The sequence below is a fragment of the Helianthus annuus genome, chromosome 5 (assembly GCF_002127325.2).
Source record: "Helianthus annuus cultivar XRQ/B chromosome 5, HanXRQr2.0-SUNRISE, whole genome shotgun sequence".
NCBI classification, from domain to species: domain Eukaryota; kingdom Viridiplantae; phylum Streptophyta; class Magnoliopsida; order Asterales; family Asteraceae; genus Helianthus; species Helianthus annuus.
Window position 1 is genome coordinate 123416003 of NC_035437.2, and position 72089 is coordinate 123488091.

The 72089-nt window shown below is 37.9% G+C and overlaps 2 protein-coding genes across 3 annotated transcripts; one reads left to right on the forward strand and one right to left on the reverse strand.

Annotated features, from left to right (window-relative positions):
* The first annotated feature begins 23672 nt into the window (after positions 1–23672).
* On the forward strand, positions 23673–26801 carry LOC110943528 (receptor-like protein EIX2). The gene has a single exon (XM_022185274.2). It carries the CDS (start codon positions 23673–23675, stop codon positions 26799–26801), a length of 3129 nt encoding a protein of 1042 aa, XP_022040966.2.
* Positions 26802–30435: 3634 nt separating this feature from the next.
* On the reverse strand, positions 30436–33154 carry LOC110943516. 2 transcript variants are annotated; one of them, XM_022185263.2, is made up of 2 exons: positions 33012–33154; positions 30436–32284 (listed from the first exon to the last, which is right to left on the reverse strand). In XM_022185263.2, the coding sequence occupies exon 2, from the start codon at positions 32234–32236 to the stop codon at positions 31781–31783; it is 456 nt and encodes a 151-aa protein (XP_022040955.1). In that variant the 5' UTR covers positions 32237–32284; positions 33012–33154; the 3' UTR covers positions 30436–31780. The 2 variants fall into 2 exon arrangements, with proteins under 2 accessions (XP_022040955.1, XP_022040953.2); XM_022185261.2 differs by lacking the exon at positions 33012–33154 and adding an exon at positions 32879–32920.
* Positions 33155–72089: the final 38935 nt, after the last annotated feature.

Below are 72089 nucleotides of genomic sequence, written 5' to 3' on the forward strand. Positions count from 1 at the left end.
AAAGTGGTGAAAATGCATGGGTTGATCCAGAAATAAGGAAGAAGAAATCAGTTTCCTTGTTTTTACCTAATGTAACAGTCATGAATAAGTGTCTTGGGTCAGACCATCAGGTGATATTGGGTAAGCATGTTAGAGTCTTGAGTTTATGGAAAGTATTAGGTTCACTAAAAAAGAAGAAACGAGTAAAGTAGATAGATACGGGTTTGGTTTTGTAACATGGGATGTGAAGGGGGTGTTATTGTGGCATCATAAAATGGATCATTTCTTGTGGTCAATTTAGAGGGTGTACTTGGCTAAGTAGGCTATGATTTAAAGCGATTTAATGTGACCAAGACTAAGGAAACCTGGCAATTAAGTGTTGAATGTGGTTAGAAATTTTGAATGGAACCGGGTTTGCTATGTGTTTCGGCTTGTGTTAGTTCGGTTGAAGGCTCTTTTACGAAGGAATTAGCTCTCATGGTTATTATAAAGAAAGACGAATATAGGAATCTGAAATTGAAGCTTGTTAATAGAAATCATATTTTATATAGAGAGCATAATGGAAGTTCTTCAGTTAACGGGAAAAGAATCAGTTTGGTGGACTTCCTAGGTTTATTGAATCTGTTTTTTTTATGAGAGTGATTCTCTTAAGGCTGTGAATATACAAGAACCATGGAAGTTTAATGGAAGTTAGATTCATGAAGAGTTTAGTGGTAAACTGAAGGCAATAGGTAGTGTTGATTCAAGAAATGGTGAAAAAGAAGTTGACATAAATCAAATTCAGTATATTATAGTTTCTTTTGTTGAGTTGGATATCACATCTGTAATTGAGGTTTCTAATAACCTGAACAATTTAAAGGGTCACTTGAGTGGGTTGAGGAATAATTGGAACAAAGAATTTGAGATTCTAAATCAAAGGATCATGAAAGAAGAAACAAAAAATGAAACTGATGTATTAGTGGAACATTTTAACATTCATATCGAAGGACTAGTGACAACAAGAATGTTTTGCAACTTCTATCTTGCTTTCGAGTACATGGAACATGATTTGGCTGCATATGCTGCTAGTTCTACAACCCAATTTTCAGAGTCCAATTTGTTCTACAACACAATTTTCAGAGTCCAGTTGATAGTTAAAATGACCAAACATGTGAAGAGTTCGAGATCTAAAGTTAAATGTGTTGTGGAAGTCGTTTCAATGATCACAGTTCAACCATCAAGACTTGATGAAGCACACAAATTTTCACAATTTGGTTTTGATAGTTTTGATTAGCACATTTGTTTTTTTTTTACATTTGATAAAAACTGTTAATTTTTTTCCTTATTTCGATTTTTGGGAACAAAAATCGTTTGAGGAGGGAGTAATGTTAGGTATCAAATAATAGTAGAGGTATCAAATAATAGTAGAGGGGTCAATTGTAATAATAGCAAAGTTAGAGGATCACACATGTACACTTGTATTAGTTCTAATTTTGTACTTAACAACCATCTCTGATGAATGAAAAGAGTATCGATGATTTGAGAATCTACTCCTTCTTCTCTATGTTTCTTTCTTCTCATTATCGATCACAAACTAATACGTAACAAATTGCGCGTGTGGGGGGGGGGGGATGAGTAGATTTGATAGTTGGATTATGCATATTGCTGTAGATAAAAATTTTCTTTGCCTTTTGACATACATATTGTGGTCTAAATCTAAAGATGGTTCCTAATTCAAGGGTCAGGATATACTAGGAAGCTGTTTTGGCTAGGAAGGCTACTAATTAATCTTCACCATCAATTGATTAATCAAAGACTTTGATTAAATGGGTATAATTGATAAAAAAAGGAGGCGTGTGAGATTGTGTATGAGTATTCTAGTCAATCCAAAGTAATAGTTTCTCTCTCCTCCAATCCCCCCGTTTTTAAACGTTAATAACTCTTTCATACCATATTATTTTTTTATAAAAATTGCACCAAAAAACGGTGTTTTTTATCTTTAAAACGAGTATACTATTGCTATATTTTTGAAAAAAAAAAATTCGAAAACTCAGATGCATAAAATGCAATGGACAAAAAACATAAAAAATGACTTCTTTTTTTTTCTAAAACGCAATTGACAAAAAACACAAAGAAATGTGTTGTTTCTAAAACACAATAGCTGAAAAACACAAAAAATGTTTTTTTTTTTTTTTTTTTTTTTGTAAAACGCAATGGCCTAAAACCACAAAAAAATGTCTTTTTTCTAAAACGCAATAGCCAGAAAACACAAAAAATGTCTTTTTTCTAAAGCGCAATGGGCAGAAAATACCTTCTTTCTAAAACGCAATAGCTAGAAAACACAAAGATATGTCTTTTTTCTAAAATACAATGGAAAGAAAACACAAAAAATGTCTTTTTTTTTCTAAAACGCAATGGTCAGAAAACACATTTTTTTTTCTAAAACGCAATGGCTAGAAAACAAAAAAAAATGTCTTTTTTCTAAAACGGAATGGACTAAAAACACATAAAATGTGTTTTACCTAAAACGCAATGGACTAAAAACACAATAAAATTTGTTTTTTCTAAAATGCAATGGACTGAAAATACAAAAAAAAAATGTTTTTTTTCATTTCTTTGTAAAACGCAATGACTCAATTCAAAAACCCAGATTTTAAAAATGTAATTCAAAATTTTCTTAAATAGATCAAAGTCGATTTCTTCATATTTTTTTCAACGATTGACGAAATTTGAATGCTAGAAACACGTATTAGCGATCGAATCGAACGAATCGAATGATTCACTTCAAAATCACGGGAAAAAATGAGATATTGAATGAAATTAAACTGGGTTTCTTCAAAAAAAAAAGTTGAAGAGCACGTTGATTGGGTGTTTGAATCATTGATTGGTAACAAAAATCGCACTATAATGTAGTGATTATTGAGATAGAAAGTGAAGAAAAGGTTGAAGATGGTGGGTTTTGAAGTTACAGAGAGAAAAGAAGGAAAAACATTAGATAAAATTGACTAACATACCCTTTCTTTTATTTTTAAATTTTGACACATGTCATAATTATATTACTTTCTATTCTTTCTAGATAAATTAAACTTCATATTTAATCATTTGGGTGAGGATCAAATAGAAATTTTATTTTGGCTAGGAAGGATAGGAAGTAATAGGATTATGACATGTGACAAAATTTAAAATAAAAAGGAATGGTATTTTAGTCAATCGTATCCAATTTTCTTCCTTCTTCTCCCCAGTAACTTCAAAACCCACCATTTTCAAAACCCACCATCTTCAACATTTTCTTCACTTACTATCTCAATAATCACTATATTATAGTGCGATTTTCGTCACCAATCAATGATTCAAACACCCAATCAACGTGTTCTTCAACTTTTTTGAAGAAACCCAGTTTAATTTCATACAAAATCTCGTTTTTTCCCTGTAATTTTGAAGCGAATCACTCGATTCGTTTGATTCGATTGCTAATAAGTGTTTGTAACATTCAAATTTCGTCAATCAGTGAAGAAAATTCGAAGGAATCTATGTAAGAAATTTTTTAATCTCATTTTTACGATCTTGGCGGGGGTCCGGGGGCAGCGCCCCTGGGAGCAGGGTCCAAGGGGCAGCAGCCCCTGGCGGGGTCCAGAAATTGCCTCATTTCGAAGACACAAATTCGTAGGTAAAACACATTTTTGAAGTGTTTTCTGGCCATTGCGTTTTAGAACTAAGACATTTTTATATGTTTTCTAGCCATTGCGTTTCATAAAAACACATTTTTGAAGTGTTTTTAGTCATTGCGTTTTAGGTAAATAAATAGATGGTCAAGATTACTTCCTAGACTTTCTACCCAAATAAACTTTCTATTATATCGTAACCCTTAATCATATTCCTCTAGTTCAAATCATATCTAATATAATTTTAAACATACTAGTTGATGCCCCGCCCGCATTGCGGGGCGATTACCGAATAATTCTCAACCAATTAAAAAAAACAGTACTATAGTTTTGTTAGAAAGGAAAACTAAAATGATGACAAGATCGTAATTTTTAGCGGGGGTAAAATCGTAATTTTTAGCTAGGGGAAAACCATATTTTTATTTTGAACTGGGGAAAAACGTAATTTTGAATTGAAGGTGAAAGCGTAATTTTGAACCGAGGGTGAAAGCATAATTTTGAACCGAGGGGAAAATCAATTCATTCATTACAGAAAAGACAAAAAATAAAGCAAAATAAGTTGTGTATATGATGCGTGTCAGTGTGTATATATTTTTGATGTATATTTAAGCCCTTTTTACACTTTTAGCCAAGTTTTAAATTTATAAAACACGATATTTACTAACACTAAACACACATATGGGCAAGTGCACCCATCGTGGACGTAGTATAGTGTTGGTAAGATACCGAGGTCGTCCAAGGACACAAGAGCTTTTAATACCGGTTTATCCTCAACGTCTAATCAAATCAAAAAGGTTAGAAAAATGTTTTAAACTAAGAAAAATAAAAACTAACTAAATGCTGAAAATAAAAATAAAATAAAAACAGATAGACAAGATGAATCACTTGGATCCGACATGTGTATTAGTATAACCTTTGATTATTTTCGCACTTTTGCACTTATTTAAGAGATTATCTTAGTTATTGTAGTAGGCCCCTCTTTTGAAGGCGACGTTACCCTCAACCCAGTAGTTTGAGTCAGCAAGGATACAATCCTAAAGGGTCGGATTATTGAAAGATAATGAATTAAGTTATTAATGCAAATTATGGTAGGCCCCGCTTTTGGCGGTGACGTTACCCTCGGCTAAGTAGTCTGAGTCAGCAGGGATACAGTCCTAAATAGCCGGGTTATAGTATTAATAGTAGTTAACTTATGAGGGGGTCAAAGAGTTTGGATCCCCGCCATCCAATACCTATGGGCATTGAAGGAGATCCTACTAAATTTGACCCAGGTCCCAAGCAGGACCTCTAAACGCTGAACAAGGGCAAGACCTTTACCAAACCGTTCCCTTAACCCCCGACCAGGTAGCCAACATATCTCCATATAGACCGTGGAGATATGAATGGTGAAAATCTTTTATTTTATATAGACAGTAAAATAATGCCAAGACACCACGGACAAACGATAAGGAAAGATCACCTTCAACATAAGTAACTAGTTATTAAAGTCATTAATACAAAACCAAATAAAAAGTGCAAAAGATTAAAAATAAAAAGTATTATACTAAACACTTGTCTTCACCAAGTGATGTAAGAGACTTAGGCAAACATGGCCTTGATTGTCAAGAACTCTTACGATCAATCTTGGATCCCGAGACGACTCACACACTCTACGATGGACAATGGATGATGGTGGTGGATGATGGTGTTATGGTGGTGGTGGGTGGTGGATGAGGTGTGAGAGAGGTGGTGTGCCAAGGGATGAGGGAGAATGAAACCAAGCTCCTCTATTTATAGGCTGGACAGAACGCTGGACACGGCCCCGTGTCCACTGGACACGGCCCCGTGCCCGTCTGACACTCTCTCTCTTCATTAATTGTAATTGCGAATTACAATTAATGCGCCTGCTGTACTTTCAACACGCCCCCGTGCCCGCTGGGCACGGCCCCGTGGTGAGCAATGGAAGCTTCTACTAGTTTGTCTTTTCTGCTGCTTCCTGGGCACGCCCCCGTGTTCGCTGGACACGGGGCGTGTTCAGACTCTGTTTTCTTCTCTTTGTTTTGGGAGGTGCCGTTGAGGGTCCGGGCAGTCCACTTTTGTTCCTTTTCTTGTATTTATGGTAGAATTAGTGGTCTTTTTGCTTCTTTTGTGATTTTGAGCTCATTTCATCCTGAAAATACAAAAGGAAGACAAAAACACTCTTTTTCCAACATTAGTACTTAAAAAGGGTTAGTTTTATGCCTTAATTGATGTGTTTTATATGTTGCATTTTACACACATCAAATACCCCCACACTTGAACTTTTGCTTGTCCTCAAGCAAAACTCTTTTAATGTGGCTTACACTCCCAAATGGAATAGGTAGAAGAGAAGTTTTTTAGCTTGTCCTAGAGTGTCGGGAATCCAAGGTTTTTATAGGTTTTATTTTTATTTTATTTACAATCCTATTCGTCATGATTTATTTTGAACTTTTCATAAGATAAACTACTTATTTTGGTATAACATGACTTATTAAAATTCCATTTATATACAAGTTCACATACCTCACGGGAGATCACTCAACACTCGGCCGAAGGTGTATATTTAAGTGAATCGCTCGAGAGCGGCACGGACTTACGTTTTCCATAGGCTTGCCAAGCGATCAATCCTCCTCCTTTTTAACTTTTTACCTTTGTAAATATCAAGAGGACTTTTGGGGTGAAGGCTTGGGTTTAAAGGTGGGTGGTTGGTTAGTGGTTAGTAAAAAGGGCGAAAATCGTAACAAGTGTCGGTTTTCATACCTTGACATTTATTTTTGAAGTATTTCTCCAAACAAGCTTTTGTAGCTTTTGTTTGTTTTTGACTTCATTATTCATTTTTTTTTTCGTCACGTAGAGGGTATGTTTATGAAAAACCGAGCTTGTTACTAAAATAAGGGTGAAAAAATGAAAAAGGTTTTTTTTTTTTTTTTTTTTTGTGGGTAAAAAAAATTGTTTTGGGGGTAATGAAATGAAAGGTTTAGGCTCAAAGGGGTTTTTCTAGGGGGATTTTGGGTAGGTAAAAAAAATGAAAAATAATGGTTTTGAAAGAAAAATAGTTAGTCCTAATGCCTCCATCATTTACTTACTTGGGTTTAAGTTGGTAAGGACCGGGAATGTATCGTCGTGGCAAGTTCTAGATTTGTAAAGACCGAGCGGCTATTCACACAAGAAACGAAAAATGAGCATTTAATCTAAATATGTATATTTTTATGCTCAATAAAGGCTCAAAACTCACTTTTGTGGGAATGGGTTTTTAATGTGACCAAGCATATATAATCGAATTTTAGCTAGACTTGTTATACCGTTTCGTAATTTTCTTATGTTAGTTCTTTTTATCACGACGCTATCGGTTGTAAAATAAAAAAAATATATAACCCTTTTATAACTTGTTATTCCCAACTTAAACTAAGACAAGTAAATAAAAAAAAATGAAAAAGTTTTTTGAAAAAAATTTGGGGTGTTTAGCGGTTCCAATAGAGTTTTGTGTAAGGCTTGTTTTAGGATTTTGCAAAATTTCAAGGTTTTAGCATCCCCCCCACACTTAAATTACACATTGTCCTCAATGTGTCCAAAAATAAAGTTTTTGGTTGATTAGAATGTGAAAAAGTGTGTTTAAAAACAAAGATTTGTGTTACTGGCACTCTGGACACGGCCCCGTGTTGACCGGGCACGGCCCCGTGGTCAAGTGCCAGTAACAAAAATTATAGAAGTGAAACAGAAGCCTGGACACGGGGGCGTGTCCGCTGAACACGGCCCGTGTCCAGTTACCTGAACTGGGTGATTTCCTGCAGGGGGCTCAGCACGGGGCCGTGTTGGTTGGGCACGGCCCGTGTGGAGCCTTCTGTTATGGAGATTTTTGTCGGTTTGTTCTGTTCTTCTGCATGGTTCCATTTTTTCTCGTTCCCTTTTTTCATCCATTACCACCATGAGTCCATTTTATTCTGCAAAAACTAAAAGATTAAACTAAACTAAGGATAGGTCCGCGGAATGCCTCCGTGGTGCGCCACGTTTATAAGGGTCTTTGGCTAGACCCGATTCCCGGTCACACGTCTTTTGATTGGGGTGCCTTGCCTCCCAAGTTACACCGTCGGAGAGCGGCATCCAAGCTTGAATCAATAACCTTCATGTAGTGGACCGGGTCGTCATCCTCTATTCTCTTCCCAACTCCAAATTTTACCTCATCGTCCCCATATCTCAAAGTTAGTGTCCCGTCATTCATGTCCACCACTGCTTGTGCGGTGGCAAGGAAGGGTCTCCCTAGAATAAGGGGGACCTCCGTGTCTTCTTCCATGTCGAGTATGACAAAGTCAACAGGATAAACAAATCTGTTTACCCTTACCAAGACATTTTCGATGACACCTTGCGGGAATTTGACCGATCGATCAGCGAGTTGTATGCTTATTTTTGTGGGGCTCGTGGTTCCCAAGCCAAGCCTTTTGAACATTGAAGAGGGCATGAGGTTAATGCTAGCTCCTAAGTCGGCCAAGGCATTGCGAACGGGTGATTCCCCTATTGAGCATGGAATTGTGAAACTTCCGGGATCGATCTTCTTTTGTGGTAGTTTATTGAGTACGAGGGCAGAGCATTCTTCGCCTAAATTAACTAATTGCAAATTTTCAATTTTCTTTTTATGTGTAAGGAAGTCCCTCATAAATTTAGAGTATTTGGGCATTTGGGTTAGGACTTCGATAAAAGGAATATTGACATGCAATTGTTTTAGCAAACTTTCGAATTTTGCGAATTGCTCATTGGTTTTTTGACGAATTAACCTACCGGGGTACGGAACTCGAGAGGTCTTGGTAGGCTCTGTTGATGGGGGAGTGTCCTTCTCCTGCAGATGTGTTGGCGTTGATTCTTCCGTTGCTGGAGGTACTTCTGCAGGACCTACGGTGCGGTTTCGTAGTGTGATGAGGTGAACTTGCGCCTTTGGGTTGGTTTCGGTATTGCTAGGTAATGCGCCTTGTGGTCTTTCGGAAAAATTTTGAGCTAGTTGATTTATTTGTTTTTCTATGTTTTGAATGCTAGCTTGTTGATTCCTAAAATTTGATTCTAATTGTAGGAATCTTTCCGAATTTTTCTTATCAGTGTCGGAGACAAGGCGAGATATGGTATCTTCGAGCCTCTCTCTTCCACTTTGTTGAGTGAAATTTTGTGACTCATTTCTTGATTGCTGAAAGTTTGTTTGTTGCGGTTGTTGGTTACTACTATTGCCGGGCTCCCTCCAACCAAGGTTTGGGTGGTTTCGCCATCCTTGGTTGTAGGTCCCCGTTGGAGGACCCGACGGCCTAGGTCTATTATCAATGTAGTTTACCATTTCTTGTTGATCGTCCGTTTCTTTCATGTAACTCCAATTTTCATGTGACCCACCACACCCTTCACAAGCCATGACCGAGACTGTTTTGGTCATTTCTAATTTTTTTATTTTTGAAGAAAGGGCCTCGATTTGGGCTTGTAAAGAGGTGTTTTCGTCTACCTTATGGGCGCCCGGGGCGATAGATTTATTTCCCCGGGGAGTGTGCCACTGAAAATTGGTTTGAGCAATTTCCTCAATCTGATTATATATTTCGTGTGGGCGACGATTACCTAAAAGTCCCCCGGAGCTAGAATCAAGTGTCTGCCTAGTATGTGGCAACAACCCATTGTAGAAAGTGGATACTTGTTGCCATATTGCGAGGCCGTGATGGGGACACTTGCGTAATAGCTCCTTGAACCTTTCCCAAGTTTCATATAAGGATTCCCCGTCCTCTTGTGAGTATGTGTTAATTTCAGCCATTAATTTAGCAGTTTTAGAAGGAGGGAAATACTTATACAGAAATTTTTGGGCTAGTTCATCCCAGGTGTTTACCGATCCAGCCGGGAGGGTGTTGAGCCAAGCTTTCGCCCGGTCTTTTAGTGAGAATGGAAACATACGAAGGCGGATGGCGTCGTTTGATGCTCCATTGATCCGAAAGGTATCACATATTTCTAAGAAATTAGTTATATGTAGATGGGGATCCTCGTCCGCGAGCCCGTGAAAGGTCGCGGAGTTTTGGAGCATTTGTATCAAGTGCGGTCGAAGTTCGAAGTTATTGGCTTCGACATTCGGTGCATTGATAGCGGCGCCTAGATTACCTACGGTGGGCCGTAAGTAATCCATGAGGGTACGTTGGTCCGCCATTGGGGTTGGATCACCCGAAACCTTCTCTTGGTTTTTGGCTTTTAACCGTTTTCTGAGAAAGCGTTCGGGTTCTTCTAATGGCTCCTTTATGTCTTTATTGGAACTGGAGCTCATACACTACGCGAGGTTGGCGTCGGGTTCCAAGTCCTGCAATAAAAACAGAAAAGAATATCGGTCAGAAGGTTCACCACGGCCCCGTGTCGAGCGAACACGGCCCCGTGGTCGTAGTTACAGTGATTGTTTTTCAGATCCCAGTTACTGGAAGTTGGACACGGCCCCGTGTTGCACCGACACGGCCCCGTGTTCAGCCTTCTGTAACTTGAAAAACAAAAAAACTGCCAGTAATGAGGCTGAGCACGGCCCGTGTCCGACCAGGCACGGCCCCGTGCTGAGCTCTGCAGAAGCTGAAAATCTAAAAAAAAAATCCTAAAAATTAAAGAAAAATAAAAAGATGATTAGGCCGTTGATTCCTAACTTTCTTAAAATCCTTGTGTCCCCGGCAACGGCGCCAAAAACTTGATGCGTGTCAGTGTATATATTTTTGATGTATATTTAAGCCATTTTTACACTTTTAGCCAAGTTTTAAATTTATAAAACACGATATTTACTAACACTAAACACACATATGGGCAAGTGCACCCATCGTGGACGTAGTATAGTGTTGGTAAGATACCGAGGTCGTCCAAGGACACAAGAGCTTTTAATACCGGTTTATCCTCAACGTCTAATCAAATCAAAAAGGTTAGAAAAATGTTTTAAACTAAGAAAAATAAAAACTAACTAAATGCTGAAAATAAAAATAAAATAAAAACAGATAGACAAGATGAATCACTTGGATCCGACATGTGTATTAGTATAACCTTTGATTATTTTCGCACTTTTGCACTTATTTAAGAGATTATCTTAGTTATTGTAGTAGGCCCCTCTTTTGAAGGCGACGTTACCCTCAACCCAGTAGTTTGAGTCAGCAAGGATACAATCCTAAAGGGTCGGATTATTGAAAGATAATGAATTAAGTTATTAATGCAAATTATGGTAGGCCCCGCTTTTGGCGGTGACGTTACCCTCGGCTAAGTAGTCTGAGTCAGCAGGGATACAGTCCTAAATAGCCGGGTTATAGTATTAATAGTAGTTAACTTATGAGGGGGTCAAAGAGTTTGGATCCCCGCCATCCAATACCTATGGGCATTGAAGGAGATCCTACTAAATTTGACCCAGGTCCCAAGCAGGACCTCTAAACGCTGAACAAGGGCAAGACCTTTACCAAACCGTTCCCTTAACCCCCGACCAGGTAGCCAACATATCTCCATATAGACCGTGGAGATATGAATGGTGAAAATCTTTTATTTTATATAGACAGTAAAATAATGCCAAGACACCACGGACAAACGATAAGGAAAGATCACCTTCAACATAAGTAACTAGTTATTAAAGTCATTAATACAAAACCAAATAAAAAGTGCAAAAGATTAAAAATAAAAAGTATTATACTAAACACTTGTCTTCACCAAGTGATGTAAGAGACTTAGGCAAACATGGCCTTGATTGTCAAGAACTCTTACGATCAATCTTGGATCCCGAGACGACTCACACACTCTACGATGGACAATGGATGATGGTGGTGGATGATGGTGTTATGGTGGTGGTGGGTGGTGGATGAGGTGTGAGAGAGGTGGTGTGCCAAGGGATGAGGGAGAATGAAACCAAGCTCCTCTATTTATAGGCTGGACAGAACGCTGGACACGGCCCCGTGTCCACTGGACACGGCCCCGTGCCCGTCTGACACTCTCTCTCTTCATTAATTGTAATTGCGAATTACAATTAATGCGCCTGCTGTACTTTCAACACGCCCCCGTGCCCGCTAGGCACGGCCCCGTGGTGAGCAATGGAAGCTTCTACTAGTTTGTCTTTTCTGCTGCTTCCTGGGCACGCCCCCGTGTTCGCTGGACACGGGGCGTGTTCAGACTCTGTTTTCTTCTCTTTGTTTTGGGAGGTGCCGTTGAGGGTCCGGGCAATCCACTTTTGTTCCTTTTCTTGTATTTATGGTAGAATTAGTGGTCTTTTTGCTTCTTTTGTGATTTTAAGCTCATTTCATCCTGAAAATACAAAAGGAAGACAAAAACACTCTTTTTCCAACATTAGTACTTAAAAAGGGTTAGTTTTATGCCTTAATTGATGTGTTTTATATGTTGCATTTTACACACATCAGTATATAAAACCTCATTCAAACGAAATGCAATTTACTTACTGTGTGTATGAAAAGTAATATAAACAGTGCAATTACTTGCATTGCTACGTTTCTACGGGATTTGATGAGCTCGGTATGAACCGGTACGGAAAATACCGTTACCGAAATCCCCAAAAGTGGGTACCGGTACCGAATATACCTGGTACGGTACGGATCGGTACCGGTACCGGGATTGGTACGACACCGGCATTTGAGGGTAAAAACAGATGAATACCGGTGTCGAACCGGTACCAAGAATATACTTGGTTTGGTAAATTCAATACCAATACAGGTACCCGATACCAGCTTATTAATTAGTGATGTTACTATTCTTTAAATTTAATTTTTATTACTATATTCATTCATGTTTAGTTTCGTTTAGTTCTCTTTTTAATATATAGGAATAGGACAATATCTATATAAGACAAATTATAATTTTCAATTTGAGGTTGGGAAAACAATATTTGGTGACGTGCGGTTCAACAAAGACCAATGAAACGTAGATTGTAAATTAGTGGTTCAAAAAATATAGGTCTGTTCGGAAAAAAAATATATTAAATAGGTGTAGTTTTATTTTATGAAACACTCTATCGTATTACCACGTTAGAATCTCGTGTATTATATAGCGTAAATTAGTAAAACTTGGTTTTGTTTTATAATTTTAAATATACGGAATTATAAAAGGCGAAAAAAGGAAAAATGAGAATAACAACTCTTAAATTTGAAAAAAAAAAATAAACAAAATAACGGTATACTAAATTTAATTATAGAAAAGGTAAACTTTAAATAGTGAAAATGCGCGAGTTTAATGAAAACGAAATAAGGAACGCATTAAATGAAATATTACAACAAAAAAAATCTGATAAATTTGAAACGTGTAAGGATCCACATATAAATTAAATGAGTATACGATTTAGGCAAAAAAAATTGTTAGAATTGTGTCATGTGCCTTGTACGACTTTTATTTATTAAGTATAGAGATAGATATAGATATAGAAATAGAGAAGAGAAAGGGATATAGATAGAGATAAAAATTATATAAGATTAACATGTATATTCCTATATTGTGGAAATTAAAATTTAATAGTTAAAATAAAATCTATATCTATCTATACTATATAATAAAAGAAACCATTTTTGGGACACTTGTCATCATATTAGAGCATCTCTTATAGATAATTATTATTTTAATTTAATCTTTTCTAATTAATTATAGATAATCCTTCTACTAAATATTATTTAGTTTAATATCTTATGGATAATTATCATTTAGTTTAATCTTATTCTAATTTATAATATTATTTAGAGTAAATTACGATTTTGGCCCATATGGTTATATCACTTTTACCCTGTTAGCTTAAAAAAGAATTTTTTAACATCCGAGCCCCAACGTATTCTTTTCTAACCCTTTTGGCCCCTAACACTAACCTCATCCATTAAATGTTATTTTTAACATCTGAGCCCCCAACGTTTTCTTTTTTAACCCTTTTGGCCCCTAACACTAACCCCATGCATTAAATGTTAGGGGCCAAGAGGGTTAGAAAAAAAGACGTTAGGGGCCAAAAAGGTTAGAAAAAAAAAGACGGGGGTTTAGATGTTAAAAAATTATTGTTTGGGCTAGACGTTGGGGTTCAAACAGGTTTTACGAAACTTAATATAAAATTAACTGATATACAAGAAGTTTTTAAGATATAACTTTTTATTATTTGATGTATAAAATTAGATTTATTCAATTCGTACAATACACGAGGTTTTTTAAGGATATATATTTTTTATTATTTAGTACAGAAAATTACATTTGTTCAAACCGTGTAATACGCATATTTTTAAAGATGTATTTTTTTTATTATTTGGTATATAAAATTATATTTATTCAAACTGTGTAATAAATGAGGTCTTTAAAGATGTATTATTCTTATTATTTGGTAAACAATATTACATTTATTCAACTCGTGCAGTACACGTGTTTTAAAGATATAACTTTTTTATTTGGTATATAAAATTACATTTATTCAACCCGTACAATGTTGTTCTTATAGATATAACTTTTTATTATTTAATATATAACATTATATTTATTCAACTCGTGCAATAAAGAAGGTTTTTAAAGATATACTATTTTATTATTTAGTATATAAAATTTATTTATTCAACCCGTGTAATACACGGGGTTATAACCTAGTTAATGTAAAAAGTAAATGTGAAAAGGTGATTTTAAGTGACAAGTGATATTCTTTGAAATCCTTTATTATAATAAGGATATTTTCCTTAAACAATAAACATAGAAATCTATAAAACAGAAAATACAATAGGTTAACTGAAAAAAAATAAGTGTAAAATATTAAACTTTTTTACATAGGTATGAAAAATTACGGATATTTTCCCTAGTATTTGGACTTTTGTCATGTATAAATTAACAGGGCCGATTCCATTTTAGTGTCCTAAATCAAACTGAAAATTTAGGCCCCCGAATCCTTTTCAAAGGTCATCTCATAAACCCTCATCCTTTACGAGGGTTTTTTACATATTTTAGTAAAGAACTTTTTGCGATTCCATATAAGAATCTTTCTACAAAGAAAATGGTGCAATAGTAAGGTTTTTCCTAATTATTTAGGAGTATAATAGCTTGTCTTTTAAAAAATAATTTCAACTTCTAGCTTTTGTTTCCAAAGAAAATGGTGTTATGATAAGGTTTTTCCTAATTATCTAGGGTATGATAGCTTGTCTTTCAAAAAATAATTTCAACCTCTAGTTTTTGTTTATTTAAAATGACGGGATTCTTACTCTCAATTTCTATTTGACATTTTAGACCAGAGAAAAGAATATCATAAATTGTTATCTAAGTCTAAATGATGGTAAATTATATATATAACATTTCTGAAAGGTCTTTTAACTACAGGGCGCAGCTGTTAATGGGGGAGGGGAAGCGCACGAGAACTTTTCGCTCAGTAGTGTTATGTATGTACGTTTCGTATATAATTTTTTAGGTATATTCGTTTTTGACCCCCGGTTTTGTAAAATATTTTTTAGATATATTCGTTTTCGCCCCCCCCCCCCCCCCCCCCGGAATATTATATAGCCCAAATAATTATATTTGGCACAAATCGTATTTGTAAACGTGTTTGGAACAATGTATTGTTTATAGCCCAAACAATTAGATACCACAATTCCCTAATTAATACAATTATACAAAGCCCAGCACACCCTATTATTAAAAAAAAAACCCAAAATCATTGTGCTTGCTGGACGCTGCTGGTGCTAGTGGTTGTTGCGCTGCTTGTTCGACTTCGACAGGAGCTTCAATCTTCTTCAATCTTCGACGGATTCTTCTTAAATCTTCATAAGGTACGTGTTTATAATCTTTAGGTTTAATTTAGGGCTGCAATATATGTGATTTTGGTTGAAATTTGGGGTGAAATTGGGGCTGAATTTTTGCCCTAAACTTGTTGAATCTTTCTGTTAACTTGAAATTTGGGGTGATCTGTTAGCTTGATATTAGATTATACTATGGGGAAGAATAAAACTATAACTTCTTTTTTCAAAAGAACGAATGAAGAAAAAGGAGATGGAATTGATAATGAAAACCATGAGATTAAACGTCAATAACCTTCAAGTAGCGAACCGATTAATGAAGCGGATCAAAACATACAACAAGAGCATGATATTCCTCAAAATAAGATTAACATCAATGAAGTGGATGTTAGTAGTCTAGAAAGAGATCCCGCTAAGCAACTCGGAATGTGGAAATATTCGGTTAATATAAGGGAGCCGGTAAGACTAGCTTATATATCATTAGGAGTGTATCAAATAAAAGCTTGAAGAGTATTAGTCTAGAGGTCCAAAGAACAATCTTTATAGATTTAAATATGCTTGGTTTGATATGTTCCCTAATTGGTTAGAGTATTCTCCAACGAGACACAAGGCTTAGGTAGCGTTTGGCATGAAGGAATAGATGGTGGAATGGAATGGATTATTCTGATGGAATAAAAAGAAACATGTTTGGTTATCATGTGGCAATGGAATAGAGCATTCCAAAGGAATGTAACTCTTTCCGTATATAACAATTTCTATTCCTTGGTAAAGAGGTGTTTTTTTCCCATTCCTTCAAGGAATGGAAAAAAATATATATTTATTATTATTATTATTATTATTATTATTATTATTATTATTATATTTATATTAATACTAATATTAATATATATCAATTTTTTATTATTAAGTTTTTACCATGAATATATTATTATTATTATTGAGGCAATTAAATTTTTTCCTTTTAATACAATTGTATTCCGTTACTTTGTCGTTTTTTGTCTATCAAATTGTACAAAGTAATGATTCATTTTATTATACGTAACCAAACATCATTCTATTCACGTATAAGTAACCAAACATCACAATGGAATGGAATGATTCATTTCATTCCATTGTCCATTCCATTACCTCGTCCATTCCATTCCCTCATTCATTCCATTACCACATACCAAACAGACCCTTATTGTTTCCTTTGTTATTTATACAATGATAACCGAATGAGACCACGGTCATAGTGCATTTACTAGTGAAGGATTTGACAATTGGAAAAAAGTCAATGATGGGGATAATTGTCCATTGTTGCAAAACTCTTGTGAAATGTTAGAAAAATAACATGTACAAATTGGTTGAAAGAGTGTATCGGCTAATCTTAACACTTCCAGTTTCGACTACAACAACGGAAAGAGGATTTTCAGCAATAAAATATTTAAGAATCACCTTCGCAATAAGATGTCAGATCGGTATCTAGCAAACAGTATGGTGATTTACATAGAAAAGGAGATTGCTGAGAACTTTGATTCGGAGTCCATAATTGTAGAATTCAAAAATTTTAAAGGAAGATGGGCAGAACTATAATTCTTCATCCAGGTGAACCGGGTACCCACCTCCCTGTCCTTTTTAATGTTTTGGTGTCTTTGTTCAGTTGTTTGTTAAACAATGTTTACTTTTTGAGAACGTTTTTTATTTGATATTAATGTTTGACCCGACCCGACCTGAATCGAATCACCGACGTCTGACCCGAACATATCACCTCGAAACAAAGCAATAGAAATTTTTTTTAGGTTCGGTGATTTCTGACCCCCCGGTGAAAATTTTCAAGCTTCGCCACTGTTTAACTGTGGCGAAAGTCAATCATTTTTTTTTCTTTTTTTTTTTTGTCTTGAATATTTTTGTTGTATTTTATTTTTTTTGTTTTTTTTTTCTTTTTTACCCTTAAGATTCAACATTATCATTCATACCTCTTAGCTTTCTAAAACTTTGTAAAACGTCACTTTTATCCCTTCGAATTGCTAATTTTTATGTACGTGTGTCAAATACAATATGTTTTCGTATTTATTTTTATGTATATTTTCGGTTGGTTTATGTTTTGTCATATACAATACGTTTTCACTAGGCGGTATAAATCTGAGTTACTTTACGTTTCAACGTTGTCGCGCTTGGTATCATTCTTTGACATAAAAATACTATTTTCTTGTGTGCTTTTTCAGTGATGTTTCGGTATAGATCCAGGTAGTTTATGTTTTGACGTAACCGAGTCGGTCAAATATAATATCTTTTCGTTGGACGGTATATAAGTTCGAGTTACTTTACGTTTTAACACTATCGCAATGCAGATACCATTCTTTGACTTAAAAAATAATATTTTCTTACGTGCTTTTTTAAGTATGTTTCGGTGTAAATCTAATTTTGTTTAAGTTTTGACATAAATTTTTCTCGTCAATAAGTCAAGTCAAATACGATACGTTTTCGTGCTTATTTTTATGTATGTTTTCAGCAGATCTACATTTTGACATAAGTTTTATTTGGAAACGAGTCGGATCAGATATTTGATGGTACAAATTTAAGTTTCGACGTCGCCGCAACGTGCGGCGGGTCAAAAAAACTAGTTAATATTAAAACTCAATATTTAATATACTCTGTGATCTCAAGAGGTTCTAATGTTTATGTTTGTTTGTATAATCTTTTGAGTTCTTTTCTAATGTGTTCCATCTAGTTAAGAAACATTATTACATACCACGACACAAGAACTAAATTTCAAGTATCAAAAATCCAAATTCCATACAATTCATGAAATTGCAAGACACTAGACAGATTCTAAAAATCGATTCACATCCTAAATAGCAAGAAAAAAGGATTACAATTTGTACCTTTAAGAACAGAATACTCAGAATGAAGCCTTAAATCTTCAATTAATCGATTTTGAACGGTTGAACGACATCGTCGCGCAGTCACGTTGCACCCAGTTCAGTAATTACCTAAAGGCTATAAAAATTATATATATATATATATATATATATATATATATATATATATGGAACCCATTAAGTCTAACTACCTTTTAAATGGATTTCAACCATTGAATCTTGCTGAAATCAAATCCTGACCATTTAAACTCACCAAAATAACTGTAAAAGCAGAAGTTACTGGAGGTTTAGGAGTCTCTCTCCTCTTTTGGCAGTTACAGCTTCAATCGCACCCACGTTCTACAAATCAACTGCTTCTTCCCACGTTCTACCAAGCAACTGCTTCTTCTTCCCACGTTCTACCAAGCAACTGCTTCTTCCCACGTTCTACAAATCAACTCCTCCTTCCCCTACTTAATTTGTAAATTCTCGATGAGAACCCTACAAAACAGCGTGCAGATGAACCTCCCGGTTTCGTTTGAACATTCATCTTTGTTCTTCCAATTGTGAAGGCATATAATCATCCATTTGTTTTACAACCAAATTGGAAAAATTAGGGTTCATGTGAGTTTGTACGACTATTTCTTCCAGATGCCATTTTTGCTATTATCCTCCTCTATCTCAATTCAGCAAGGTAATTAATGCTAATTTCTTCACGCCATTGTTTTCTTTTCTTTTTTGTTTTGTATATGATAGTGAATTTTGAATAATTTACAGTCAGGGAAGTGAAGTCACCTGGTGATGCCGAGAGCCTACATGTGCTTTTCTCAACAGTTGTCGTCAGTTGGAAAACTGTGGTGATATTCTTCTATGAGTTTCCCCTGAGCCTCTCAATTTGATATGTGAAGTCGGAAAACTATGAGTTTCCCCTGTACAGTCAATTTTGTCCTAACTTACGCTATGGAATTCTCAAAGCAGAGGTCATTTTCTCTTCTTCTTACAATTATTCAAGGTATCATAATATTTATTAGCAATTTAATTGATTCAAGACTTTTAATAGTTAAATTTAATTGATTGCATTGATTTAGAGATCTGGAAAACGATGAATATTAGTGCACATAACCCAAAGGTCAGTCTTTGTTTGTGGTTTGTTCTTTTTGCAGAGATGAGGTGGTGCATAAAAGTCTTTAGTTCACTTTGAAGAGAATAGGAGTAAACTCAACATTATTAGGCGGTTAACATATTTAAGGATGAAACAGTCATCCAATTCTTAAATCCCAAAGGTACCAGCTTGCAAAGTTATTTACGTTTGGTTTGATGATTTGAATTTGATAGTGTGTGAATATGTTTGGTTTGGATTACACTATTTCTATTTGTAAATAGAATGCTTCAGGTTTTCAAAATCATCACTTCAGGGAATAAATAAATTGTTGTTTTATTTAAGCAATAAATGAGTCTAATTATTGATGCATGTATCTATTCATTCTTGTCATCTGCATATACTGTAAGGTTTTCAAAAATCATCAGTTATCGCAAAAGGGATCAGTAAGCACTTAATGATTTTGATTGATTATGTTTTCAAACTGAGATGGATTCGTTTATCTGCTGCAGAAAGCATGAACCTGACTTTAAGGTGTGAGAAGGAAAACTAACTTTTTAATCCACCCATAGTGCTTGTGTTTTGTTTTCTTATACTAATTTCTAACTTCGCTACATTCCATACCAAGCAGTGCTAAGCGTTTCAGAAATTTTACACCCTCTGTACAAGTGCTCAACATTACTTGCCCAGAGAAAAGCCCACCGCTTTTGCGCTTCGCGCCTCAATTTTAGACCTCGTCGCTTTTGTGCGCCTATCGCTTTTTAAAACCAAGTTCATAGCTAATTGGTTTTTGCGAGAGAAATTCCTTAATTAACCTTATAAGTGATTTACTTAATAGCAAATATTTGGGTCTTGCAAGTTTGTTTAAGGGTATTCCATGTAATCGCACCAACATACAGTTCTTGAGAGAGTGTTGGGTTTCGGAAGTTCCTCTCCAGGTCAGATTCCCTATTCTGTTCGGGCTGGAAAGGATGAAGAATGTAGCTGTAGCAGAGCGGGTCTGGTTGGTGGATGGGGCAGTTGTTTTACAGTTTCAATGGTCTAGACAGCTTCAACTGATGTAGAATTAAGGGAGCTCCAGGACTTGTCGAAGGTGTTCAGGTTGGTTGGGCTGAGGCCGGGAATGGATGGATGGAAGTGGTCTCTGGATGCATCAGGTGTGTTCTCAGTAAAAAGTCTTAAACTACATTTTCAACAGGCTAGATATTCGGGGAACGGGATTAGTTTTGATTGGAACAGTTAGACGCCTATTAAGGTGAATTTTTTGGCTTGGCATGTGGTTTGGCCCAAAATATCTGGGACACTATTTCATGATGGTGTAGTCTCCCCTCTCTATGCCTTTGAGGCAAAGGAGCTGGTGTTGATACATCGTCATGTTAGAGGGTCTCTGAAGTGGAAAAAGGTGGTGCATTTGGTTGTCCAAACGACCTTATGGTGTATCTGGAAAAGCCAAAACGACATGGTTTTCAACAGAAAGCAAGCTAGCATTGGAATCACTATGGAAGAAATAGAGGTCCTGGGTTATCTTTGGCTTAGGAACTGGTCTAGGTCGTATGGCCTTACGTGGGAGCGGTGGCGTGATTTTGATGTAACTTGTATGAGTACTTGATGTACTGGTGTGGGCTTTCTGTTGGGGTTTTACGTTTGGGGCTGTCTGTATTGGGAGCTAACAGTTTGTTAGTTGCTGTGTTCTTTTAGTTTTCCTTTTGTATGGTTTGGTTGGAGAAGTAATTAAATGGTTTGTTTGTTGCCCTTAAAGAAAATCTTTTCGGTCTTGAAATGTTATGAAGGAATTATTTTGTTGAGCATTATATATGAGATCATAAGTACTTCAAATTTGAGAGGTATGTTTATCAAGATCAAAAAGAGTTCACATTCTATTGCTCGCGGTTGGTGGTCATATTCTGTCAAATAGTAACAATAGGTTATTAGAATCATAACTAAAATAATCTTTTTAATTTGAGTATTAACAATTTTTATTGTGTTTTATATTTTTGTGAAATTTATATTCAATTTAATAAATATGACACAGGTCGGCTTCCTTTGTAGCTCTTATCTTCATCTTTAAGAAAAAAATATTTTCAAAATATTTTTCTTTTAATTTTTTTTTTTTTGTGTTAGTCAAATTTCTTTTTGTTTAGCGAGGAGATCAGGACTCTAAAGCATATATGACCTCTAATATTCTCTACTTGTGTTAAACTATTGATTGTAGATGAGAGTAAAATTTAATAGCTACTTTTGATTGTACATGTTAATGTGAACTCATTTGTTGAGTTTATATTATACATGTCATTACGACACTAAAAACCCGTTCACCGGACGGGTATTAAACTAGTTATAGCTGGTTTTTTTAAAATAGATTAATGAGCCCAGTTTTCAGAAGCCCAATTTCATAATAACTCACAGCCCAAATAATAATATAAAATCTTCCCTTAAAACTGGAGGCCGGTGGTGGCCTGAAATAGAGATGCGCATAATACCCGGTTCCAAACCCGACCCGGTAGAACCTACCTGAACCGGTTCCAGTTCCTACCCGATGTATAGAAGAACCGATTTCGGGTTCAAATAACCCGAAGGTTCGTACCCGGTTCTACATTTTGTAAAAAAAATAGGGTCCTACCCGGAACCGGTTCGTCTATAAACACAAAGAACCAATAGGATTTAAATGAAATCAAATACATTAAAAGTTAGACCCAAACATCACAACCAAACATTACCTACCTACCTACCATATATTAAAATCAAACATCATACCTAAACACAAAACACATAAACACAATCAAACCAACGTCACATAAACACACTAAACCTTCGAAGAATCGGTTCCAGATGATTCGCCGCCTTCACTTTTCTTCGCCGCAGCCTTTGTCACCGGACAATGACGGTCGGTGTGTTTTTTTAAGGGTCGAGTTCGCCGTAGCCTTCATGAACTTCCCACAACCTTTGCAACGTGCCATTTCATGGCTATCAGACATCGGACACAGATCAAAGTGCTTCCAGACTTGGGGGTTTCTTTTGGTTTCCAAAACCATGTCCACTTCGTCGTTGCATGCTATAACCGAAAGAACCGATTTCAAAGTTTTAATGACAATTAATAGATTTTATGGTGTCCGATAAGTCAAACCTATAACGATCAAAGTCACACCGCATACCATAGAAAAAGTCAATCAAACTCCCACCGCAGGCACGTAAGAAAAAACCTAGTTTCCACTTCAATTCCTGAATATGTTAAAAAAGGATATTAGTAGGTGGTTGCATATTTATCATACCAAGATAGAAAATTTATGTTGTATATACTATCTCCTCATATGAAGCTTTATAATACCTTATTCATTTATTTAAAGAATATTTTTGGTTTTAACCTTTTCAATTATTTCTATCATCAAAATTATAAATTAAGTTTCAGCTAAAAGTTAAAAATGTATATTTTCATAAGTTTTCCATGTGGTTAAGTATCGGAAGCAAGTTTATCATTTACAAAATTTGTAAACCAAATGTTTTTTCATAGATAAAATATTGATCAAAGAATTTACAGATTCCATGTTTCCTTAAGGATGTATACGTGTTAAACAAGAAAATAGGAATCACCAAAGTGACTAGAATGAATAGGACCATAGCTTTCATCCAGGCAAACCAAATATCACTACGGGTCGCTTAGAACAAGAGATACTAGCTCTGCTAAGTTAAAACTATCATCAAATACGACTTCAAAATGCAGTCATTGATTGGTTTTTACCTGAAAACAAAAAAATATTCACATGAGTGAAATCTAATATACTGATTAGAATTTCTAGACAAAACAACCAAATACGACAATTATATCCATTGAAACAAATCGGTAGCCCAACTATGCTGATGACTTGTCATAAGTACCTGTGTAGATACCAGAACCAACAAAATTCGGGTTCCATATGAGCAACATTGTTCCTGAAAAGGTTTACATTTGGGTTACCCGCCACACAACCAAAATAAAAAGTTAGTCATTATTAGAGGCAATTGAACCATTTTCATATGCGATTATGGTGTGTATAAAAATAGAACTAATCAACAGAGGTAGGAAGTCCTAAAGAAATTTGCCTTTCTATAAAAAAAAATAAAAAAATAAAAGAAAAACTGGTTTTGTGAATAACTTATATTGCATGAACACTGAAAATGACTTGTAAATCTTTTATTTGGCAAGACTTATTCAGTGGGAATTATTGATTAATTTAAGTTGAATAGGATTAAAAAAGTAATAATTACTCCAGAAAAGGAAAAGGAAAAGGAAAAGTCTTCCACGGACCACAACGACTTGCAAAGTCTTCCACTTGCTTAATATAATTATTTAATATAGTTTGTTCATCATAATAAACCATACTTCTCATTTTCTAAATAATTTCTAGCTCTTATGTACTTGAAGTAAGTTGAGGTTTGAATGATGGGAAATCAGTGGGTTTTGGGGCTTCATCTCATTTTCATAGGTACTTTTGTGGTTGCAACAACTTGTTTGGGTGCTCGTAATTCGACAGCAAGTTGCCATGAGCAAGAGAGGCTAGCACTGCTTAAGTTTAAAGACAGCGTCAAAGATGATTTCAAAATGTTGTCATCATGGGTTGGCATCGATTGTTGCTCATGGGACCGAGTTCATTGTGATGGTGCCACCGGAAGAGTTGCCAGTCTTCATCTAAGAGGAATTGTAAGGGGACTTTCTTCTTCATGTTGGGTTACTGGCACTTTTGCCAGCGTCACCGCAAGTATGGTAAACGGCTACTTAGTTGGTGAAGAGTACTACTTAATTGGAGAAGATGTCAACTCTTCTTTAGCAGAGTTGAGGCATTTAAAATATCTGGACTTGAGCGGAAATGATTTTCAAGGAAGGCGGATCCCGGAGTTCATCGGATCCTTGAAAAAGTTAAGGTACCTCAATCTCTCTAATGCAGGTTTTAGTGGCAATATTCCCCATCACATTGGAAATCTTTCAAATTTGAAAGTTCTTGCTCTCAGTTCAACAACATACACACAAACGTTAACCGCCGATGATATGGTCTGGATTTCTGGCCTTTCGTCACTCAAGTATCTTGACTTGAATGGAGTGAATCTTAGCGGGGCAAAAAATCGTGACAAGGTGCTTTACATGATTCCTTCAGTAATACACTTAAGCTTGTCATGCTCTGGATTTTCAGCTGTTGATCTTGCAGCAGGTCCGCGTCTGAATTTTAGTAGAATTCTTCCCAACATCAAATACCTTCAGCTTAAGGACAACGCAATTGAAGTCCTATTTCCATCGGTTTTAACAAACATGAGTTCCCTAGTATCTCTTGACCTTTCAGGCAACATTCTAAATTCATCAATTCCTTTCATGCCTAGCCTTCTTAAGCTTGATCTTTCTAATAGTGAAATTAGGCAGATTGATTATATTGGTATATGGAGACAGTGCAACCTGAAAGAATTGATTGTTTCATTTAGTAATCTTGAAGGAGATATGACTGGACCATCAACAAATGCATCCATGTGTTCCACATATGCTTTAGAGGTGCTGGATTTATCTCTGAATGAATTAAGTTGTTCAATTCCAAAATCATTTGGAAGGCTGACAAGTTTAAGAGCATTACATCTTGAATCGAACAGATTAAAAGGTCCAATCCCTGAAGATTTGGGGAAATTAAGATTTTTAGAAGTATTAGATCTATCTTACAACCAGTTAGATGGTCCCATTCCAACACTTCTTGGACGGATAACCGAACTTGACCTTTCTCATAATCAATTGAATTACTCGATTCCAGAATCCTTTAGAAGTTTAGCAGCTTTAACATATTTAAATCTAGAAAGCAATCAGTTAACAGGACCCATCCCAGCATCTCTAGGAAGACTTGCCACATTAAAAACATTTTCGATGTCTTCAAATTTGTTAAATGGGACTATTCCAACTCTTGTTGGGCAACTCACCGAACTTGAATTTCTAGATGTCTCCAATAACTCTTTAGAAGGAGAAATTTTGGAAGCCCATTTTTCAAACCTTTCAATGTTGAAGTACTTGGATTTAAGTTCCAATCGGAATTTGACATTAAATGTTTCACGTCAGTGGATACCTCCGTTCCAATTGAGAACCATTCGGCTTAGTTCTTGCAAAATTTCAGATGAATTCCCGAAGTGGTTTCAAACTCAAAAGAAACTTGATGAGTTGGTGTTATCTAACGCTAGCATTTCTGGGCCTCTGCCCACATGGTTGCGGCAGATGCGCATCATCAGTTTCTTAGATCTCTCTTACAACAAACTCAATGGACCATTGACAAACCTTCCTTTCGGGGACCCTCTTAATAGATATATAAATGAATATATGGGGTCATTATATCTGCAAAATAACCTTTTCAATGGGTTAATTCCAAGGTCTTTGTGCACAAGGACTGGCTTGGAAATTCTTGATCTTTCAAAAAACAGGTTAACTGGGATAATACCCAACTGTTTACTGAATCTTCAACATTTGAGTATGATGATACTTAGTTCAAATGGCTTATCTGGTGTCATTCCAAGTTTTTTAGGCCGCATTTCCCCAGCATTGTCATGGCTAAACTTGAACAACAACAGCTTCACTGGAGAGCTTCCTCAAGATTTGGGAAAGTTACACGCCTTGACAGTCTTAGATCTTGGTGACAACGAATTTTCCGGAAAGATTCCCAAATGGATTGGAGAAAAACTAACAAGGTTGATGGTTCTGAGGTTGCATAAGAATAACTTCAGTGGAAGAATTCCTCAATCTTTATGCAAAAACTCACGTCTTCAGATTTTGGATATCGCACACAACAACTTAATAGGACAAGTCCCGCGTTGCTTCGGAGAGCTGTATGGAATGGTTGAGGCTAGTCATCAAGATATTCGTAACGGAAGTTTTTCTAGTTCTGATGAAAACGTAATTCAGGTAATAAAAGGTTCCGATCTTGAATATTCAAAAACTTTGGATTTGGTTTTTAATATGGATCTTTCAAGCAATAAACTAGTCGGGCAGATACCGGAAGAGTTAATGACACTTTCTCTGTTGGTGGGTCTCAATCTGTCTCATAATCATCTAAGTGGGGGAATTCCAAGCAGTATTGGGAACATGAAGGCTTTATTTTCACTCGATTTCGCAGACAACAAGTTAACTGGAATGATTCCTCCAAGCTTGGCATCTTTGAACTTTTTGAGCCATTTGAATCTGTCACATAACAACTTGTCCGGAAAAATTCCAACGGGAAATCAATTGCAAACCCTTACTGATCCATCAATATATGTTGGTAACAGAGATCTCTGTGGCGCTCCACTACCAAAGAATTGCTCCAATCATGAAGATCCAACCACCACAACAAGCAAGAACAACAAAAGAGAACCTGATGGGCCCAAGGAATGGTTTTATCTGAGTGTAGTGTGTGGTATAGCAACAGGGTTTTGGGGTGTTATTGGAGTCTTGCTGTTCAAGAAGCAATGGAGGTATAAGCTTTTTATGGTGGCAGAGGTAACCACGGACATGATATATGTTGCAGTCATGGTGAGAGTTTCCAAGATGAAAAGAAAAGGAAGAGATGCGGCATAAGTCCTTATAATGCAAAATATATTCAGTGATTATCATTTATTTTCAATACTACTATTAACTATAAGTCAGTACCATCGGTGTGTGTTTTCTTGAACAGAAGAGGTATCAATGCATAAATGATCACCATCACCTTTATAAATATGATGCACATGTGAACTACACTAAATGGTATGAGCACTCCAAGGCATTTACCATTGTGTCCTAATTTTGCTAGTCCATTTACCATTTGATTAAGTTTTTATATAACACATTTATGATAGCAGTTGGTAAGGATACTCTGTGTGTGTAAGTAATTATTATATGAAACATTCTCCAAACAGGTCTAAAGAAAGAGGTAAGGTATCTCATAATAAATCAATTACTTGACTAAATTTGATAACAAAAGGAAGAAGTCACCTCATTAAAATTACAGTCATGTCATCGTTTTAGTTTTTTTTTTTTTTTTTTTTTTTTGGCAAAACTATGATAGCGTTTTGTTTTAATTGGTTGACTCGATGTAATTTTTATTTGTGTCAGGTAGCTGTTTGGCAGACGCTCATTTGTCCTAAAAAGTTACAATTTTGCCCAAGTTAAAAATTATATGCTTTTCATCGTTTTAGTTTTTTTTTTTTTAGCAAAAGTATGGTAGTGTTTTGTTTTTATTGGTTGACTCGATGTAATTTATTTTGAGATCATGTTATGAGTAATATGTACAGGTAACCGAAACAAAGACGTACATATCATGAGAGAGAAATATTCAACTTAGTGCCCCACAACGCGTGCGGGGCAAAAACTATTTTATGCTTACAAAATACAAAACGGATGTGATGGTTTACATTTATAATTGGGTTGTTTTCGCGATGTAAATATTTAACTCAATGTAATTTTTTTATATGGATGTTTATTAATTTTAAGGACTCATGCATGTTACTGCATTTTTTTATTAAAAAATGCAGTTGATTTTAAGGAAATAATAAATACACAAATCTCATTAATTAAATGGCCATAGTAAAAGACCAATTAGCCCCCGTCTTACTAAAAACAAAAATCTCATTAATTAAATCACAATCATTATCATACTTTATTGTCTTTTAATCTCATCCATCAAAACACATTTGATCAATGGTTAATATTGGTTCTTATGGTTCTCACAACTCTAGGTGGTTAAAAAAAATTGTAGTGCACATGTGTAACAGTACACATGTGTATTATTACACATGTGCCTTACAAATTTTCTTTTTCTGAAAAAAAGTTTTTTTTATATATAAAATATAGCGATTTTTAATAAAAAATTGTAAAAAATTTGGTATGTTTTTTTAGGCTTTTTTTTAGTTAGTTTTCGCGTTAAAAGGGGGTTTTCATTTGAACTTTCCCCTATATATATATACATGTGTGTGTGTGTGGGGGGGGGGGGGGGTATTCATTGGGTAACACTAAAAAAGTGGAGAATCAGGAAACCATGCATTTAACATGTTAAAAAATTCAACTTAACATGTATATATATATATATGGGAGTGTTCATTGCCTATGAGGAGCTTACAGATTTATTTTTGGTTGTCCGAGTGAAGGGTTTGTTGTGTATGTATTTTAACACAACTGAACACTACTCAATAAGGTAAAATAACGATTCGATTTCTATGGAATAATTCAATACTGAACAAATCAAAATGATAGAAGGAGATGGGAATCAGATCCGAATAGATTTGAGATGGGAAGAGAACAGTCCTTTTGCTTAACATTCATCATGCTCTGTTTTCTTCCGTTCTCTTGCTTATATCATCGCTCCCACATTACCGTCTAACTTGCTGGGCCATTGAACTGGGCTGATAAGTTGGGCCCATGATGGCCTAGTCTGGTTCATAACAGGGTCACCACTACTTCCACATGTGCATGCTTAACAATGGAGTTATCCTCTCATCCGTAGTCATTATGCCCAAAACATGTTGGAGATATTTGAAATCTGGAACGCATATGATGGATGAGCTATTATTGGTTGGTCGGGGGATTTTGATCAGGTTTTTGGATTTGACTTGGGCAATTGGCATTTGATTGATATTTGACTTTGCTTCATGGTAAGAAGCAAATGTATCTGGTAGGGATGGATCTTATAAGCGTATGTTTACGGATTCTCAAGAGGGTGATGATCCTTGCTTTATGGCCTAAAGTGTTGAAACAGGAGAAAGTCAAAGTTTGACTAAATTAAAAGTCAAATTCAGCAGTTACACTTCTGTTTTGGCCCATTGACAGTTGCTGATTTTTGGGTTTGAACGTCCGATTTACAGGATATATAAAAGATTGGCACTTACCGTTGGTTACACCACAGCTATGAGTATGGTTGGGATACTATATGAATTTGGTTACGGTTAAGGTTGTTAAGTGGTAGACAAGGGTCGGGTCGAGTTGGAACAAGATCATGACAAGAATTTTGCAAGATCATGATACGATGGTTTTCAAGTTGCATTATGTTGTTAGTTTTGATTACATACATTGCAAGTGAATTGTGTTTATAGTGTGCGAGTGATATTGAGATTTGCAATCTCAAATGGGCCGTATGAGGCTTCATTTGAGACATAGGCCTAAGATTGTGTTGGGCTTTATAAGTATTGGTCTGGGCCTTAGTGGCCCCATTATGACTTATGAGACCCAAATTTAGATTTCTTTTGAGGTTTTGTTTATATTTTTTATTTTGGAATTGCCAACTGTCAAATAATAAAAAGTCTAGTTGATGTTAATCAAAGCAATAATCTACAATAAATAAATTCCTGTAATTTAAATAGTGACAAAAAGTATACCTTTTTTTGAGTGAATTTGATTTAAACTACATGAAATTAAAAAGAAAACATTGAAAATCACGTGACCTAATAATATTATCTAGCACTATAGAATAAAATTAACGACAAATTTTGTATTACATGACACGAGTATCCTGCTAATGTTTCTTATTATATTACCTAAACATAAATAAACAAAAGAGAACAGAGGGCTGATAGATATCTATCTAACAAGTTCTGTTTTTCTCCTTTTTGACCACAATACTTAATAAATTGACATATTGACACTATACTTAGAGAGTTAGTATTCACACATCTCTTCTCTCTATCTCTCTATTCATACATAGATATACAAAGCCCTATATTTAAGATGCCAGACGAATATAATTTTTCAGTTGGTATTAAATTCATTTTATTTACCCTTTTTTGAAGGGCCAACAAAAATCAAAAATCCTTTTTGCCTTTAATATTTCTTGGCGTGTAACGGTAAAATTGACACGCTGTCGGGTCAAGCGGGTCAAAATGTATAAAAGAACAGGTGAAACAGGTTAGTCAACTATCTGTTTTTGTGACACTAGACTTAAAACATCTACATCCATATTTCCTTCTATATTTCAACAAAATCGGTTTAAAAGATTTTAATAGGTCAATATTAACTTGATTTTTAAAATGTGAATAACAACTCTAGTTGAATAAAATGTTTGAATTAATAATAAAATTTATGATGGAAGCAATGAGGGTGGGGTGGTTGAGTTTCCTCTCCATCTACTCCACTACATAACATGATATTTGGTTGAGTCATTATGACTGATTATTTGGTATAGTCAACTTGTTAATGCTCCCATAAACAAGATATGGATCACCACACTCAAAACACCAAAAAATTATTAAACAAATACATTTACTTCAAGATTTATGCCCAGAATATAATCTGATACAGACTACGACACCAAAAATGTAATTACAAGGATACAATTAACATAGAACTGTATGCAAACTGCCTACAAGAACAGGCATTATGGAACGAACAAACCGACCTTAACGACACTGTAAATGCCCAAAAAAATATAAAACCTCCAAATCACATCTTCCTCTCTTACGACGGCGTAAATTGGGAAACCTTAAAAACATCGAATCGTACGCGAATCAACTTCTGAGGAAGGAAAGATGTAGGTTGTGGCAAATCATGAGACCCCTTTAAAAGCACATGGTTCGGCCCATTTTTATCGTCTTGAATAATTTTTACCATCAAATCGTACACAAATCACCTTGTGAGGAAAGAAAGATGCATACTTGCGGGTTGTGGCATATCAAATACTGTTTAAGGCACATGGTTCGGCTTCTTTCTGCTCATCTTGAATAATTTCCACCATCGAGCTGTACGCGAATCAACATGATTCAGCTCGTTTCTGATCATCTTGAGCCCGATTTATGAGATGATGATCCCCTTCCATTGATTTGACAAATTTTCAAGTAGTTACAGTTAGATCCAGCTCTTGCCACAGGAAGGTACTCCACAGAGGATGTTTGATCCGGCTTTCTAAGTCAAACGAGCCTCTAAATCTGTGTTCAATGATCCCTTGATGTTGAAAGACCGGTACTCTGGTCAGATTATAGATCCTAAGCTTCTGCAACAGATTAAAAACAAACGGTATTAGTAAGAAGTCGAGTAATCGTCTCTAAAATATCTTAAAAATGAACAAATTATTATTTCCAATTCACTTGAAGCTTCAGATCCTGCAAAAGATAACATCTTATTACACACAAAAATTAGAATTAGTAAACAAGATATACAAAATACTGTATTATCCTGCAAAAAACAAAACAAAACAAAACAAAACAAAACAAAGATTTAGACTATAAAAGATGAAACTCAAGAGCCGACGAATTTTCTTCTGGCCTGAGGTGATCTATTCCTGTGAATTGAAAATCCCAAAGAGAGGAGACTGTTGTTAGCATGTTAAGATGTAACTAGAGTATTAGAGGCCACAAAAATTATGACTAATGCTCAATTAAACCTAATTTAAAGCCCCAAAAAGCAACATAAAGTCAAAACTCCTTGCTTGAAGCCGAGTTATAACGAAGCACTACATACATAAGTTCCAAATATAAGTTGTTCCTACAAATAAGCTCGACATCACAGTTGGCCATTTAGGTAAATGCATAAAGTTTGCGAAGTAAGTACGGATAATCTAGAACGACAACAGCAAAGCAAAGACTTGAATGAAGTTAGTTAATATCCATGCCATCACCAACTTGACTGCAAATCGGAGCAACCGCGGAAAACGATCTCTCAAAAGGAGAGGGGCAAAACTGTCCGCTTCTTCTGCGCTTAAAAGCACAGCTCTCGGAACTCTCCTCTTCAAGCTTCCTTCGAACGCCTTTGACCGCCTGTACTTCCGCTGCGGTTAACGGAAAGATTTGACGGCTCACTCTGCAAAGCGAGTTATTGTTATCATAAACAATTCTCTGGTTGCAGTTTTTGTCACAAATGTGTGTGAGCCCGGTTAGTTTGCACCGAAACATGTTCCCACACACATGCTCATTCTCACATTTCCAATCACACTTGTGAACATGGTTTGGGTTCGGGTTGTTTGACCCGTCTTGGCCTAGTATACTCGACAGATAAATAACATTTGTAGGCACAGCTACCATAGATTTTCCATATACCTCCATCGCGTCCATCTCGACCTTGCAAATTGTTATGGGCTCCACACCACTCCTAACCGGTTTCTGCAGAGCCCAAAACAACATAAAACTATCAACTTCATGAGGTTTTAACAAATATATGCAAAAAAAAATATGTGCTTTTTAAAGGATAAAACAGATCCAGACATGTCTGAATCATGTATGGATATAATGTAACCAACAATATATGTAATATGATTTTATATACTTTTTTATATAAAAGTATAATGTTATTATTCTATTTTATAAAATTAAGATCCAGATATCACCATATCCAAACATAAAATTCAGATCTGAATTCATTCACCTAAGACAAATATCCACCCAACTAAAATCCAAAAAACCCTAATCTGATAATACTATGGATTAAATTTCAAATCAAGAATAAATTCATACATCAAATTAAACATCATCCCTAAATTTATACATCAAATCATTACATATGCAACACACATTAAAACAAAAACAAAATAATAATAAAAAACAAAAAAAAACCTAAAATTTAAAATTGGGGATAAGCAAATCAAATAACATCAATCAATTATTCAGAACCAGCTAAACGATTAAAATCTCAAACAAACAAAGATTCGCATTGGTGTAACAAAACAAAACAAAACAAACCCTAGATAATATTCGGACCTGCAAAACCCAAAATTGATGAACAACAGATGCTAATTGGAACAAATTACCGCAATTGAACATGAAGATTACAGAAATGAAGATATATTGCAAGAATTGAGGGATTAATTAGCGAAAAAAGTGGAAAACTGACCGAAAAAAGGGGATTTCTCTCTCCAAAATATTGATTGACCTAAGAAAATGGCGAGGAGAGTGTGAAGGGGGAGTAAGGTATATATAGAGAGTGTGTATGACTTGTGAGTCATGTGGACTCGGTGTAAATGCACATGAAATGTGAATCAAATTTGGGTTAAATGAAAATATTGGTTTCTTTTCATCTTCCTAAGTTGACCTTCACCCCTATACTATTGGATAGGTGTGTGTTTTTATAATCTTTCTTTTTATAAAGTACAATATTGTTTATGTTTAGAGGGAGATTTTTGTTTGTTTTTTGTGATTTTGGTCTTTCTATTTTAGTTTGGACTATATGCACCACTTGGAAAGGTTAACCAATGGAATTGTTTTCATAGATTAATCTTGTTTAGTTGAATGAAAAACTAATGAAAATATTGAGTTTTTTTATGTGGTAAAAGGGTATATAGGGTTGTAAATGAACTGAATGTTAAGCGATCAGTTTATGTATCGTTTGGCTAGAAGTTCGTTCGTTTAACTAAATTAATGAACATAAATAGAGATCAGGTTTGTTCATTTATGTTTGTGAACGTCTGGTAACGCGTTTGTTTATGTTTGAAAGTTGATTATGGTTTTTATTTTTTTTATATTTTATTTAAATACTTCAAAACTTCCATTGATAAAATATTTAACACATATTAGTATATTGTTTATAATACAGACATTTTAATATATATTCGCTTGTGTTCGTTTTTGTTTATGAACTCTTATCTGTGTTCATGAATTTTTTTTTTTTTTTTTTTTTTGTGTTTGCTAGCATTTGTTTATGCGTGTTGCCTAATTTTAACAAACAAACATGAATACGTTCATTTCCTTAACGAACGGAAACGAATACAAAATTTCGTTCGGTAAATGTTCATGAATAAGTCCCGAACACAATTAATTTCTTAACAAATGAATATGAACAATGTTTTGTTTGTGTTCATTTGTAGCCCTGTCTGTATAACATAATAGGAAGAAAAAAAATTTTTTGACTTAAATATATGTAATAGTTTACACTTATCTCATGTATTAGTTTTTCATTCATGTCTCATCTCACATGATGTGTGTGTAGATATTAAATTTTGCATATACGCTCATGTGGTAGGATTTGATTTACTTTTTCAGCTTTTCTTCCATCTTCGTATATCGAAATAACGTGTAAGGGAAATTAAGGTACATATAATTGAGAAATTAGTTTTGGTGCGTGTGGTTCTTAATGTGATGTGACTTGTTTTTTTTTTTTTTTTTAACGGCAAAAAGGTTATATAACACTACTCTTAAATCATACCAAATTTTACCTCATGTCAGGAATTGAACTCTGGTATCTCCTCAAGAGGCACTACGCCTCTACCACCCCACCAAAGTGATGATGGCATGATATGACTTGTACAATTACAAATATACTTGATACACAATAAGCACAAGCACAAAATAGCACATACCATAACAAGACACGCTAATAATTGTTGTGTACAAATCAAATCCTTTATCTAAATATCTATACAATTAGGGGTTTGGTCATCCATCATGATCAAATGAGATGCAAAATACTTGTAAAAAGCCAATGAGGTAATGAGGTAGTGGTGGAGTGGTTGGGAAAAATTTTGTGTTTTTTGTGACCCAGGTTCGACTCCCACTCTCCCCATTATTTTCTGTGGCATCCAGGTGAAGGGCGAATACGGATGGCGTTGGTTCGTCTTGGATGGAGGCGAGGTTTTACCGATTATTCCACTGGCGTGCCTTCGGGTGAGTGGAGGTCGGGTTTCCGCGCATCTGGGAGAGCCAAGGGGCTGGCGACGGTCGAGTAGTCGACCTTGGCCACAGCACCTGGTGTCACGGTCGTTGGCACGTCATTACTTGTTGTTCAAAAAAAACTTAAGAAAACTTCGATTCATAAAATTTATAATTGAACTTGTAACTTTATACAAGTTTAAATTTTTTTATTAGATTAAAATAGCATGTACATGATGAGTCCGTTTAAGCATAAAATTATGAGGAGAGTTGTTAACTTTATTGATATATTTTAACTTCTCATATGATCCTCTAGAACATCTCACTTGGTCAATATTTTTTACTATAATATGAAAAGTCAAGCGATAAATTTATAAGGTGATGTGTAGTAATAAAGCTTTTTGTGGGGCGTTATATGATAAGTGGTGAAAAGTGTAAAAGATGAGCTTTACGGAGCTTTATATCAAAATAGGGTGTAGTTTAAAGCCTCATACCCATCATTATTTAATTATTAATTTTTTTTTCATTTAATCTATGATTTATTAAAAAAAAACACTTTTATTAAACTTTAAAAAAAAACATTACAATAAAAAAACAATCCATTTAATCTTCGTTTTCATCGTCGTTCTCTCCTTCTTCTTCTTCGTTTTCTCCATCATCCAAACCTCCGTCTGCAAAGTTCTCAGCTTCGAATTCTTCTACTTCTTCCTCGAAGTCTTGTTCGACGTCGACATCGTGTCGAATTGGGCGAATCGCCCAAGAATGCTCGACCAAATCCGCCTTTAACGCGTTATGTATTTCCTTAGATCGCAATAGTTGAGCATTTAAGAAAGTGGAGGAGAACGACTAACGTGTTGCATGGCTTGAATCGCGAGGACACATGCACTCGTAACCGCTTCTTCCTCCTCCGCGATTTATTCGGGTGAAAAAAATCTTCGGTAAATATCGGTGAACGAATCTTCCGATGGCGAGCCCATTATTTTTTATAAGAAAGTGGGATTAGAAGTATTATTTTTATAAGAATGTGAGATTAAAGGGTGTTTTGAGGTTTGGTTGAGTGTAAAAAATGAAAGTTTAGTGGAAATATATAGAGAGATTTTTTAGGACTTTTTTTAATTCATATGATCGTTCAACGGTCATATTTTTTGAAATTATTATCTTTCACCCCCGTTATGTATTTCGCGAAGAAACAACAAAACAACCCATAGCGCTAGTCGTAGCGGTGTGGTCGAGGCTATGAGACGCGATCACCTAATCCGGCGGTATATACCGATCACGGAAGGTCTAAGAATAGAAAAGGTAGTATGTTTAAAGGAATATATGTCTTTACCATCACCTTTTTATATCCAATACCAAATATTGATATCTATTATTGTTAACACTTTAAAAGAATCTTCTTCTATTTGAAAAGAGAAACTAATTATTTGATTATTATATGTTTAAATAAGAATAAACCTAATTCTTTTTAGACAATGAGATCTCACTCTATTAGGTTTGTTCCACTACATGAACACGATTATTTGATATCTAACTATTTAATGGCTATTGTTTAATTGTACAAACAATAATAATACTTATATTATCAAAATCTAAATGGATGACGTGTATTTCAATATAGCCTTTTATATCCAATAAACATTAATCTATTTTTTAAATCAATTTTTGTATTTCTTAAAAAAAATGAAATAGAGAAAATATTGACCAAAATAAAAGATAACGGTAACGACGAAAAGGTAAGGAAATAACTTGGATCCCAAATCAACATTTTTAATTTAACATATTTAATATTTAATATTTAAATATTTATTGAGAAGAAGAGGGCGAGTGATGGATAATGTAAGACCGCCCACGTTATCTTTAACGTTTGATTATCTGAACGAGTAAGTGAGCAACACGTGTATCGATCCATACCGTTGGTTAGGCACGTGAGAACACAAAAAAAGGTCTGTACATTTTTTTTTGAATAGCAATAAAAAAAAAGGTCTGTACATATACCCGTTACTCATTGCCTACTTCCTTACCAACCAACCCTACTATTGCTAGTGGCCAATTAATATTGACTAATGATATTTTTTTTTATTTATTTAAAATTACATTGCTAAAAAAATTAAAACCACTTTAGGCAAATAACCACAATTAGAGGTGTTCATCGGATAACAAATTTTTAAATTATTAGTATCAAATTTTTTGAATATTTTTTACTTATTCTTGAATTCGTATTCGATTAAAAACTGGCTAAGTTAATCGAATTCGTATTTGAAAAAAAGTCTGATACGAATTCGAATCCAATCCCGATAAATTCGTTTTGTATCAAATTCATTTAAAATGCCTAAATGTTTCTTGAGTATAGGTCACTTTTTAAATCCGGGTCTCTGAGGTTTCAATTTTGATGTTATTTTCATCTAAAAGGTTTTTTTTTCTGTTAACCTCCACTTTTTTGTCTTGTTCCTTATTTTAATGAAGGGTATAATTGTCTTTTTATACCTTAAATAATATTAATTAAAAAACCAAAAACATTTATAATTCCCAGATACCCTTTATAAAGCCCAAACCCCTAATCGTCCCTTCTTCAACCCCACCCACATTTACAACTAAAGAACAACAATGGTGGTCTGCACCTGTGGAGCCCCAACCCAAATTCAGCAAACACAAGGACCATTTTGGCATTTTACTCAAAACTTCAACACCAAATATAGATTTAAAGTAGGCACAAATCACATAATCACATTAAAAAGTTCAAAACTAGTGCGGCGATGCGTGTTGGTGGCTGGTGCGGTGATAGGGATGGGGGATTGTTTCTAGTGCGTTTATGGGGGATGCAAAATGGTAGTTGATAGGGGATGGGGAATGGTGGCTGGGTAGCAGCACTTTGGCCCATGGGTGATGGTGGCGTCGTCTCGGGAGGTAAAGTTATGATCATGGATTATGCAAATAAGTTAGGTTAGAATTGATATATTGAAGATAGGTTGTGACATCTCGCATTTTCAGGGATTTACCGTTTACTTTCCTAATTTAATCTTTGTGAATTGTTGAGCGCTCATGCATTTTATTATACGTATAAGCTATAATAAAACGAACAAACATGAACCGGTGGGACTAGTTTTGCACATACGTTTACAGTTTCCAAGTGTGAAACTCGAGGGACTAGCCTTGTCATGACGCACAACTTATTTTGTTTAGCTTTTTGCCCAAGTTATAACTTTTGAGACTTGAGGGACTAGTTGTATAACTTGGTTTAGAAAAAAAAATATATAAAAACAAATAAAGCCTAACCCTAACCGCCCCACTCCCCCTCATGGCTTCTCTTTCTCTCTCTCTCTCTCGTCCCCCTCTCTTGCGAAAACACACACACACCACAAGCTCCATCTTCTTGATTCTCCATCAATCTCCCTCGCTAGGTATATCCCTCTTTTGATGCATGGTATCATAACCTATACATGTTTTATTATATGAGTTCTTGAATAAGTGAAAAACAAGATGTAAGAAAAACTAAGGTTTTGCTAAAATCAAGATTTTGATAGGTTTTGTGTTAATTAATTAGTATAGATACATGTATGTGGATAGGGATTTGTTGTTTGGGGTTAATATCATGATTTAGATACGTGATAAATCTGAATGGTTGATGTTCATGCGGGTTTGGTTAGGCGAAATCATGATAATATGAACTTTAAACACGTTTTGATGAGAGTTGAAAAAAACAGATTCTGCCCAAATTTTCAGTCAATTTGTAACAGCTGTAACGTGGCCATATCTTAATGAAAACAAGTGTTTCTTAAGTCTAAGATGTAGTTCCAAGAAATAGAACTCAAACCCACTTAGAATCATAATTGTTCGAAGTGTTTTGATATTTTAAATGAATGTTCCCGTATCAAAGGTTCAGGTTGCGATTTCCGGCAGAATTTGCAGCCTATTACAAATGTCATAACTTGTGTATGATTTGATTTAATACTTGAAAATTTTACTGTAGATACTCCTATGAGATGTTAAAATTCTCCAACTGGAATTTCATTAAAAGAGTTAACGAGGATTTTTAAATAAATTTTGCCGTAAACTGTCGCCAGAATGTGACGAGTCAGACCTATGTGTGTTAAACGATTTTTAATGATTTTTCAGTGAATAATTAGGTCATATGAGAAAATTACACAAGTCATAGTGGACTACATGACATGTCTCGTAGAAATATCATAGTTTTTCGAGTCCGTTTGGTATTTTAAATAAATTCCGGAAAACAACTTAAAATCTGACGTGAAACTAAAACTGCTGAAAGTTAATGTAGATGCTTTGTGTGTAATTGTGTGCTACTACAAGGTGTTAGTTGGTGTTTAAAACCTAAACGGGTACCAATGAACGTATTGCATGTTATGAGATGAACACATGCACGTACCCACTCAAATGGTGAATTAAGTGTCAACGTGTTGCATGGTTATGTGCTAATATACGTGTAGAAATATGTGAGCACAAACTAACTAAAACGGTAACCAGGTCAGGACATGGTTGACCACTTCTGCTACTATTCACATATTATCTAGCCGAGCAAACTAAGGTGAGTTCACAAGTCTTTTCTAAAAGCATGCATCCCTGGTTTGGGGACAACACACCTACCATAGCCCTGGTTATGGCTACGCGCACATTCCTAGTTTGGGACCACATTCATATTATCCACTGGAGGTGGAATAGTACACATAACTAAACAAAAACTCTATCTGGAAGTCCCTACACATTTTACCGATTAGTATGTCGGGTTGGCATAGAGGGTATTAGTTGATGGCGCTATTAGGTTTGACAAACCTTGCACCGTATTGGGAGCCAGGCGTGAACTATTGACCTTTTCAATTCATCAATGTGGATAGACATTGATGAGGGCACAAAAACTTTTCAACATTCGGTACACACAGTTTAGTTACCTTGATGTGGGTTAGCTACCCGAGTCATACTTATAACGCTTTGCATGTGAACTTATGCTTACGCTTTACACTTAACTAAAATTGTGAACATGCCAACTTTATGTTGACACACTATTGCATGCTTTGCAGGTCGTTAGGTATAGCTGGATGGAGGCTTGCAGTGGTTGGAGTGTTGTGTGTTATTAAACTTACATTTTAATATTGCTATGAATATGGTTTTGAGTTGTGTCTGGATTTTAATCTTGCTTCCGCTGTTAACTTGAACTATGTTTTGGACGTTTTAACCTTGATCACTAATAGTGTTGATTGTGATAACTTTACAACTTTAATAATTGGTTCAACATGATTAGTGGCTGGATTCTGGTCAGTCGCACGCCTCATGGTAAAACACCGCATATGGAATTTGAGGTGTGGCATATTAGTATCGGAGCAATTGGTTATAGTGAACTTGGTTTAAAACTTTTGAAAAAAAAACAGACTATAACCGTTCTTTTTTTGGAAAAACCATAATGACACCCCACTCCAAATTAGAAGGTTCGTCATTCCTAGATGCATACATTACACTCATATTTACTTGACACTTATACATGCACTATGTTAGTATCAAACACAACACCTTGGCACAAGTACAAACTAAATATGTAAACGTGACATACCTCATGCATGTCAACATCCTCATCATCGAATCATTCACGCACACCGGGGAAGACACCCGTGATATCTAATCCCCTTCTGCGTCATTTGGAGACGCGTGCTACCCGTAGGAGTCGCCTTAGCCAAGGTGGTGAAACATCTCCCATACATAATCTAGCAGCAAGAGTCGCGACACATGCAGTTGCTCATGACCCCAATAACCCGCTGAAACGTATCAACGGCTTGGAAGAGGAATTACACAGGACTCATAATATGGTCGGGACTCTATGAGCATCTGAGGCTGTTAACCGGGAGGAACTCGGGATACTACGAGCGGAACTACATGAGGCTATATGGAGGATTCACGAACTAGAAGTTCGAATACCACCACCAGCACCATCGGTTGAGCCAGAAACGGAGGAGGATCCTGAAGAGGAACCAGAGGAAGAGCCCGAGGAGGCCGCTGAGGATGAAGACGTCGACATGGGAGGTGTAGAAGTTGACGACTGATCCATCACTTGTTTATCTTTTCTTATTTGATTTCAAGAAACTCTGATGACTATTAAATTTTAAATATTTGTTGGAGTACGTTGTAACAATAATTACAATTTATTTTGATTGGATATTTTTATTTGATTGCTTCGTGTGTTGGGTGGACATGTTTTGTTTAATTGCGTTATTCTTAAAAATTTACATTGTGATTGTATAATATTTGTCTTATAAACTCATTCTTGTTTAAATCAAGGGAAATCATGAGTGGGCGAAACAGTGATCGTGGTGGACATGGAGGTATTCACATGACTCAAGCCGAGCTTACGGCCCTAATTAACGATCGTGTCGTCGAGGCTTTGGCAGCATATCAGACAACACACCCCTGGAGGTAATCTATGGTTTTAGGTTATCTATTCTAACTCGCTTATAACCCTCATGCCCTTACTCGCTGTAATTTCATATTAGGTCAACCAGCACCACCAGCTCAGCCACCCGTTTGCACCTTCAAGTCATTTATGGATTGCAAACCCCATCACTTTTCTGGCATTGAAGGAACCATCGGCCTTCTACACTGGTTTGAGAAGGTAGAGTCTGCTTTCGCAATGTGCAACTGCCCATGGAGAATCGAGTCAAGTTTGTTGCTGGAGTTCTAGAGGATATCGCGCTTTCTTGGTGGAACGCGCGAGTGCAGATACTCGGGTTAGAGGTCGCTAATGCTACTCCTTGGAATACCTTCAAAGACATGATGAAGGAGGAATATTGCCATCAGGACGATATACAAAATCTAGAAATGGAATACTATAATCTCAGAATGACTGGATCAGAAATTGAAGCCTACACTAAACGATCCAACGAGCTAGTTGCAATGGGTCCCAACATGTCAAACCCACCCTACAAGTGTATTGAGCTGTATCTCAATGGATTGGCCCCACAGATCCAGAGCATGGTAACCTATGCACACCTACCTACTATCCAGCAAATCGTCAGGATTGCACACTGTAACGCCTCGCTTTTATAACTTCCTTTATTTAGAAAGCTCGTCTCATATTCCATTTTTGGAAACTCATATTCCTTCATAACTGTACTCCGTTGTGAATCAGTACAAACCGACACTTACATCATGATAAAACTTGATCATTTTACGTGAAATACACTTTGTTTATTTGTCTTTGCTTATACATTTAATTCATGAGCACACTTGATGCATATTCGCTATTCTCCTAAACACATACGTATTTTACACACAAACGATCGTGAATACGTGTTTCATACATTTGATACATGCAAATACATTATTTTATATTCACAATACTTGAATTATACTTAGTTCCTACTCAATTGCATGTTTAATATGCGAGAAATGCCTCAATATATGCCAAAAACCAAACTGTAGGGGCCATTCCTACGAAAAACTGAAATTGAGCTTGGTGGTCAGCCAGGCGACACTCGCCAGGGAGTCCCTCCCCTTCCGCGACCCTCCTGAGGTGTCAATCCGTAGAAATTCGTTTTCTGTGTGCTGATTGGCTGGAAATGTGTTTGTTTGGTCTTTAACTCTCACCTACTTGCATTTAATCACTTCCAACCACTAATCCTAATCCCTTTGTATATAAACAACACTCCTAAGCCTTATTTCCACTTTACAAACCTCTTAAATACTCCCAAAATCACTCCAAAATCTCTCTAAATTCACTGAAGTTGGCAGAAAGTTTTAAGTAATTCAAAGTGAGTTCTAGCTCACATCTTCGTTTATTTCTTGCTTGTTTCTTATTCTAAAATTCTTGGATAACCTCTAGGAAGGTTTTCACAAGATTACCATGGTAATCTAAGGTGAAACCTCACTACATTTGAGGCCCAAAGTGCACTTTATTTTCTGTTTTGTATATTGTTCTTGTATCTTCATGTTCTACGCTAAAACTTGGTGGAATCTTGAATCCACCAAGCTCACGACTTCACCTATAGTTGTGGGTTTGTGTTGAGATTGATTCTCGCCAAGTTATGAGTTCAAAAACTCTTTATTTTCAGTTTCTACATATCATAATCAAGTGATGAAAGCAAGCATGAGACATTATCTTCAATATGATGAACTTGCGACTTGTGAAGTGTGAACAATGGGAACTTTGGCTTTCCAAATCTAAGTTCCACTCCTTCATTTGTGAGCTTTGTGTATAAATACTCAAGTGGTTTACTAGTAGTAAAATAACTTAGCCCCGTCTAGCCTCCGACACTTATGATTACCTTTCCATGTCGTGTTGGCACACTCGGGTTAGAGACTTACTTAGTCACTTAAGCTTGCATTAGTTAGATATAATTCTTGTTATTCATGACCCTCCAAACCATCCTTGTGATGGTTTGTGTAGTGGTGAATCATACAATGAGGTTAAAACCTCCATGCTTGACTTACATGATGCTAATCTATGATATTTATGATGGACTTAGTTTTAGGATTATATTATTACTATATAAATATACATATCTATATAAACAAGGCTGAATTTGTGATGATACTCAAACCATGATTATTCATCATAAACATAGGCTAACATATCTATGATCTAAGATTCTCGTTATTGATTCTAATGGGCAATTTGGGACCCATGGAACCACACATAACATAGTGTCATAAACGAGTACTTAGAACTAGATAATACTTTTGCGAATACATACTTTTGTACTTTAACATTCTAAATCCCAAATCTAGCCACTCCATAAACATCATATAACCATACCATTTACTCCTTATTCATGAACAACTCGTCACTCACAGATAATCGGAAGGCTTTGCAATGTTGTGAGTATACTCAACGCCCTTTTTACTGTCTTACACTTTTTGGGTGCAACATGTTTATATATACAAAAACACACTCGACATACATACTTTTATGCAATCATACATACAAACAATCTAATACATGCTTACTATTATGTTATGCTTGATTCGTGTTTTCTAAGTGACTCTCATGTGATGAACTTGTCATTAACTTCGTACGAGCCTCCACTAACATGTATAGCGCTATAGGAGTAACGCACCACCTGTGAACGTGAGGTTGTAACAACCCGCACCTTCGTGCGTTGTTACTACTCGATACACTCGTTACGCCTAGCACCGGAGATTCGGATCATAATGTAACTATATCAATTTTATCGCTAAATCGAAGTACAATCGAATAATTACGCATATTCTATCGCTATTACAAACCTATTTTGCATAACACTCACGATGATGTCGAATATGGGCCTAAACTACCCTTCACGATGAGCGTGAGGTGTCAAAATGTGAGTAATCAACGCTAACGAGGGTTATCGGGTGAGTACTATGACTCTAACCGTCATGACGATGATGGCAATATGAGTAAGTGGTGCCCCGATAATCATTGTGGCACATCACATCGAAGAACGCACTCGAAGGCACGCGTAACTCGATCACCGCACTGAGAATTGGATACATAAATACGTATATACGGCCCTTTTGTGATTAATTATAATAAATAAATTAATAATTATATAAAAATATAAAAATATGGCTTAAACCGTCGAAATCGCACCAAAAACGGGATCAAAAGGCTTCCGAACGGATCAATTCGATCAGACTAGTCCAATTGGTCAGACCGGCCCAATCAGATAGGCCAGTCCGATCGGATGGGCCAGTCCGATCGGATGGACCAGCCGATCGGATGGACCAGTCCGATCGAATGGACCAGCCGATCGACTGGGCCAGCCGATCGACTGGGCCAGCCGATCGACTGGGCCAGCCGATCGACTGGGCCAGCCGATCGACTGGGCCAGCCGATCGACTGGGCCAGCCGATCGACTGGGCCAGCCGATCGACTGGGCCAGCCGATCGACTGGGCCAGCCGATCGACTGGGCCAGCCGATCGACTGGGCCAGCCGATCGACTGGGCCAGCCGATCCAACTGCTGTTTTGCCTTCCTTTCCCCTTCCTTGCCTATAAATACCCCTCCATTCACTCCCAAACACTTGTGTTGCTGCTCCTAACCGACCAAGACGCTCCAGCCCTCAAATCTCTCGATTTCTTCCGATTCTTGTAAGTTTTCAACCCGAATCTTGTACTTTCTTGATCCAAATGCAATCCTTCATCTTTCTATCTTTCAAATCCCAATTTTTAACCGTGAAATCAACGGATTTGGGGTGTTCTAAGGTGATGTCACCACAAAGTTCTTCAAAGGTGATGTCATCTCATGAAGAACAACTCAGATTCGGATGATTTACATACGATTTTTCATGAATCTCAACCAAATCAGTGTTTTCCTATCAAGATGGTCATGGATCTGAGATGTTCTGACTGATTTCATCACAAGTTCTTATGAACTTCAAGGTGTTGACCTCATATCATCAAGAACAACTTAGATCTAGGGCATTTCCTAAGTAAAATCAAGGTTTTTACATCAGATCTATACATAAAAATGGTAAAACCAGAACTTAGACCAATCTCCTACACATTTCTAGTGATAAAATGATCGATTTCGAGTTAAACACTGAAAAACCGACAAAAAACGACCAGTTCCGACGAACGGGGTGATTCCCGGCCGATGAAACAGGTTGGAATTGACGGGATTTCAGTTGCTTAACACCTCATCGTAACGTCTTGTAACACCTCGAAAAATTTCGGCCAATAATGTCTTGACACGTGTCATAAGGTTCCGTTATGTGAAAACATACTTTAGAGGGACTAAAAGTGACAAACAGTGAAAACTATGGAACGTAAGGGTCCAAAGTGTCAACAATGGATAAATAGACTCTATGATAACCCCACATAATGTTTATAACCTTGAACGGATGGTTCATGGATCATACGACGCGGAAATTGCCCAAAAGTGAAGTATTGTAAACTATAGGGGCCAAAAGTGTCAACATGTTTAATTTATACCTCTGAGTGAACTTTTGGCAGACCCGAAGCTTTGTATAGCTAAAATATACTCACTAGAATATGTGGTAAAAATTTCATGAAGTTTCGTCAACGTATGAGAAAGTTATGGCCAAAACCGTACTTAAGGGACTAAAAGCGTCAACGTCGAATTCAGGGCTTTTCGGTTGAGCGCAAAGTTATCCGAGGGCATTACCATGTTGGTAAAAGTCCTATGGTTCTTAAAAACCAAGTTTGGGGGTTTACGGGTCGAGAAAAATAGCCGAAACATCGCGTACAAGTTCAGGGGTCAAAGCTGCCAATGTATGAAAGTTGTTTGGCTGAAACCAGGGTCAGGCGACCCGCCTGGGAAGGCCCAAGCGGGCCGCGTGGGTTGCCCAGCGACAGAAATCGTGTTTGGGTCAGATTTGGGTCCGATTTTGAGTTGCTAACAGCTGGTCTTGCCTCCAATTGCACCAATTAAGAGCCATGCATGCCTACCATCAACAGTAAACCTCAGAATCTCAGCTTTAAATCCGAATTTAGCTCATTTCTTGACATTTACAATAGTGAACAAGAACACCAAGACTTGCAAGAGCTCTCAAAGCTTCTCTGGAGATAATCTGAGCATCAAGGCCGACTTCTAGTGTCCACTAAACATCTTTAGGACCATTGTAAGCATTCAATTCGTTCTCTAATCCATTCTTGTTGTGATTATTAGTAAAAGTCAAACTGGGTGTTCATAACCTTTGACTTTCTGATTAAACGGATTTCTTTCAGTAATTTCTCGAATTGAAACTTGTTATAGATTGGTATTTATGTGGGAAACAAACCCTCTAAAGGGTACTAACTGATTCCCACTACATGCATGCTTAATGTCGAGTCAAACCTATTTCTAAAAAGTCAACAGAAGTGATTTTTGTGAAAAATGACATGATTAATGATATAGATGACATGCAACCTGATTGATCATTGAAAATAACTTGTAGTACATATAAGAATGAGTTTTAATCAGCATCAACTCGACGATCTATAGTATAGCCACGAATCGGAACCGAAAGTCTTGTAAAACGATTATTTCGTAGACTATCGATTCGGATTCGTACATGCATGTTCGAGATCTGTATTGGAAAGTATTTTTGACTATTTTTATTTTAGTTAAACTTTCTGGAATTTTCTTTGATTGAGTCTATGCTTAGCCTATTCGAATGCTTGTTTCCAGTTTATGCATAAAGTTGACTATTTTGCCCTTTTTGATTTAAAACGGGATTTTTGGAAAAGTGAAAGGATAGAAATCTTTATTTTTATTATATAAACTTGCACCGAAAGTTTCGGATCAGTTGGTGGTCCAGATTGTGAGTTATGGCCATTAGCGTAAAACTATATTATAAATTTACATAAACGGTCCTTTTCGCGTAGAACCCGTTTCTGGCCACGTTTTGGTACAAAACTTTTTACCAACTGATTATATATAATATTCTGGGAATTTTGATGATTTTTAAGTAATTTTTGGCTGAACGGATCCTAGATCACCTAGTCATTTCGGCTTATGTCGGTTTTGACCGTTTTAGCCATAAAAGGAGTTTTACACATCCGTTTGACCCGAAACCTTTTTCTACTGATTTTGTATGATGAATAAATTATTATAAGACTTCTGGAAATATAAAAATCTCAGATTTACTGTGAAAACCCGAAAACGCCCTTAGACCGTATTTTTAGCGTTTTAACGCATAGTAAAGCGATATACTTGTTTTAAACATATAAGACCTATACCTACTGATGTGTTTAGCATATTTTCATATAAAAACAGTAAGTATAATATTTTGAACTCAGGTTTCCAGTTTTGGCATTTTTAGCCCTTGTGAAATTACTAAATTGCCCCTACGGTGCATAGTTGGTTTTAAAATGATATATTTGGTATATGGGTCATACCCTACTGATATAATATGTTATATTAAGTATATTTACTGTTTGAACCAGACCCGAAACTCAGATTTCTAATTTTACCCTTTTATTATCTTTTAAATGACCAAAATGCCCTTCTAAGGCATAAATTGGGTTTAAAATTATTCCGGGCAATATAGAACATAACTTACTGATATAATATCATATTCTAAGCATATTAATTCAGGGAACTTGCATTTGAATCTTTTGGCTACCCATATCGCCCTTATTGCGTTCGGTTCGGTTTACGTAACTAGTTTGCGTAAATTGACCGAACCGGGTCAAACGTCATCATTTTTATTTCAAAATCCAGAATGTATTTAGTATACCCAAATTATACAAGTATTCAAACTTGTCGGGTCTAAATCACATTCTATCCGGTCATTCGCTTAATCGTGCGTAAACCGTATCATTCCTAAAACTAACCGGTCAAAGCTTAAGCTTAAATAAAAGGGCCGTTAGGAATCTAATAGGTTAATTATAAACCTTGTTCCAGATTAGGAAGCCCGGTAAAAGCTATCAACACTTATCAATTGTGACTTATACTTGCTCAGGTAAATACATTTTGACTTATTTTCCCTATACGGGCTTGGGGTACGGTATTTAAAATACCGCTTGATCGGGCGCACAAGTCCTGCTCCTTATAGGTGTTCAGTCTTGAATAGCTTGTGCGACTTCGTTTAAACAGTTTTGTCTTACTTAAAAGGCTTTGGGGGGGTTGTTGACCGTGTCCCGGATATCCTTGGCATTATCTTACGAGATGGCCACGACCAGAGCACGGGGTGTAGGCGTACACCCGTCGTGTATAACTCTTTAATGTGGTGTGTCAATTAAATCTCTAGCCCGGACAGTAGATCCCGGGCCACCAGAGATATAAGTGCATGTAATTCGTTCACAAGTTTATATTTTATAATTATCCCAAGTTAATAAAATATTTATGCCTTGTGCATTTAAATCAAATTTTAAATCATTTTCAAAATGAGTCAGTCGATTTGTATTTACCAGTGTAAACTGACGTATTTTTCCCCAAAAGATTAAGTGCAGGTACTATACGGAAATAGGCTGGCTGTTTTCCTAGAGAGCGTCCACAATAGTCTCGCAAACTCGGACGACATTTATCTGTTGAACTATTTAATTCTATTTTTTATTTGATCCGCCTGTGGATCCATTTCAACTACTGTGATATTTATTATTACACTTTATTTAAAAGTTGAAATGTTTCTATTCTGCTTCCGCTGTGCATTATTATATTGTGTTGATTGTCTATGACGATGCCAACTACGTCACTGTACCCCACACCGGGCCCACCGGTGACACGTGGAATATCGGGGTGTGACAGGTTGGTATCAGAGCCAACGCTGAGTGAATTAAACACTATCCTAATGTGTTTAATCTCAGTTACACAATTGCACATTCCTCGATTTTCGAGTCTAGACAAAGAACTTAGGAAATGTTCGACATTTCGTTTAATTCATTTTTATTCATTAATGCATTGTCTTATATATTTTGTTGTGCAACTTGTTTGACTTTTGACAGGATCAGGATGCCGCCAAGGATGAGAGGTCGTGGAGGATTTCCTACATCGCACGATCATGAGGCTGGTCCCTCGCATAGGCGGGCTCCATCTGCTACACACAACACAGCCGCTAACGACATTTGGAGGTCTTTTGCCGAGCCTGCTAGGCATTCGGTTTCCGCGAGCACTTCTCCGTCATTACCCCACTCGTTTGGGCCCCATTCGGAGAACGGGCCCCATGGTTCGCATGGATCCTACATACCATTGCACCAGTCACCGCAGCAGTATCCAGCGCCAGCCTACCAGGGTTTGTATAACCCTAATGCTTATGTGGAGGAGCCAGTGGGCCATAACCCACTTGGACAGGAGGACCACTTTCCTGGTGGTCACGAGATGGACGTAGACGAGGAGACGGACCCTTCGCTCCCACCATCAGGTACACCAAACCACCCGATTGAGATATCGGATGGGTCGCCATACACAGGATCACCATTTAATGGTGTGGACAGCTTCCAGGAGAGGTTCAAGCAGCATGATTGGTACTTCACCCCTAGCCACAACTCTCCTATGCTTCAATCACTCCATGGTACTCCGATGCTTCAATCGCTCCATGGTTCGCCGGTGCACTCGCAGCACCACTCGCAGCAGCAGCAGCTCCAGCAGCAGCCGCCTCTACCGCAGGACCTATCTGAGGCCCTGTGGCGTGACGTGATCACTCCGTCACCACCGCCGCCGCCAGTTTTACCTCCTCCGCCTCAGAGGCCTAGGAGGAATGCGCGCATGTCTACGCGCGGAGGGATTCGCATAGGCACCCCTCCACGTGTTAGTAGCAGCCGCTACACGTCTCTTCCCGGGGAGTCCGAGACAGGGGAGTCTCAGCATCCCGTATCGGAGGTTACTTCTGTTCCGATCCCGCCTCTGCCGCCGCAGAATTTTGGAGAGCCGATTCCGGCTTATGCTAGTGCCGCTCAGTTCAACCCGTTCGAGCAGGTATTCCCTCAGGGTTATGATTACACGGGAGACCCTTATTGGCAAGCTGTGAACTACAGCTCACTCCCACATAGTGGTCCACTTGGAGACCCTTGGGCTGCTGGCCCATCTACTTTTGGTTACCCTCCGGGTTACCAGCAGCCACCGCAGCCGCAGCCTTACCAGCCGCCGCAGCCGCAGCACTACCAGCCACCACCACCGGCGCCTATGATGTCGCCGCCGCAGGTTCAGGAGATCCTGCAGGGGATTGATAGCATGCGACGCGAGTTTCAGCACAATATGCGAGAGGATCGCCGACGCACCAGTGGCATGTTTAAGAAGGTATTTGATTTGCTCAAGGGTAAGAGCAAGAAGGATCGTTGAATCCTTCGATTATTATTTCATGTACTCATGTCCCTGCGCGGACATTTATTCCAGTACTCTACCCCTGCGTGGGTATATCTATCTTTCTCTACCCCTGTGTGGGTATGTTATTCTGTTAACCCCTGCGTGGGTTTGTTTTATTTTATTTTGTTATTGTTGTACTTGTTTAGCCCCTGCGCGGGCATGTTATTCATGCTAGTTATGTTATTTCAAAGTCCCGTTTAGGGCAATTATGTACTGGTATTTTATTGGAAATTTAAATGGTTAGTTTGAAATTATCATTTTATTTATGTGCATGAATAATATTAAAATAATGGAAAATATCAATTTTTATTTGATTTGCCATTTTATAAGAATCTTAGTAAGGTATAACCTAGCTTGAATGCCTTATCAACAGGCCTGGCTGTGATGGTAAAACCTGGTTGAAAGGATTCAACTCCCTGTTAACATCTGAAGACATGTTAGCATTCCTGGCCAAGCGTGATCTGTAAAATCACACAAGCCACCCTTTTTAATAAATTATCTACAGATTTTATCTGTATACAAGTCTATTAATGACTTGATACCTACGGGTTATGACTATGTCATACAATGGCAGTTGTGGTCTATGACTCCCTGCCTAGTAAAGAATTATCTACAGATTATATCTGTACACAAGTCTATTAATGGCTTGATACCTACGGGTTATAACTATGTTATATAAAGACAGTTGTGGTTTATGACTCTCTGTCTAGTAAAGGATTATTTGTTTAATTATACAATTTATAGTCCTATAAAAATCTAAATTTATAATTTAGTGATTGTCCGTTGTGACTAGGCCTATGGTGCCAATATATATATTTTCATTCCTTGATTGCTAATAAGAGCCTGAATGGAATTTATTAAATTAACTGCTAAGGTTTTTGATACCATGGTTAATAAATCGTCTAGGACGATAATACTGTTAGGTTCTAAATAAGACCTTGTCCTTTATTGTAGCTTAAAGCTACAATGGCCAAATCGGAAGAAACCAACAGTCACTCTGGGGAACGCTCAGATAATGCAAAGATTCACGTTACCGGTGCAGAATTGCAAGCACTGATAGATAATGCTGTCGCCAAGGCTATGGATAGGCAGTTCAAGGAATCTAGTGGTACTCAGAGTAGAACCCGCTCAGTGACACATGTCAAGGCTAAGACTCATTCTGGGGCTCATAGTAAGCCGTCGTCTAAAAAGAGTGAGCCGAAGAAAGCTGAGGATGATAATCATTCCTCCAACCACAGCAGCGTCCCAAAGCAAGAGATGGAACTGAAACGTGACACGTACAGCAGGTCCTGTACGTACAAATACTTTGTATCTTGCAAGCCCAGAGATTTCACTGGGGAAAAAGGAGCCGTCGACTGCATGACGTGGATCGACGAGATGGACACTGTAGTTGATATCAGCGGGTGTGCTGATAGGGACGTCGTTAAGTACGTGTCCCAGTCATTCAAAGGAGATGCGTTAGCATGGTGGAAGTCACTCCTACAAGCTGCCGGTAAGGCCACACTGTACGGCCTGTCATGGGAACAGTTTGTGGCCCTGATTAAAGAGAACTTCTGTCCGCAGCACGAGGTCGAGCGAATTGAATCGGATTTTGTATCCTTAGTCATGAAGAACCTCGATTGTCAAGCGTATCTTACTACGTTCAACACGCTGTCTCGTTTAGTGCCTTACTTGGTGACCCCGGAGCCACGTAGGATTGCTCGATTCATTGGGGGTCTGGCACCGGAAATTAAAGCCAGCGTCAAAGCTTCAAGACCTACAACATTTCGATCCGTAGCGGATCTATCCCTCTCCCTCACTCAAGACGTGGTTAGATTGAGAGCCATGAAGAGCTCTGAGGAGAACAAACGGAAACGTGAGGATGACACCTCACGAAGATCCGAGAAGCGACATAGAGGGAACAACGACCACAGGAAAGGGTCGGGGTCTAGAAAAGGTGATCATCAGTCGGGTGAGAAACCCAGATGCAAAATCTGCAGGAGACATCACTTTGGGAGATGTCGTTTGGAGACGAAATCCCAGTCTTTCGAGAAACGTTGTGGGATCTGCAAGTCCACAGATCATAAAGCTGTGGATTGCAAGAAGATGAAGGATGCAACGTGTTTTGGTTGCAACGAAAAAGGTCACATTCGGCCCAACTGCCCAAAGTTTGCAAAGAAGGCCGAGGAAGGAAAGAAGACTAATGCGAGAGTCTTCATGATGGACGCAAAGGAAGCAGTCCTAGACGATAACGTCATTACCGGTACGTTTCTTGTAAACGATATTTTTGCTAGAGTTTTGTTTGATTCGGGGGCTGATAAGTCATTTGTAGATAATAAGTTTTGTAAACTGTTGAACCTTCCTGTTAAAACCTTAAGTATGAAATATGAGGTGGAATTAGCCGATGGAACCATAGAAACCGCCTCGACTGTTCTAGATGGATGTGTTATATCCATTAGGAATCATTCCTTCCCGTTATCCTTGCTTCCCTTTAAGTTAGCTGGATTCGACATAGTGATAGGCATGGATTGGTTGTCAAGTAACCAAGCCCAGATTCTGTGCAATAGAAAGCAAGTAATAGTTAAGACTCCGTCTGGTGAGTCACTTACTATTCAAGGAGATACCCAGCATGGATTGCCTGAGCAAGTGTCCATGCTCAAAGCATCCAGATGCATGCAGAAGGGATGTGTCATTTATATGGCACAAGTTACCATAGATGAGCCGAAGCCGAAGATTGAAGATATTCCTGTTATCTCGGAATATCCTGAAGTGTTTCCTGAAGAACTACCCGGATTGCCACCGGATAGACAAGTAGAGTTTCGGATAGATATCATACCAGGCACTGCACCTGTAGCAAGAGCACCATACAGATTGGCACCAACGGAGATGAAGGAGTTGAGGACGCAGTTGGATGATCTATTAGCTAAAGGTTTTATTAGACCTAGCTCATCTCCTTGGGGAGCGCCAATCTTGTTCGTTAAGAAGAAGGATGGTTCGATGCGTCTGTGCATCGATTATCGTGAGCTTAACAAGGTCACTATCAAGAATCGGTATCCGTTACCCAGGATCGACGATCTGTTCGATCAGTTGCAAGGAGCAAGCTATTTCTCCAAGATTGACCTAAGGTCGGGATATCATCAGTTGAAGGTCAAGGATGAAGACGTACACAAGACCGCGTTTAGGACTCGTTATGGACATTACGAGTTCCTAGTGATGCCGTTTGGGCTCACTAACGCACCAGCCGCGTTCATGGACCTCATGAATCGCGTCTGTAAACCCTATTTAGATAAGTTCGTCATCGTCTTCATTGATGACATCCTTATCTACTCGAAGAGCCAAGCTGATCATGAGAAACACCTTCGTTGTATTCTCAAACTTCTGTATCAAGAGAAGCTTTACGCCAAATTTTCAAAGTGTGAATTTTGGCTTCGAGAAGTCCAATTCCTTGGACATGTAGTAAGCGAGCGTGGTATCCAAGTAGATCCCGCTAAAGTAGAAGCAGTCATGAACTGGCAGGAGCCGAAGACTCCTACCGAGATTCGCAGTTTCCTCGGATTGGCAGGATATTATAGGCGATTCATCGAGAACTTCTCAAGGATTGCTGCGCCCCTAACTTCGTTGACCCGTAAGAAGATTAAGTTTGATTGGGGCCCTAAGCAGCAGGAATCCTTTGACATTCTGAAGCAGAAGCTGAGCAATGCGCCAGTGTTGACATTGCCCGATGGTATAGACGAATTTGTGGTGTATTGTGATGCATCACATACTGGCATGGGCTGTGTACTCATGCAGAAAGGCAAAGTCATTGCCTATGCTTCTCGCCAGCTAAAGGTGCACGAAAAGAACTACACCACCCACGATTTGGAATTGGGTGCGGTTGTATTTGCTTTGAAGTTATGGAGACATTACTTGTATGGAACCAAGTGCATAATTTATTCGGATCACAAGAGTCTTCAGCATCTGTTCAATCAGAAGGAATTGAACATGCATCAAAGGCGATGGATGGAAACTCTCAATGACTATGATTGCGAGATACGATACCATCCAGGCAAGGCAAATGTGGTTGCCGACGCCTTAAGTAGAAAGGAAAGGGTTAAACCGATCAGAATCAATGCCAAGCGCATTGAGATAAGAAATAACTTGAATGAAAGGGTGTTAGCTGCGCAGAAGGAAGCTGTGCTGGAAGCTAACTATCCTGCAGAAAAGTTGGGAGTAACTGAGGAGCAGTTATCCCACGACAAAGATGGAATGCTACGCCTAAACGGACGAATATGGGTTCCAGTATATGGAGGACTTCGGGATGTTATCCTTCAGGAAGCCCACAGCTCTAAATATTCAGTTCATCCTGGAGCAGATAAGATGTACCAGGATTTGAAGTCAAACTACTGGTGGATTGGTTTGAAAAAGTCCGTGGCCGAGTATGTGGCCAAATGTTTGACTTGTGCGCAAGTCAAGGCTGAGCATCAGAAGCCGTCAGGTTTGCTTCAACAACCTGAAATTCCCGAGTGGAAATGGGAAATGGTGACAATGGATTTTATCACCAAGTTGCCAAAGACGAAAAAGGGAAATGATACCATATGGGTCATAGTAGACAGACTGACTAAGTCAGCTCATTTTCTACCCATCAAAGAGACGTATAGCTCAGATATGTTAGCTCAATTATACGTCGATAAGATTGTAGCATTGCATGGTATACCTGTATCTATCATTTCTGATAGAGATACGAGGTATACGTCGCATTTTTGGAAGAGTTTCCAACAGTCGTTGGGCACTCGTTTGAATTTTAGTACGGCTTACCATCCTCAGACTGATGGTCAGAGCGAGCGTACTATTCAAACCTTGGAAGACATGCTTCGAGCATGTGCGATCGACTTAGGTGGTAGTTGGGATAAGAACTTACCACTGATTGAATTCTCCTACAACAATAGCTACCATTCCAGCATAAAGGCTGCGCCTTTTGAGGCCTTATACGGTAGGAAGTGTAGATCGCCCATTTGTTGGGCAGAAGTTGGAGATGTCCAGTTGTCTGGACCAGATATCGTCTTTGAGACGACAGACAAGATCGTTCAGATCCGTGATCGTTTGAAAGCTGCCAGGGATAGGCAGAAAAGTTATGCGGATCCTAAGCGCAAGGATTTTCACTTCGATGTGGGTGAAAAAGTGTTGCTTAAGGTATCACCTTGGAAAGGTGTGATGCGATTTGGAAAGAAAGGCAAGCTAAGCCCGAGATACATAGGACCTTTCGAGATAATCGAACGTGTCGGGGCAGTCGCTTATAAGTTAAACTTGCCTGAAGAGCTTAGTGCCATTCATAATGTGTTTCACATCTGTAATTTGAAGAAGTGTTTCGCTGACGATTCACTGGTTATACCGCATACAGACATACACATAGACGAAAGTCTAAAGTTTGTTGAAAAACCTTTGTCGATTGAGGATCGACAGGTAAAGAAGCTTCGAAGGAAGCACGTGCCTATTGTAAAGGTCAAATGGGATGCCCGTAGAGGTCCCGAATACACGTGGGAAGTGGAATCCACGATGAAAGAAAAATATCCCCATTTGTTTGAATAAATCTCGGGGTCGATATTTCTTTTAAGGGGGTGAGGATGTAACACCTCGAAAAATTTCGGCCAATAATGTCTTGACACGTGTCATAAGGTTCCGTTATGTGAAAACATACTTTAGAGGGACTAAAAGTGACAAACAGTGAAAACTATGGAACGTAAGGGTCCAAAGTGTCAACAATGGATAAATAGACTCTATGATAACCCCACATAATGTTTATAACCTTGAACGGATGGTTCATGGATCATACGACGCGGAAATTGCCCAAAAGTGAAGTATTGTAAACTATAGGGGCCAAAAGTGTCAACATGTTTAATTTATACCTCTGAGTGAACTTTTGGCAGACCCGAAGCTTTGTATAGCTAAAATATACTCACTAGAATATGTGGTAAAAATTTCATGAAGTTTCGTCAACGTATGAGAAAGTTATGGCCAAAACCGTACTTAAGGGACTAAAAGCGTCAACGTCGAATTCAGGGCTTTTCGGTTGAGCGCAAAGTTATCCGAGGGCATTACCATGTTGGTAAAAGTCCTATGGTTCTTAAAAACCAAGTTTGGGGGTTTACGGGTCGAGAAAAATAGCCGAAACATCGCGTACAAGTTCAGGGGTCAAAGCTGCCAATGTATGAAAGTTGTTTGGCTGAAACCAGGGTCAGGCGACCCGCCTGGGAAGGCCCAAGCGGGCCGCGTGGGTTGCCCAGCGACAGAAATCGTGTTTGGGTCAGATTTGGGTCCGATTTTGAGTTGCTAACAGCTGGTCTTGCCTCCAATTGCACCAATTAAGAGCCATGCATGCCTACCATCAACAGTAAACCTCAGAATCTCAGCTTTAAATCCGAATTTAGCTCATTTCTTGACATTTACAATAGTGAACAAGAACACCAAGACTTGCAAGAGCTCTCAAAGCTTCTCTGGAGATAATCTGAGCATCAAGGCCGACTTCTAGTGTCCACTAAACATCTTTAGGACCATTGTAAGCATTCAATTCGTTCTCTAATCCATTCTTGTTGTGATTATTAGTAAAAGTCAAACTGGGTGTTCATAACCTTTGACTTTCTGATTAAACGGATTTCTTTCAGTAATTTCTCGAATTGAAACTTGTTATAGATTGGTATTTATGTGGGAAACAAACCCTCTAAAGGGTACTAACTGATTCCCACTACATGCATGCTTAATGTCGAGTCAAACCTATTTCTAAAAAGTCAACAGAAGTGATTTTTGTGAAAAATGACATGATTAATGATATAGATGACATGCAACCTGATTGATCATTGAAAATAACTTGTAGTACATATAAGAATGAGTTTTAATCAGCATCAACTCGACGATCTATAGTATAGCCACGAATCGGAACCGAAAGTCTTGTAAAACGATTATTTCGTAGACTATCGATTCGGATTCGTACATGCATGTTCGAGATCTGTATTGGAAAGTATTTTTGACTATTTTTATTTTAGTTAAACTTTCTGGAATTTTCTTTGATTGAGTCTATGCTTAGCCTATTCGAATGCTTGTTTCCAGTTTATGCATAAAGTTGACTATTTTGCCCTTTTTGATTTAAAACGGGATTTTTGGAAAAGTGAAAGGATAGAAATCTTTATTTTTATTATATAAACTTGCACCGAAAGTTTCGGATCAGTTGGTGGTCCAGATTGTGAGTTATGGCCATTAGCGTAAAACTATATTATAAATTTACATAAACGGTCCTTTTCGCGTAGAACCCGTTTCTGGCCACGTTTTGGTACAAAACTTTTTACCAACTGATTATATATAATATTCTGGGAATTTTGATGATTTTTAAGTAATTTTTGGCTGAACGGATCCTAGATCACCTAGTCATTTCGGCTTATGTCGGTTTTGACCGTTTTAGCCATAAAAGGAGTTTTACACATCCGTTTGACCCGAAACCTTTTTCTACTGATTTTGTATGATGAATAAATTATTATAAGACTTCTGGAAATATAAAAATCTCAGATTTACTGTGAAAACCTGAAAACGCCCTTAGACCGTATTTTTAGCGTTTTAACGCATAGTAAAGCGATATACTTGTTTTAAACATATAAGACCTATACCTACTGATGTGTTTAGCATATTTTCATATAAAAACAGTAAGTATAATATTTTGAACTCAGGTTTCCAGTTTTGGCATTTTTAGCCCTTGTGAAATTACTAAATTGCCCCTACGGTGCATAGTTGGTTTTAAAATGATATATTTGGTATATGGGTCATACCCTACTGATATAATATGTTATATTAAGTATATTTACTGTTTGAACCAGACCCGAAACTCAGATTTCTAATTTTACCCTTTTATTATCTTTTAAATGACCAAAATGCCCTTCTAAGGCATAAATTGGGTTTAAAATTATTCCGGGCAATATAGAACATAACTTACTGATATAATATCATATTCTAAGCATATTAATTCAGGGAACTTGCATTTGAATCTTTTGGCTACCCATATCGCCCTTATTGCGTTCGGTTCGGTTTACGTAACTAGTTTGCGTAAATTGACCGAACCGGGTCAAACGTCATCATTTTTATTTCAAAATCCAGAATGTATTTAGTATACCCAAATTATACAAGTATTCAAACTTGTCGGGTCTAAATCACATTCTATCCGGTCATTCGCTTAATCGTGCGTAAACCGTATCATTCCTAAAACTAACCGGTCAAAGCTTAAGCTTAAATAAAAGGGCCGTTAGGAATCTAATAGGTTAATTATAAACCTTGTTCCAGATTAGGAAGCCCGGTAAAAGCTATCAACACTTATCAATTGTGACTTATACTTGCTCAGGTAAATACATTTTGACTTATTTTCCCTATACGGGCTTGGGGTACGGTATTTAAAATACCGCTTGATCGGGCGCACAAGTCCTGCTCCTTATAGGTGTTCAGTCTTGAATAGCTTGTGCGACTTCGTTTAAACAGTTTTGTCTTACTTAAAAGGCTTTGGGGGGGTTGTTGACCGTGTCCCGGATATCCTTGGCATTATCTTACGAGATGGCCACGACCAGAGCACGGGGTGTAGGCGTACACCCGTCGTGTATAACTCTTTAATGTGGTGTGTCAATTAAATCTCTAGCCCGGACAGTAGATCCCGGGCCACCAGAGATATAAGTGCATGTAATTCGTTCACAAGTTTATATTTTATAATTATCCCAAGTTAATAAAATATTTATGCCTTGTGCATTTAAATCAAATTTTAAATCATTTTCAAAATGAGTCAGTCGATTTGTATTTACCAGTGTAAACTGACGTATTTTTCCCCAAAAGATTAAGTGCAGGTACTATACGGAAATAGGCTGGCTGTTTTCCTAGAGAGCGTCCACAATAGTCTCGCAAACTCGGACGACATTTATCTGTTGAACTATTTAATTCTATTTTTTATTTGATCCGCCTGTGGATCCATTTCAACTACTGTGATATTTATTATTACACTTTATTTAAAAGTTGAAATGTTTCTATTCTGCTTCCGCTGTGCATTATTATATTGTGTTGATTGTCTATGACGATGCCAACTACGTCACTGTACCCCACACCGGGCCCACCGGTGACACGTGGAATATCGGGGTGTGACACGTCTCGACCCAAAACGCCGAAAAACGCTCGAAAAATCATCGAAAACAGCCGAACAGGATGGCCAATCGAACAGCTAGTCGATCGAACAGCTAGTCGATCGAACAGCTGGTCGATCGAACAGCTGGTCGATCGAACAGCTGGTCGATCGAACAGCTGGTCGATCGAACAGCTGGTCGATCGAACAGCTAGTCGATCGAACAGCTGGTCGATCGAACAGCTAGTCGATCGAACAGCCATTCGATCGATCAGGCTGTCCGATCGATCAGGACCAAGTCCAACCGATCGACCAGGCCCACTCGATCGAGTGGCCTGTTCGACTGGGCCAGCCAAATTACAATTTCCAGCCCAATTACAATTTTTAGCCCAATTACAATTTTCAGCCCAATTTCACTATTTTGTCCGATTTTAACCCAATTTCGCCCGATTTCACGCAAATCGATACCGTTTAACGCATAGTAATCTATCACTCACATAAATTATCTGAAATCAGGATATTCTCCGGCACCGGTTCCGCAAACCTAACCGAATACGCGCTGTGAGTATACTTGACCCCTTTTATCGAATTTTGGGTGTAACATACGTTCCATAAAAACCAAACTTATCAAACGAATGATTTAATTGGACTATTTATCACTTGCGAATAACTGTTTGCATAGATATACGTGATGCTAGTACATGTATGCTAGGACTTATACTCGTGACGTCCCACCAAGACTAGTATAGTACTATTTCGCCCGACGGGGTCTAGTTATGCCATCAAGAGTCGAGCATCGAGGACTTAGCTGGTAGTATCAGTTTTGTGAGTATATATGTTGTGTATTACGTTTATGCATGTGGAAATTCGCAGCACTTTTAATCTATCACACTATCACATATCAAACCTGTATACTCGCCAATACTTTTGTATTGACAAAGTTTTAACGTATGTTGCAGGTTTAGCCGAAGTTTACATCAAATCAAGCTAGGAAGTCTAGAAACTCATCTAAAATCTAGGTTGTCGGATTTGAATTGTTCGAGAGAACAAGAAATCTGTGATGACTTACGTGATTGTATTGTTTGTTAGTATGGGATGACAAATGTAATAAATATTATCGCAATATAGTTGTTATGGATTCTCTTGAGCAATCTGATTCGCCTAGTGCCGCGCCCCGATGATTCCGCCATCGGTTGGGGTGTGACAGATTGGTATCAGAGCCATAACTATAGGGAATTAGGCAAAGTTTGAGACTCGACCTAGTCCGGGTCGATGTCTTAGAAAAATTGACCTAGTCTATAGTCTAAGTACCTACAGGCCGACTCTTACGAACTCGTTAGGGTTTGTTTGGGCCAACTTGCTACTCTCGATCGAATTTGTTGAAAAGTTACAACTATTGTGTGAACACCGCATACTACAGCTTCACACAAAGAGCCTTTCCTAAGGCTAGAAGGTTACTTAGCCTTTCCTAAGGCTGACACAATACACATGTTTTCAAAACTACTCGCATAACAAAACCGAGTGATCTAGTCGAGACCAGGTGTGAAAACCAATAACTCTCGATAGGATCACTCACTCAGCGTATTTTTCTAGCACGAGAACTCTTCGTTGAGCTAGGAGTGACATCCACATCTCGACAAAAGGTCTCCATTTCGAAATTCTGGTGGAACTCTCGGATTTATTCGATGAGCACAACCACAAATGGGAACGAAGTTGTTAAGCCAGGGGTGAAACCCATACCTTAATCAACTGTTCCACTCCATAAAATGGTTTACAAAAGCTCTCACCAAGGTCATGACCATAACAACGACTCAGGCTACGCGAAGACTAGAGAGACGAATGTCAGGAGCTGCATCCCAGTGGAAGCATGAGTCCCCTAGGTCAACGCGTATGCCCGAACTTGTTGGGTATAGTCGGGTTACTTGGGTAGTCAACGCCTAAACACCCAAGGCATTCTATCTAAACTATTACGTATATGGTATCAATTACGTCTATGAGTTTTCAAATTTAAGCTTTACGATTTACCGATTTCTCGATTTATCGAATTTACGAACCTCGATTTACAAAGCGCACAACTTGCACAGCCATCGCAATCTAAAACAAAGACCGAATGATCGCAACAAAACAAACGCCTAAGTACTCGAATTCGCTCACGCTATTTCCCTTACCGCGTCCTCGCGAATTCTGAACCAATATCTATGTGTAACCTACAGCTATACCTATACGTACTATATACAAAACGAATCAATTATGTGAGAGTTTAGGAACCTAGAATTTTCCTATGTGGCTCCTATGTGTTTAATTAAATTCTATACCAAGTTTTGATCGAATCGAATCGCATCAAAAGTTTAAAAATCATTATGATCGAATCTCATTCCGAATCCTTCTGTCTAGATGCCTTCCAACAACTCGATCTCGAGACGAGTAGCTAGGAGAAGGGCCCAACGACGCGCCGATAAGAGGATTGCCTCGATTGTGACCAAAGAAGTGGTCAAGCTCATTCCTCAAATTGTCGCGCAAGTGCACTCTCAGAGCCACTCTCGAGCCCCGGAAGACGTCAAGACGGAATCTGCATTCCTCTACAAACACTTCAAAGCCTGTGATCCGATGCCTTTCACGGGTGAAGGAGATGTTTCTCAATTACTCCAGTGGTTCGATGCCATCGAGGTTACCCTTCGTCAGAGTGGGTGCCCCGAGGACCTTCAAACTACTTGCGCCACCGGAGTATTTCAATCACGAGCACTCGATTGGTGGACCGCCGAACGCAACAAACGTGGGATCTCCGCAGCTTACGCCCTCTCATGGGGTGAGCTGAAGGAACTCATGAAGGAAGAATATTGTCCCTCTCACGAAGTCCAGAAGCTAGAGAACGAATTCTGGGAAATCAAGCAAACCGAAGGTGACAATGCGAGCTATACAGCAAGGTTCAAACAGCTTAGCATAATCTGCCCAAGTCAAGTCGACACTCCGAAGAAAGCTATCGCGAAGTATATTCGTGGCTTACCAGAGTGTGTGGGTGATTTTGTCAAAGCTGCAAAACCTACTACCATCGAAGAAGCCTACCGACTAGCCGCAGAGATCAACAGCAAACGAGTCGTGGACGGATTCTCCTTCAAGAAGCCTGTCACACGAGCTCATCAAGCAATCATCATCAACTCGTCCGACGATTCCTCTGGAGAATCGGTCGATGGATCATCTGACAGCTCCTCGGAGGATTCTTCTAAGAATTACTCCGACAATGCCTCCGCTAAATCGTCAGGCGAATCCGAAGACGACGCCGCATCAACTCAAGAAGCCCAACCGAGCCGCAAACGAAGGACCGTGAGCCCAGGCTCTTCAACAACTGGACTGCCGCAACCCGAACCTCTCCGATCAGTTCCAGTTCAGTCTAAGCGTGCTTACAATGGATCTCATCCCCTGTGTTTCACATGCACGTATCATCACCCGCTAGAAGCAAAATATCGCTATTGCGCAAATTGCAACTGGTATGGGCATTATACGTCGCAGTGCCGTACAGGACCGTGACCTGGAAGGAAGTCATCAGCAACCGCCGTCTCCACAAGTATCCACAACAACGTTATTTTGATCCTAATGTTGTTGTAATAATCCGACTTATCGCTATCATTTCTGGAACTTATTTCATATATCATCGTGTGTGGATTCTATTTCTCTTACAATCGAGCACTATCTAGACGCTAGCACTATGTACTATATTATGTATTTTATCCCTATAACACTCTTAGAACGAGGTACGGTATACGTGCAAGGGACAACTAATCACGGGTGCACACGGGATTATCTTGGTCAGTGCACGGGGATCGTAGTGAAGTTCTAATGGTGCCATAACGTTTAAAAGCACGGTCAAGGCCGTGTCAACAAAGTGTGACACCAAAGCACGGGGCATAAGTAGTAGGGGTGACGCGGGGGTACGCTTTACCATACTACCGAAACTTCGTGAAGAAAGTGCCATGTGGAGTTGGACGTTATTAGACCTATTATACTATTATGGTTAATTTGACACTCTACCATCAATCACAAGGCGTAACAAAACTAAACCGCATCACTGCGAGACTTCTCGTAAGTCCGCGTACACAAATTGCCACATCGATGAACTTAGGTAAGTTCACCCCGAAGAGCAATTGGAGCAACGCGAGACTGGTCGTAAAGTCTAGAACGCAACTTAATCGCAGTTTTGCCGGATCAATCTCGCAATCAAATCATTCGATAAGTGGCTCGAAATCGCAATCGCATCATGTGTTTGTCTAGAAATCTCTAACGCTAGTTGTTGTCAATTGTGTGAACTTCTATCAGCTGGTGTGGATCGTCTATTGTGGATTCGCTAGACGAGTATCGAGAATCACTCGCCGCCTTCCACTCTTAACGCGCCTCGCACCTAATCCACCAACTCGATACCATGGTTCGCTATTACTTATCAATGCACGCATTCTACGTGTCATGTTAGCGCACAAGACCTCGCTTCACGAGACGAAACTAACAAGGTTGAAACATGGTGATGTTTTGACCATATTAGTTGACTTTGTGGAAAAGGCCGTGTGGGCTAGCCTTAGTACTATTCGTGGTGTAATCAGTCCAATCAATCGTCTATCACTCGCAACGCAACAATCGTCTCTATTCAATCTGTTGGAATCTATTGTCTATCGATGTTCGAATGTTACTTGGAAGTCATCGCAGGTGGTGTAATGTTAGGGTGCATGACATTGCTTCACAAGATAAAACTAATATGGAAACATGGTGTTTGTCATATTAGCAAGTCTTGTGGAAACGTGCCATGCGAACTTCGTGTGGAATCAAATCGAAATCTCATTTACCCGAATCAAAATCGTGTCATTCGTTGCCCAACCAAGCATACCATATCAGCGTTGTGCGACCGGACTACTCGCACCCGCTGCCTACGCTTGGTTTGCATCCAACTTATTTCTATTCAAAACTCGGTCTAGCACCTCATCGTTAGGTTCAAGGGAATCGAAATTCTATCTGTGTCTTATCGGCACGCATGACACTGCCTCATGAAACAGAGTTAATATGGGTAAAGCATGGTGGATACGCCGCTGGTACTTCCTATATATAAGTGTTTTAACCATATTAACGAACTTTTGTGGGAAGGTGCCACGTGGGGCCCGATGTAAGTTATTTTTCCATAGTATTAAGGAAAACCTATTTTTATAAAATTTTTACTAAAACCGTTGGACATATGAAATTCCTTACAACATGGAGAAAACATTGAATCAGTTTGGCTCCGTGCCCAATGAAAATTTCATAAGTCCAATTCCTTTCTTAAAAACCTTTGCAATGACCGACAGGAATCTTCCCGAGAACGAGGGTTCGGCAGTCGAGTTCCGCTCGAACCCACGTTGTAGGAAAGTTTTCTTAAAACTTATTTTGCCACCTGATTCTTTTAAAATGTAAAACTCAAAACCTGTTATCAAATAACAAAACCCTCCACATAGCGCTGGTGTGGACATCAAAACGGTCGACACCGCGCCATGAGCAGATTTTTCTTAAATAACTTCGAAGATTAATCGAGTATTGGTAAGTTTAAAACGCTATGGAATTGCTTTTGTGTGTGTTATCACTTTTAACTAATCGAATCGTATCTTCTCTCCGTTCTCACTCGTCAAATCTTAATCGATCGCTCGTTATCTAGACGCTATTAATCTCTACTCTCAATCGCATCAACTCTTACGACCCTACTATTGGATTAATTTCGGGACGAAATTTCCTAAAGGAGGGGATACTGTAACAACCCGCACCTTCGTGCGTTGTTACTACTCGATACACTCGTTACGCCTAGCACCGGAGATTCGGATCATAATGTAACTATATCAATTTTATCGCTAAATCGAAGTACAATCGAATAATTACGCATATTCTATCGCTATTACAAACCTATTTTGCATAACACTCACGATGATGTCGAATATGGGCCTAAACTACCCTTCACGATGAGCGTGAGGTGTCAAAATGTGAGTAATCAACGCTAACGAGGGTTATCGGGTGAGTACTATGACTCTAACCGTCATGACGATGATGGCAATATGAGTAAGTGGTGCCCCGATAATCATTGTGGCACATCACATCGAAGAACGCACTCGAAGGCACGCGTAACTCGATCACCGCACTGAGAATTGGATACATAAATACGTATATACGGCCCTTTTGTGATTAATTATAATAAATAAATTAATAATTATATAAAAATATAAAAATATGGCTTAAACCGTCGAAATCGCACCAAAAACGGGATCAAAAGGCTTCCGAACGGATCAATTCGATCAGACTAGTCCAATTGGTCAGACCGGCCCAATCAGATAGGCCAGTCCGATCGGATGGGCCAGTCCGATCGGATGGACCAGCCGATCGGATGGACCAGTCCGATCGAATGGACCAGCCGATCGACTGGGCCAGCCGATCGACTGGGCCAACCGATCGACTGGGCCAGCCGATCGACTGGGCCAGCCGATCGACTGGGCCAACCGATCGACTGGGCCAGCCGATCGACTGGGCCAGCCGATCGACTGGGCCAACCGATCGACTGGGCCAACCGATCGACTGGGCCAGCCGATCGACTGGGCCAGCCGATCGACTGGGCCAACCGATCGACTGGGCCAGCCGATCGACTGGGCCAGCCGATCCAACTGCTGTTTTGCCTTCCTTTCCCCTTCCTTGCCTATAAATACCCCTCCATTCACTCCCAAACACTTGTGTTGCTGCTCCTAACCGACCAAGACGCTCCAGCCCTCAAATCTCTCGATTTCTTCCGATTCTTGTAAGTTTTCAACCCGAATCTTGTACTTTCTTGATCCAAATGCAATCCTTCATCTTTCTATCTTTCAAATCCCAATTTTTAACCGTGAAATCAACGGATTTGGGGTGTTCTAAGGTGATGTCACCACAAAGTTCTTCAAAGGTGATGTCATCCCATGAAGAACAACTCAGATTCGGATGATTTACATACGATTTTTCATGAATCTCAACCAAATCAGTGTTTTCCTATCAAGATGGTCATGGATCTGAGATGTTCTGACTGATTTCATCACAAGTTCTTATGAACTTCAAGGTGTTGACCTCATATCATCAAGAACAACTTAGATCTAGGGCATTTCCTAAGTAAAATCAAGGTTTTTACATCAGATCTATACATAAAAATGGTAAAACCAGAACTTAGACCAATCTCCTACACATTTCTAGTGATAAAATGATCGATTTCGAGTTAAACACTGAAAAACCGACAAAAACGACCAGTTCCGACGAACGGGGTGATTCCCGGCCGATGAAACAGGTTGGAATTGACGGGATTTCAGTTGCTTAACACCTCATCGTAACGTCTCGACCCAAAACGCCGAAAAACGCTCGAAAAATCATCGAAAACAGCCGAACAGGATGGCCAATCGAACAGCTAGTCGATCGAACAGCTAGTCGATCGAACAGCTGGTCGATCGAACAGCTGGTCGATCGAACAGCTAGTCGATCGAACAGCTGGTCGATCGAACAGCTAGTCGATCGAACAGCCATTCGATCGATCAGGCTGTCCGATCGATCAGGACCAAGTCCAACCGATCGACCAGGCCCACTCGATCGAGTGGCCTGTTCGACTGGGCCAGCCAAATTACAATTTCCAGCCCAATTACAATTTTTAGCCCAATTACAATTTTCAGCCCAATTTCACTATTTTGTCCGATTTTAACCCAATTTCGCCCGATTTCACGCAAATCGATACCGTTTAACGCATAGTAATCTATCACTCACATAAATTATCTGAAATCAGGATATTCTCCGGCACCGGTTCCGCAAACCTAACCGAATACGCGCTGTGAGTATACTTGACCCCTTTTATCGAATTTTGGGTGTAACATACGTTCCATAAAAACCAAACTTATCAAACGAATGATTTAATTGGACTATTTATCACTTGCGAATAACTGTTTGCATAGATATACGTGATGCTAGTACATGTATGCTAGGACTTATACTCGTGACGTCCCACCAAGACTAGTATAGTACTATTTCGCCCGACGGGGTCTAGTTATGCCATCAAGAGTCGAGCATCGAGGACTTAGCTGGTAGTATCAGTTTTGTGAGTATATATGTTGTGTATTACGTTTATGCATGTGGAAATTCGCAGCACTTTTAATCTATCACACTATCACATATCAAACCTGTATACTCGCCAATACTTTTGTATTGACAAAGTTTTAACGTATGTTGCAGGTTTAGCCGAAGTTTACATCAAATCAAGCTAGGAAGTCTAGAAACTCATCTAAAATCTAGGTTGTCGGATTTGAATTGTTCGAGAGAACAAGAAATCTGTGATGACTTACGTGATTGTATTGTTTGTTAGTATGGGATGACAAATGTAATAAATATTATCGCAATATAGTTGTTATGGATTCTCTTGAGCAATCTGATTCGCCTAGTGCCGCGCCCCGATGATTCCGCCATCGGTTGGGGTGTGACAGAGGTCATGTTAAGTTTATTCATTCTTTATACATTTGGTAATCAGAGGGTTGACTTATAAATCGAATGCCAGTTTATACGTTAATCTTGATAACTAGGTTTGCCATGTGGATTGTTCATTTTTATACTTATACGCTAGTACTCAAACTTGTATACTCGCCAATACTTTTTGTATTGAACTATACTTTTAAACATGTTGCAGGATTATGATGATGATGATCCATGGAACTTAGTAGGATGCCTAGAAATGCATTTTAAACTATAATACTTGTTGTTTTGTAATTCAATTGTTTCAACTTGTTGCATTACTATTTCAAACAATGCAATTTGATTCTTTTAGCAATCAAATGAAATTTATCATTACATACTTGTCACATTAGTGTTATGAAGTCTCTTGCAATCTCGTTTTCGTCTCACTCCGATGTTTCCGCCATCGGTTGGGGTGTGACAGATTGGTATCAGAGCCATAACTATAAGTAATTAGGAAAATTGCCATCTTTTGACCTAGTCTATAGTTAAGCACCATACTTGACCATACTTGAGTTATGTGCTAATTCTTGAAATATCTTTTATGTGCTAAATTGTTGAAATACCTTATACCTTCTATGCGCTCATATTTGTTTACTATTTTAAAACATACGCCTTTCCTAAGGCCATTCTACGCGGTTATACTAAAAACTCGAAAACACCAGTATTACACAAACGTGACGACTTCACCAAAATAGGCGTGAAACCCACAATTTGATGAACGACTCTCAATCCACTTATTCTTTTTACACAAAATTCGCCATCAAGTTAGGAGCAAAATCCTCACCTTGATGGAGAATTTTCATTTTAAATCTATTGGACCTTAGTCAACGTGTCGGAATTAACTTTCTTGACCCGACGAGTACTAACCACACTTAGGGTACGACGTTATCATGTTAGGGATGAAACTCACATCTTGTCAACTAGTCCCACTCCTTGATTTTCAAAAATCCCGTCAAGTCTCGAATTTTAGATCGGTTTGGAACATGTAGTAACCGGAAGGGTGAATACCGTTAACCGAAATTTCGGCGAGAGTATTCCACCTATTAGGCAAAACCATGCTTTCCAAACTCAAAAAAACTTTCGACCACTTTGGTCTAGTCAAAAGTTTCGTTTTGGAACAATCCAAGTTTTAATTGTTGGGATACCAGAGGAACAGATAATGAAAGCCAAAACCGGATCACTACAGTGGATTAGTCATAAGCAGCTGTTTACATTAAGCTTTCCCCTTGACAGTGACTCCAACATCTGATATGCTCCAAGTACTGCCCTTATCAACAACTGCTGATCCTGTAAACTACTGTTAAGCCAAAGCACTGATGAAATTTAAAGGCTGAAGCTCAATCTACTGACGGAATCCAAGCACTGCTGAAGAATTAAAGCACTGCCCATTCAAGGTCTGATCACCCTTTGAAGAAAGCACTGATGCTCAAACAACAGTGGTTGACTACATCAGTGGAATGAAGAATCAGTGTTTATACGTCAGTGATTAGATTGTAATAAGTGTCTGTATGGTCAGTAGTTATAGAACAGTAGATAGAGTTTGTTAGTTTGTTAGATGTCACTTTCATGGTGACGTCAGCTGAGATGCCTCAGTGGTTTGGTTTGCCTATAAATGGAGCAATACTCTGTACTGTTACATTTTGATTGACTGAGTGGGTTCTTCTCCTCAAGTCCAATCCTTTCATCTTGTGCAACCAACCTTGGAGCATCAGGCTGAGCGGGAGTTTAGTTTTGTAAGCATGATTTGTAATCTTTTGATTGACTTTGTAATCTTTCGACTAATGCAAATCATGTGTTTATCAAATCTATTTCTCTCTTTGATTGTGTTTACAAAGTTTGCCATTCATTTCCGCTGCACTTAATGTCTAAATCATGCAAACATTCACAATCATGACAGCCTCCGATCCTAACAATTGGTATCAAAGCCCGGACAGTCAAATTTGATCTAACAATCAATTTGACATAACACTTCAGCTCAAAATTCATTGATACTAAGGTTGTTTGTATTTTGTTGAAAAACAGAGTAACGAGTATGGACGTTCAAAGTTACTACTCAAAAACTCTGTAAAACAACCAAGATGTCATAGGACACACAAATTTCACATAACAAGTGATATCATGCATAAAACACCTATAGTGCTCAGATCTGGAAATATGTCTGATAACTATGGCATAATTCCTTTGCATAATTGATTTCAAGTGTTAATATGAAGTTTGTGCTATTTCCATCATGTTGAATACTAAGGTATGAACCTCATGTCAACAAAAACCTAGTTTCATTAAAACAATAGTGTTTTTGTTAACATAAAAGAAGGGAAATTAAAACTTTAGTTATTACATCTTATGTGTTGAAAAACATGTTGAGAATCCTGTTAAAAAGGATCAAATCAACTCTGTTAAGAACAGATTGAGAAAATTAGATGAAAGACAGTCTAAATCATATGTGATGTGAGATTTGACATAAGTGTATGCAAAAATGTCTAAGTCTCTCCAAACGTTGCTATAAAATGATTCTGGTCTGAGTATTTTTCCAATAAAAAACCTCCCAGTAAGTTTTCTAGTACTTATGAATGGGAAGGGTAAAAAGGGAAGAAGAAAAATAACAAAACTCAAAGGTGTGTTTATCTCAAAACTTTTGGAGTCAAAAGAAAAGAGTAAATATAAAACACTTAAGAGTCCAAAGTTGGGTAAACTATGGTCATCAAGCAATTATGTGCATTCATTGTTTCAAGGAAGTTCTGGGAACAATAGTATCACAAATGATGAAACTGATAAGAGGACTAGACAAATATTTCAGAATCCTCACATGTCTCTTCTTTTTGCAATCAATCAACAAGGAAATGGTCACACAAAATAGTCATTTCAAGTCATTGACCATTTTCCTAAAAAAAAAAAAACTTGAGAATGATGTGATTATATGTGTTTTATTTGTCAAATTTTCCAGATCCTTTTTGATGTTGTTGTCAGAATAACCTTCAATTTTTTAAAAGGTTTTTCTCAATAAAACAGGATATATTATTCTTTATTTTTCTTTAGAATAATATATTTTGTACTTTTACTTGTTTTTTATAGTAAAAGTATCAATCTCCTGTCAGGATATAGAACCTTTTTTTTGTTGGTGATATTATCCTTAAAAACAGATCAAAAGGAAAAGGTACTAGTGCCAAGGTCATATCAACCTCAAGTCTGTTTTATCACAGATCATAAATTGATTGCTAACAGATTTTAAAATACTGAGATACTCATGTTCTAACTCAAATAATTAGACACAAAATGAGTAACCTTAGTAAAAAGCTTTTCATCCTCTGGGATACTTAACCACTGTCAGAAATTTATAAAAGTTTCAAAACTTGTAGAAAACATGTGGTAAAACCTAGAACATAAATTTCTGGAAAAACTGCTGACCAATTAAACTTGAAAATTTGCATCTAAAATGCAATTTGTTAAGTATAGCATTCCTGCAAATGTATATTAACAGATGTTGGACATGATATTGTGTTTACACAAGACAAAATCAATTCTCTCATCTGAACAAGCAGATGCTCAAATTTTATTTGTCAAAAGTTCAAACACTGTTGCACTAACAGTTGTTGACTTAATTGTCTTTCAAATCCTTACCATTTCTTTACCCTTTACTACTGTTGCGCTCAAACATCTGCTTTCTAAAAGTCTGTCCACTGCTGAAAGTCAACCCCTGCTCTCTCATATTCTTGATAAGCACTGTTGTTCAAAATCAGTGTTCTATCCACTGATATGCTATCCACTGATAGTAAAAATCAACCACTGTTTCATTTGTTACCGTTGTAACTACTGATGGTTGATCCATCAGTGGCTCTCAAAACAACTGTCCTCCATTATTTAATCTTTCATCAGGGGTTGGCACGTGTTCAGTTTTTACCCATCAGATCGTTGTAACCGTTGCCACATCAGCATTCACTTTTTCCCTAAATAAAACCCTGACCAAAACCCCAAACAGGGTTTCACTGTCGAATTGAATTCCA

Coding starts and splice junctions, on each gene's coding strand:
- LOC110943516 (XM_022185263.2), bottom strand. CDS start 32,236: ATGGACGCGATGGAGGTATATGGAAAATCTATGGTAGCTGTGCCTACA.
- LOC110943528 (XM_022185274.2), top strand. CDS start 23,673: ATGGGAAATCAGTGGGTTTTGGGGCTTCATCTCATTTTCATAGGTACT.